General features: G+C 44.5%; 4 protein-coding genes, 2 non-coding genes and 1 pseudogene across 6 annotated transcripts; 6 read left to right on the forward strand and 1 right to left on the reverse strand.

Moving 5' to 3' along the window:
• Positions 1-17,729: 17,729 nt before the first annotated feature.
• Positions 17,730-19,530, forward strand: LOC123452863. Its single transcript, XM_045129589.1, has one exon. The coding sequence runs from the start codon at positions 18,280-18,282 to the stop codon at positions 19,156-19,158; it is 879 nt and encodes a 292-aa protein (XP_044985524.1). The 5' UTR covers positions 17,730-18,279; the 3' UTR covers positions 19,159-19,530.
• A 2,761-nt stretch (positions 19,531-22,291) lies between these two features.
• LOC123400617 lies at positions 22,292-22,510 on the forward strand. Its single transcript, XR_006610837.1, has one exon. It is a non-coding gene; the product is annotated as a small nucleolar RNA U3 (small nucleolar RNA).
• A 3,952-nt stretch (positions 22,511-26,462) lies between these two features.
• On the forward strand, positions 26,463-26,681 carry LOC123400620. Its single transcript, XR_006610839.1, has one exon. It is a non-coding gene; the product is annotated as a small nucleolar RNA U3 (small nucleolar RNA).
• Positions 26,682-30,237: 3,556 nt separating this feature from the next.
• Positions 30,238-31,720, reverse strand: LOC123452864 (transcription termination factor MTERF15, mitochondrial-like). Its single transcript, XM_045129590.1, has one exon. It carries the CDS (start codon positions 31,621-31,623, stop codon positions 30,442-30,444), a length of 1,182 nt encoding a protein of 393 aa, XP_044985525.1. The 5' UTR covers positions 31,624-31,720; the 3' UTR covers positions 30,238-30,441.
• A 20,655-nt stretch (positions 31,721-52,375) lies between these two features.
• On the forward strand, positions 52,376-60,991 carry LOC123397269 (annotated as a pseudogene).
• Positions 60,992-63,327: 2,336 nt separating this feature from the next.
• LOC123399042 lies at positions 63,328-64,073 on the forward strand. The gene is made up of 2 exons (XM_045093472.1): positions 63,328-63,501; positions 63,675-64,073. The coding sequence occupies exons 1-2, from the start codon at positions 63,429-63,431 to the stop codon at positions 63,794-63,796; spliced, it is 195 nt and encodes a 64-aa protein (XP_044949407.1). The 5' UTR covers positions 63,328-63,428; the 3' UTR covers positions 63,797-64,073.
• A 3,160-nt stretch (positions 64,074-67,233) lies between these two features.
• On the forward strand, positions 67,234-69,804 carry LOC123452867 (cytochrome b-c1 complex subunit 7). Its single transcript, XM_045129592.1, has 4 exons — positions 67,234-67,417; positions 67,517-67,674; positions 68,623-68,670; positions 69,553-69,804. The coding sequence occupies exons 1-4, from the start codon at positions 67,312-67,314 to the stop codon at positions 69,619-69,621; spliced, it is 381 nt and encodes a 126-aa protein (XP_044985527.1). The 5' UTR covers positions 67,234-67,311; the 3' UTR covers positions 69,622-69,804.
• Positions 69,805-72,089: the final 2,285 nt, after the last annotated feature.

Here is a 72,089-nt window from a genome sequence, read left to right on the forward strand (position 1 = left end):
GCTAATATGAGGTGGAAGCAATCGTCACATGCTAAGGGATCTCTAATCATATAACATGGTTTGGAACTAAGCAAACACAATTCATTACGTTGTCTTCCTTGTCCAACATCTACTTCTAAGCATGTAATAGTTTGGTGAGTGCTCACAATTATAGAAAGTGTCTAAGATGATATATTTATATGTGAACCTCTCTTTCCTTGTTACTTCTTATTAATTGCAACAATGACTCAGGTCTATGTTGGTCTACTCTCAACAAGTTTCAATCATCATACTTGTTATAAGTGAAGCTATCACTTTCCATAGGATCATCTCATGATCTTTCACGCTATCGTTCTTTTCATACTTTTGATCACGGCACAAAACAAAGCCCTTGACTAAGATACTCTTTATTATATAGCTCGCAAGCTCGAATACATCGGGGGAGAGACAAAAGCAAAAGACTCAAACTAAACACTAAAGACTTATTCCACTAAGAGAACAAATAAAAACTGAAAAGGAAAGAACTAAAACAAAGGTAAAAGCAAAAGATATAACGGTGATACGATACCAGGGAAACTCCCCCAAGCTTGGCAAAAGCCAAGGGAATTGCCCATACCAATGCTTAGTTGTCTTCCTTTGGTGGTGATGGTGGTGGTGTTGTTGAAGTAGTCTGATCTTCCGTCTTCCAAGGCATAGGTGCTCCATCATGGCAGGATGAACGAGTCGCTGGAATCCTCAAATCTACAGCCAACCGTATTGATTTAAATCTATACTCATACTCACAGTTTTGGTTCTGCAGGTCATAGATCTGGCCCTGGAGTTGATCAACCCTGTCATAGAGCCTGGAGAGGTGCTTCCCAATATCAATGGCATCCATCTTGTGATTGCTGGTGAACTCTGTGATCATCATGTGGTTGGCGTTGAGTCCACGCTCCACCATCCCTTGGCACTTGAAGACTTGTTGCTCCATTGCTTTGAGCGTCGTCTCCACACTTCCGGTCTTCTTAGGCCCCTCAACATCACGGATGTGCAACATCCCCTCAATCATCTTGATAGATTGGGGGTGCTGCAACACTTCCGTGAGGTAGGGATTGATGACCTTCTCGAAGATCTCGTCCTTAGGAACTTTTGGGGAAGTCATGACGATCTAGATCTGCAGCAGAAACAGGCTCGAAACAAAAACAGAGGAAATTGCGCTATACGAAGATCAAAACCCTCGGGCGTATATATAATGATTTTTTCTGGACCAGAAGGAATGCTGTGCAAGAAAACGGAGTCCGGGAGGCACACGAGGTGCCCACAAGCCCTATTGCCGCGACCAGGGGGTAGGCCGTGGCAACCAAGCTTGTGGCCACCTCGTGCGCTCTACAGACAGCTTTTTATTTCTCTAATTTTCCATAAATTCCAAAACGGAGAAAATTTCCTATTGGAAAAATTTCGGAGTCCAATTACTTACCGAAACAGATACCTCTTGGTTTTCAGGGTCTGAAACAAGCTGATAAACATCCCTTATGTACTCCTCTGGAGTTATGATATTGATGATACTGGTCTCAACATTTATGGGAGTACGAGAGATGCAATGCTTGATTCTTTGCCCGTTTACCACCCTAGAAAAATTACCTTCCGTGTTATTGATTTTGATGGCACCAGAACGATATACTTCCTCGACAACGTAGGGACCTTCCCATTTTGAGAGAAGCTTGCCTGCTAAGAATCTTAAACGAGAATTGTATAGCAGGACATAATCACCTACATTGAACTCTCGTTTTTGTATTCTTTTGTCGTTCCATCTCTTAACCTTTTCCTTGAACAACTTGGCATTCTCATATGCCTGGGCCCTCCATTCATCTAATGAGCTGATATCAAACAAGTGCTTCTCACCAGCAAGTTTGAAATCAAAGTTGAGCTCTTTGATTGCCCAATAAGCTTTGTGTTCCATCTCAAGAGGTAAATGACAGGCCTTACCGTAAACCATTTTATACGGTGACATGCCCATGGGATTCTTATAAGCAGTCCTATAAGCCCATAGTGCATCGTCAAGTTTGCTAGACCAATTCTTTCGAGATCTATTGACGGTCTTTTGTAAGATCAATTTGATCTTCCTATTACTCAACTCCACTTGACCACTAGACTAAGGATGATAAGGATATGCAACTCTATGGTTGACATCATACTTAGCGAGCATCTTGCGGAAAACACCATGAATGAAGTGTGAACCGCCATCAGTCATGAGATATCTAGGGACTCCAAATCTTGGGAAAATGACTTCTTTAAGCATCTTAATAGAGGTGTGGTGATCAACATTTTTAGTGGGGATAGCTTCTACCCACTTTGTGACGTAGTCCATGATGTTTGCTGTGTATCCCCGGCAACGGCGCCAGAAATACTTCTGATGTTTGCTGTGTATCCCCGGCAACGGCGCCAGAAATACTTCTGCTACTGCACCAAAGACCTTCCAACGGCGCCAGAGATAGGCACGTTGACGGGAGAATACTTGGCTTGATCTTTCTGCGTTGGTGTTGCCTCGAAGCAGAAAGGGTGATGTAGCACAACGACGATAAGTATTTCCCTCAGTTTGAGAACCAAGGTATCAATCCGACGGAAGAGTATCTCAAGATCCTGCACAAACACAAAAGCTTGCACCCAACGCTATGAAGGGGTTGTCAATCCCTTATAGATTGTTTGCCAAGTGAGAACTGAAAGCAACAAAGTAACAAAGCAAAGTAAAAGCGGAGATGTAAATGATAGATGTGAATAGACCCGGGGGTCGTAGTGTTTACTAGTGGCTTCTCTCATGAAAGCAAGTAGATGGTGGGTGAACAAATTACTGTCGAGCAATTGATAGAACTGTGCAGAGTCGTGACGATATCTATGCAATGATTATTTCTATAGGCATCACGCCCGAAACAAGTAGACCGATACTGTCTGCATCTACTACTATTACTCCACACGTCGACTGCTATCCAGCATGCATCTAGTGTATTAAGTCCATAAGAACAGAGTAACGCCTTAAGCAAGATGACATGATGTAGAGGGATAATCTCAAACCAATGATAAACCCCCCATCTTTTTACCCTTGATGGCAACTGCTTGATGTGTGCCTTGCTGCCCCTACTGTCACTGGAAAAGGTCACCACATGGCAGAACCCAAAACCAAGCACTTCTCCCATTGCAAGAATCATAGATCTAGTTGGCCAAACAAAACCCAAGACTCGGAGAGACTTACAAGGATATCAAATCATGCATATAAGAAATCAGCAAAGACTCAAATATAAATCATAGATAATCTGATCACAAGTTCACAATTCATCGGATCTCGACAAACACACCGCCAAAGAAGATTACATCGGATAGATCTCCATGAAGATCATGGAGAACCTTGTATTGAAGATCCAAGAGAGAGAAGAAGCCATCTAGCTACTAACTACAGACCCGTAGGTCTGAAGTGAACTACTCACGAGTCATTGGAGGGGCGATGATGATGATGAAGAAGCCCTCCACCTCCAAAGTCCTCTCCGGCATGGCGCCGGAAGGGTCTCCAGATGAGATCTCGCGGAAACGGAAGCTTGGGACAGCGGAAAAGTATTTTCGAGGCTCCCCCGATTTTTTGCGAAATATTTGGGAATATATAGGCGCAAGACCTAGGTTAGGAGGCGGCCAGGGAAGCCACAAGCTTGCCCACCGCCGCCTCCCCTGGTGGCGTGGTGCAAGCTTGTGGGCTCCCTGGGGCCCACCTGGCTTGGACTAAAGGCTCCCTGGTCTTCTTTCATTTGGGAAAAAATCATTTCGGAAATTTTATTCCGTTTGGACTCCGTTCCAAAATCAGATCTGAAAAGAGTCAAAAACACGGAAAGACAAGAACTGGCACTTGGCACTGAATCAATAAACTAGTCCCCCAAAAGATATAAAAAGGCACATAAAACATACAAAGAAGTCAAGATAACAGCGTGAAACCATCAAAAATTATAGATACGTTTGAGACGTATGAGTCGAGAACAACTAAGATGTGAGTGTACCCACTGGAGCTCGGGAAGGGTCCCATATAATCAAAGCCCCAGACATCAAATGGTTCAATGACCAGTGAATAGTTCATAGGCATTTCGTGACGTTTACTGATGTTCCCTATTCTTTGACATTTTTCACACGACGAGACAAACTTACGAGCATCCTTGAAGAGAGTGGGCCAATAGACACCTGATTGCAATACCTTGTGAGCAGTTCTGTCTCCAGCATGGTGTCCTCCGTAGGCCTCGAAATGACACTTCTGCAGGATCTGTCCCTTTTCATGTTCAGGCACACAACGTCTAATAACACCATCTACTCCTTCCTTATAAAGGTGAGGATCATCCCAAAAGTAGTGTATCAGATCAAAGAAGAATTTCTTCTTTTGCTGGTAAGTGAAACTGGGTGGTATGTATTTGGCTACGATATAGTTTGCGTAATCAGCATACCACGGTGCACTATGTGAAGTGCGGATGACATTCAATTGCTCATCAGGAAAGTTGTCATCAATAGGTCGTGGGTCATCAAGGACATTCTCCAGCCTAGACAAGCTATCTGCTACAGGGTTATCAGCACCCTTTCGGTCAATGACGTGCAAATCAAATTCCTGTAGTAGGAGAACCCATCTGATTAGCCTAGGCTTAGCGTCCTTCTTCTTCATAAGGTACTTAATAGCAGCATGATCAGAGTGAATAGTGACTTTGGAGTCAACTATATAAGATCTAAACTTTTCGCATGCAAACACGACTGCTAAAAACTCCTTCTCCGTAGTGGCGTAGTTTCTCTGGGCACTGTCTAGAGTTTTACTAGCGTAGTGAATGACATTCAACTTCTTGTCAACTCTTTGTCCTAGAACAGCACCAACGGCATAATCACTAGCATCGCACATGATTTCAAAGGGCAGGTTCCAGTCAGGTGGTTGAACAATAGGTGCGGTTATCAAGGCCTTCTTAAGTATTTCGAAAGCTTCCTCACAATCCTCATCAAAAATAAAAGGAACATCCTTCTGCAAGAGGTTGGTAAGAGGCCTTGAAATCTTAGAGAAGTCTTTAATGAACCTTCTATAGAAACCAGCATGATCTAGGAAACTTCGTATACCTCTGATATCTGTGGGGCAAGGCATTTTCTCAATGGCATCAAGCTTAGCCTTGTCAACTTCAATGCCTCTCTCAGAGATTTTGTGTCCTAAGACGATGCCTTCATTAACCATGAAGTGGCACTTCTCCGAGTTCAAGACGAGGTTGGTATCTTTGCATCTCTGTAAGACTCGATCAAGGTTGCTGAGGCAATCGTCAAATGAAGAACCGTAGACGGAGAAATCATCCATGAAAACCTCAACAATCTTTTCACAAAAGTCAGAGAATATAGCCATCATACATCTTTGAAAGGTGGGTGGTGCATTGCACAAGCCAAAAGGCATGCGTCTATAAGCAAAGGTACCGAAGGGGCATGTGAAGGTGGTTTTCTCTTGATCCGATTGTGCAACAGGTATTTGGAGAAACCTGAATAACCGTCTAGAAAGCAGAAGTGTGTGTGTTTAGATAGCCTTTCTAGCATCTTGTCAATAAACGGCAAAGGATAATGGTCTTTCTTAGTTGCCTTGTTCAGTTTCCGGAAGTCTATCACCATACTATAGCCTGTAATAATCCTTTGTGGAATTAATTCATTCTTATCATTAGGAACGACGGTGATACCTCCCTTCTTAGGTACGCAATGTACTGGACTTACCCAATCACTATGAGCAACATGATAGATGATTCCTACTTCCAGAAGCTTTAATATTTCTTTTCTCACGACCTCTTTCATCCTCGGATTTAATCTCCGTTGATGATCAGCAACTCGCTTAGAATCAGGATCGGTTTTAATCTTGTGCTGACATAGAGTGGGGCTAATACCCTTAAGATCATCAAGAGTATATCCAATAGCAGCACGGTGCTTCCTCAAAGTTTCTAATAACTTCTTCTCTTCGTGACTCGAGAGGTGAGCACTAATAATAACAGGATATATCTCCTTCTCATCAAGATAAGCATACTTAAGAGTATATGGTAACAGGATCACCCTTTGGTGGGGGAGGATCCCCAAGCAGTTCAACAGGAAGATTATTTTTGAGAATAGGATATTGTTCTAAGACAATTTTATCTATCTCATCTCTTTCCTCCATATGCATATCATTTTCATGCTCAAGCATATATTGCTCTAAAGGATACGTAGGAGGTACGGCAATAGAGGCAAGAGCAATGATTTCATCCCTACCAGACGACTCTTTTTCATGGGGTTGTCTTCCAAACTTGGAGAAGTTAAATTCATGAGACACACCCTCGAAACTAACAGTGACAGTCTGTTTAATGCAATCAATGTGAGCATTGACAGTGTTGAGAAAGGGTCTACCAAATATGATGGGACAAAAGCTATCTTGTGCAGTACCAAGGACGAGGAAATCAGTAGGATACTTCGTCTTACCACATAGGACTTCTACGTCACTCACAATTCCCAGAGGGCAAATAGTGTCTCTATTAGCTAGCGTAATAGTGACATCAATGGGTTCTAACTCAGCAGGGTCAATCTCATCTTTGATTTCATCATATAGGGAACGGGGTATTGCACTAACACTAGCTCCCATATCACATAAACCATGGTAACAGTGATCTCCTATCTTGACAAAAACAACGGGCAGGCCAACTACACGTCCGTATTTGTCTTTCGCGTGAGGTTTAGCTATTCTAGCGGAGTCCTCACAGAATTTGATAACATGCCCATCTATGTCTTCAGCTAAGAGATCTTTGATAATAGCAACACTAGGTTCAACTCTAATCTCCTCAGGGGCTGCAAGTGGTCTAATGTAACCCCTACGTATCACAGTTGGAGCTTTAGAATAATCCTTTATCCTAGCAGGGTATGGTGGTTTCTCAGCGTAGGCACAAGGAACAACAGGATCACTAAAAGCAATGACTTTCTCCTCAACTAGATTGGTTTTGGCTATGTTGCTTTCTACAGGAGGATGATACTTAAACCACTTCTCTTTGGGAAGATCAACATGAGCAGCAAAAGATTCACATAGAGAAGCTACTATCTCAGAGTCAAGTCCATACTTATCGCTAAAATCTCTAGAAGTGATTGTCTCAACAAAAGATTTAACGTAGTCAAACTGGAAATTCATACCTGACTCCTTACCTTGTTCCAGCTCCCAATCTTCAGAGTTACGTTTGATTCTTTCCAATAAATTCCACTTGTGGTCAATATCCTTCTTCATAAAAGAACCGGTACAAGAAGTGTCAAGCATGGTACGATCTTCATGAGAAAGCCGAGCATAAAAGTTTTGAGTGATAATTTCTCTCGAGAGCTCATGATTGGGGCATGAATATAGCATTGATTTAAGCCTCCCCCAAGCTTGAGCTATGCTTTCCCTGTCATGAGGCCAAAAGTGGTAAATATAATTCCGATCACGATGTACTAAATGCATATGATAGAACTTTTGATGAAATTCCAATTTCAACCGATTGTAGTCCCATGATCCAGTATCATCACATAGCCTATACCATGTCAACGCCTTATCCTTCAAATATAAAGGAAAGACTTTCTTCTTTACCTCATCCTCGGGCAAACCTACAAGCTTAAATAAACCACAAACTTCATCTACATAGATTAGATGCAAGTCTGGATGTGCAGATCCATCTCGTGTAAAAGGATTAGCCAGCAGTTTCTCAAGCATACACGAAGGAATTTCATAAAAATATTTTCAGTAGGTACCTCAGGTTGAGGAACAACTCTCGTGCTTCCGTTCGTGGTGAAGATACCCCGAACAAACTCCTCAAAGGAACAGTTTCCATAGTGACAAGTGACAATAAATTTCAGCACAGTATATAAATGTTTCCTTACCAGATTCCACTTACCAAAGGCGCTTCCTCCCCGGCAACGGCGCCAGAAAAGAGTCTTGATGACCCACAAGTATAGGGGATCAATCCTAGTCCTTTCGATAAGTAAGAGTGTCGAACCCAACGAGGAGGAGGAGGCTGTGATAAACGGTTTTCAGCAAGGTAATAATGTTGGAATTATGCCCTAGAGGCAATAATAAATATAGTTATTATTATAATTCCTGTATCAAGATAATCGTTTATTATCCATGCTATAATTGTATTGAATGAAGACTCATTTACATGTGTGGATACATAGACAAAACACCGTCCCTAGCAAGCCTCTAGTTGGCTAGCCAGTTGATCAAAGATAGTCAGTGTCTTCTGATTATGAACAAGGTGTTGTTGCTTGATAACTGGATCACATCATTAGGAGAATCACGTGATGGACTGGACCCAAACTAATAGACGTAGCATGTTGATCGTGTCATTTTGTTGCTACTGTTTTCTGCGTGTCAAGTATTTATTCCTATGACCATGAGATCATATAACTCACTGACACCGGAGGAATGCTTTGTGTGTATCAAACGTCGCAACGTAACTGGAAGTGAACATGTGCTCAAAATGTGTGGGTACTCAAACCGTCTGGCTGAGCTGGGGATTGAACTCCCGCAAGAAGCTATCACTGACAGAATCCTTCAATCACTGCCGCCAAGCTATAAGGGCTTTGTGTTGAACTACAACATGCAAGGGATGAACAAGTCTCCCGGCGAGTTGTTTGCGATGCTGAAAGTCGCAGAGTCTGAACTCCGTAAAGAGCATCAAGTGTTGATGGTGAATAAGACCACTAGTTTCAAGAGAAACGGCAAAGGCAAGAAGGGCAATTTGAAGAAGAGCGGCAAGCCTGTTGCCAATCCGCCGAAGAAACCCAAAGCTGGACCTAAGCCTGAAACAGAGTGTTACTATTGCAAGGGTATGGGTCACTGGAAGCACAATTGCCCCAAGTATCTGGCAGATAAGAAGGCAGCCAAATAAAAATGTATATTTGATATACATGTTATTGATGTGTACTTAACCGGCTCTCGTAGTAGTGCCTGGGTATTCGATACGGTTCTGTTGCTCATATTTGCAACTCGAAACAGGAACTGCGGAATAGACGAAGGCTGGCAAAAGATGAAGTGACGATGCGCGTAGGAAATGGTTCCAAGGTTGATGCAATCGCCGTCGGCACAGTGTCACTTCAGTTACCATCAGGATTAGTGATGAACTTAAATCATTGTTATTTAGTGCATGTGTTGAGCATGAACATTATATCTGGATCTTGTTTATTGCGAGACGGTTACTCTTTTAAGTCAGAGAATAATGGTTGTTCTATTTCTATGAGTAACATATTTTATGGTCATGCACCTAATGTGAGAGGATTGTTCATATTGAATCTTGATAGCGATACACATATAGATAACATTGAGACCAAAAGAGTTAGAGTTAACAATGATAGCGCCATATTTTTATGGCACTGCCGCTTAGGTCATATTGGTGTAAAGTGCATGAAGAAACTCCATGCTGATGGACTTTTAGAGTCACTTGACTTTGATTCACTTGACACGTGCGAACCATGCCTCATGGGCAAGATGACTAAAGACTCCGTTCTCCGGAACAATGGAGCGTGCAAGTGACTTGTTGGAAATCATACATACCGATGTGTGTGGTCCGATGAGCGTGGAGGCACGCGGCGGATATCGTTATTTTCTCACCTTCACTGACGATTTAAGTAGATATGGTTATGTCTACTTGATGAAGCACAAGTCTGAAACATTTGAAAAGTTTAAGCAATTTCAGAGTGAAGTGGAAAATCATCGTAACAAGAAGATCAAGTTCCTACGGTCTGATCGTGGGGGTGAATATCTGAGTTTCGAGTTTGGTACTCACTTAAGACAATGTGGAATTGTTTCATAGTTAACACCGCCTGGAACACCACAGCGTAATGGTGTGTCCGAACGTCGTAATCGTACTCTATTAGAGATGGTGCGATCTATGATGTCTCTTACTGATTTGTCGTTATCATTTTGGGATTATGCATTAGAAACAGCTGCATTCACTTTAAATAGGGCACCATCAAAATCCGTTGAGACGACACCATACGAACTGTGGTACGGCAAAAGGCCGAAGTTGTCGTTTCTTAAAGTTTGGGGATGTGATGCTTATGTCAAAAAGCTTCAGCCTGAAAAGCTGGAACCCAAAGCGGAGAAGTGCGTCTTCATAGGTTACCCAAAAGAGACAGTTGGGTACACCTTCTATCTCAAATCCGAAGGCAAAGTGTTTGTTGCTAAAAACGGAGCTTTTCTCGAGAAGGAGTTTCTCTCGAGAGAATTGAGTGGGAGGAAGATAGAACTTGACGAGGTTATCGAACCTCTCATCCCTCTGGATGGTGGCGCGGGGCAAGGGGAAACCTCTGTCATTGCGATGCCGGTTGAGGAGGAACTTAATGATGATGATCATGAAACTCCAGTTCAAGTTTCTGTCGAACCACGCAGGTCGACGAGATCACGTGCTGCTCCAGAGTGGTACGGTAATCCCGTCTTATCAATCATGTTGTTAGACAACAACGAACCTGCAAATTATGAAGAAGCAATGGTGGGCCTAGATTCCAACAAATGGCTAGAAGCCATGAAATCCGAGATAGGATCCATGTATGAGAACAAAGTGTGGACTTTGGAGGTACTACCTGAGGGTCGCAAGGCTATTCAGAACAAATGGATCTTTAAGAGGAAGACGGACGCTGACGGCAATGTGACCGTTTATAAAGCTCGACTTGTGGCAAAGGGTTTTTCACAAGTTCAAGGAGTTGACTACGATGAGACATTCTCACCCGCAACGATGCTTAAGTCTGTCAGAATCATGTTAGCAATAGCTGCATTTTTCGATTATGAAATCTGGCAGATGGATCTCAAAACGGCGTTCCTTAACGGTTTCCTTAAGGAAGAGTTGTATATGATACAGCCCAAAGGTTTTGTCGATCCTAAGAATGCTAACAAGGTGTGCAAGCTCCAGCGATCCATTTATGGACTGGTGCAAGCATGTCGGAGTTGGAACAAACGCTTTGATGAGGTGATCAAAGCATTTGGGTTTATACAAGTGGTTGGACAATCTTGTATTTACAAGAAAGTGAGTGGGAGCTCTGTGGCGTTTCTAATATTATATGTGGATGACATATTACTGATTGGAAACAACGTAGAGTTTTTGGAGAGCATAAAAGGTTACTTGAATAACAGTTTCTCTATGAAGGACCTACGAGAAGCTGCTTAGATTCTAGGCATTAAGATCTATAGGGATAGATCGAAACGCCTGATAGGACTTTCACAAAGCACATACCTTGATAAAGTTTTTGAAGAGGTTCAAAATGGAACAGTCCAAGAAAGGGTTCTTGCCAGTTTTACAAGGTACGAGATTGAGTAAGACTCAGTGCCCAGCAACTGATGAAGATAGAGAGCATATGCGCTCCGTCCCCTATGCTTCAGCCATAGGTTCTATCATGTATGCAATGCTGTGCACTAGACCGGATGTTAGCCTGGCCATAAGTATGGCAGGTAGGTTCCAGAGTAATCCAGGAGTGGATCACTGGACAGCGGTCAAGAATATCCTGAAGTACCTGAAAAGGACTAAGGAGATGTTTCTCGTGTATGGAGGTGACGAAGAGCTCGCCGTAAAAGGTTACGTTGATGCAATCTTTGACACAGATCCGGACGACTCTAAGTCACAAACCGTATACGTATTTATTCTTAATGGGGGTGCGGTAAGCTGGTGCAGTTCCAAGCAAAGCGTCGTAGCAGATTCTACATGTGAAGCGGAGTACATGGCTGCCTCGGAGGCGGCTAAAGAGGGTGTCTGGATGAAGCAGTTCATGACGGATCTTGGAGTGGTGCCAAGCGCACTGAATCCAATAACCTTGTTCTGTGACAACACGGGTGCCATTGCCTTAGCAAAGGAACCACGGTTTCACAAGAAGACCAGACACATCAAACGACGCTTCAACCTCATCCGCGACTACGTCGAGGGAGAGGACGTGAACATATGCAAAGTGCACACGGATCTGAATGTAGCGGACCCGCTGACTAAACCTCTTCCATGGCCAAAACATGATCAACACCAGAACTGTATGGGTGTTAGATTTATTACAATGTAATTCACATGGTGATGTGAGGGCTAGATTATTGACTCTAGTGCAAGTGGGAGACTGTTGGAATTATGCCCTAGAGGCAATAATAAATATAGTTATTATTATAATTCCTGTATCAAGATAATTGTTTATTATCCATGCTATAATTGTATTGAATGAAGACTCATTTACATGTGTGGATACATAGACAAACCACCGTCCCTAGCATGCCTCTAGTTGGCTAGCCAGTTGATCAATGATAGTCAGTGTCTTCTGATTATGAACAAGGTGTTGTTGCTTGATAACTGGATCACGTCATTAGGAGAATCACGTGATGGACTGGACCCAAACTAATAGACGTAGCATGTTGATCGTGTCATTTTGTTGCTACTGTTTTCTGCGTGTCAAGTATTTATTCCTATGACCATGAGATCATATAACTCACTGACACCGGAGGAATGCTTTGTGTGTATCAAACGTCGCAACGTAACTGGATGACTATAAAGATGCTCTACAGGTATCTCCGAAGGTGTTAGTTGAGTTAGTATGGATCAAGACTGGGATTTGTCACTCCGTGTGAACGGAGAGGTATCTCGGGGCCCACTCGGTAATACAACATCACACACAAGCCTTGCAAGCAATGTAACTTAGTGTAAGTTGCGGGATCTTGTATTACGGAACGAGTAAAGAGACTTGCCGGTAAACAAGATTGAAATAGGTATACGGATACTGACGATCGAATCTCGGGCAAGTAACATACCGAAGGACAAAGGGAATGATATACAGGATTATATGAATCCTTGGCACTGAGGTTCAAACGATAAGATCTTCGTAGAATATGTAGGATCCAATATGGGCATCCAGGTCCCGCTATTGGATATTGACCGAGGAGTCTCTCGGGTCATGTCTACATGGTTCTCGAACCCGCAGGGTCTGCACACTTAAGGTTCGACGTTGTTTTATGCGTATTTGAGTTATATGGTTGGTTACCGAATGTTGTTCGGAGTCCCGGATGAGATCACGGACGTCACGAGGGTTTCCGGAATAGTCCGGAAATGAAGATTGATATATAGGATGACCTCATTTGATTACCGGAAGGTTTTCGGAGTTACCGGGAATGACGAATGGGTTCCGGGAGTTCACCGGGGGGGGGGGGGGCAACCCACCCCGGGGAAGCCCATAGGCCATAAGGGTGGCGCACCAGCCCTTAGTGGGCTGGTGGAACAGCACAAAAGGGTCCTATGCGCCATAGAGATAAAAATCAAAGAGAAAGAAAAAAAAAAGGGAGGTGGGAAGGAAGGGAAGGACTCCCACCCACCAAACCAAGTCCAACTCGGTTTGGGGGGGGGGGGAGTCCTCCCCCTTGGACTCGGCCGACCCCCTTGGGGCTCCTTGAGCCCCAAGGCAAGGTCCCCTCCCTCCCACCTATATATACGGAGGTTTTAGGGCTGATTTGAGACGACTTTTCCACGGCAGCCCGACCACATACCTCCACGGTTTTTCCTCTAGATCGCGTTTCTGCGGAGCTCGGGCAGAGCCCTGCTGAGACAAGGTCATCACCAACCTCCGGAGCGCCGTCACGCTGCCGGAGAACTCTTCTACCTCTCCGTCTCTCTTGCTGGATCAAGAAGGCCGAGATCATCGTCGAGCTGTACGTGTGCTGAACGCGGAGGTGCCGTCCGTTCGGTACTAGATCGTGGGACTGATCGCGGGATTGTTCGCGGGGCGGATCGAGGGACGTGAGGACGTTCCACTACATCAACCGCGTTCACTAACGCTTCTGCTGTACGATCTACAAGGGTACGTAGATCACTCATCCCTCTCGTAGATGGACATCACCATGATAGGTCTTCGTGCGCGTAGGAAATTTTTTGTTTCCCATGCGACGTTCCCCAACAAATAACTGCAAGCACTGAAAGTAGCGGTAACAAGTGATGGTGTAGTGAGGTGAAACGTAGCGAGCAAAAAGTAACAAGTAACAAGTAGTAGCAACGGTGCAGCAAGTGGCCCAATCCCTTTTGTAGCAAGGGACAAGCCTGAACAAAGTCTTATAAGAGGAAAAACGCTCCCGAGGACACACGGGAATTTTTGTCATGCTATTTTCATCATGTTCATATGATTCACGTTCGTTACTTTGATAGTTTGATATGTGGGTGGACCGACGCTTGGGTACTGCCCTTACTTGGACAAGCATCCCACTTATGATTAACCCCTCTCTCAAGCATCCGCAACTACGAAAGAAGAATTAAGACAACGTCTAACCATAGCATTAAACTAGTGGATCCAAATCAGCCCCTTACGAAGCAACCCATAGACCGGGGTTTAAGCTTCTGTCACTCCAGCAACCCATCATCTACTTACTACTCCCCAATGCCTTCCTCTAGGCCCAAATATGGTGAAGTGTTATGTAGTCGACGTTCACATAACACCACTAGAGGAAAAACAACATACAACATATCAAAATACCGAACGAATACCAAACTCACATGATTATTATTAGCATGACTTATCCCATGTCCTCAGGAACAAAAGTAACTACTCACAAAGCATAATCATAATCATGATCAGAGGTGTAATGAATAGCATCAAGGATCCGAACATAAACTCTTCCACCAAGTAATCCAACTAGCATCAACTACAAAGAGTAATCAACACTACTAGCAACCTTAGAAGTACCAATCGGAGTCACGAGACGGAGATTGGTTACAAGAGATGAACTAGGGATTGGAGAGGAGATGGTGTTGATGAAGATGTTGATGAAGATGCCTCCCCTCCGACGAGAGGAGTGTTGGTGATGACGAAGGCGACGATTTCCCCCTTCTGGAGGGAAGTTTTCCCGGCAGGATCGTCCTGTCGGAGCTCTAGATTGTATCTGCCCAAGTTCCGCCTCGTGGCGGCGGCGAAACCACGAAAAAGCTCCCGATTGATTTTTTCTAGAACGAAACCCTTCATATAGCAAAAGAGGGGGGCCAGTGGGCCGCCAGGGTGCCCACAAGCCCTGTTGCCGCGGCCAGGGGGTAGGCCGCGGCAACCAGGCTTGTGGGCCCCTGGTTGCTCCCCTCTGGCACTTCTTTCGCCCAGTATTTTTTATAAAATCTAAAAAAAATCCACGTTGATTTTCAGAGCATTTGGAGTTGCGCAGAATAGAGGACTTAGACTTGCTCCTTTTCCAGTCCAGAATTTCAGCTGCCGGTATTCTCCCTCTTCAAATAAACCTTGCAAAATAAGAAAGAAAAGGCATAAGTAAGGTTCCACAAAGTATAATAACAACCCAAAAAGCAATAAATATCAACATGAAAGCATGATGCAAAATGGACGTATCAGGCCTAAGGTTAAAGAATTTGGTTCAAGACAGAGAGGTACGTTGTGGCTGTCTGATTCTATCGGCAATTGAGATGTGACGATGAAACATGCGCTATGTATTGATCTGTTACAAAACGAGTAAAGATAAAAGTATATGATGAGATCAAGGGAGAGAATGTTAGATTGATCTCTCCTTTAATGGGCCCAACGGCCCATTGGAACCTTGACCCACGCCCTGATCGGGGGCGTCGAGCCCAAGCAAGGCTGGTGGCCCCCTGTCGCGCAGTGCTATATAGAGGAGGTGGGGACCATGGCATAAGTTACGAGGTTCGCCGCCGCCACTGGTTCCCCACTCCTAACCCTAATCCGATCTAGAGGGCAGCGCTGAAGCGATGGGAAGTCCACCGCCGCCGCTACCACCTCTCTCTCCTTCCCCACCGTCGTCACCACCTCACGATGGTCGCCGGAGGGAGCTCATCGAGTACACTGCAAGGTAATAAATCACCACTCACACCGAACTCATCTAGCCTTGTTGATCCATGGGATCTATCAGGGTCTTCTCTCAAGATTCAGGGATGATGACACAGGGCTTCGGAGATCTTTTTGTTATGGTTGTCTTAGGTACTCTAGGTGTTCATGGTCCTCTGTGATTGCGTTTCAGCGTGCTTGTATGGATCAACTTCTTTATACTGATTCGTGATATGAATGAAAAAACTCTTAAAAAAAATCAAAAATCTTGACGTAACTTCATGTTTTACAAAGGATCCTTGGCGGTCTACTTTGTTGAATCACATCTGATGTACCATGTTTAGTGTATCAACAAAGTCGGTTCATCATTTTTTTTACTTATAAAGTAAGTTAATAAGTTCAATCTGATGTAGTATTATGGTCAATAATGCATCTTCAGAGAGAACGAAACACCATTATTTTTCTCAGTGTGATAGTAAAAAAACAAGTTGGTTCGGATCATTCAAAAAGATGTGGAATTTGCGTGTGCCTTTGCGTGGAGACGAAGCAGAGAGAAAGGAGAGTGGATCTCCAGGAGGTGAGTAAATGCGGGCTCGTGGGCGTGCAGTTAACGGATGAGACGGGCGGGGCCCAGGCCCAGGAAAACCGTTGTCCTTCTCATTGATGCCAGTTACCTCACATCACCTTATTTTTTGGCAGCAGTTTTTGTTTCTTGCTCCAAAAAGAGTATGCAGTGGTTTTGGTACATTTTTTCCAATCTATTCTTTACCTATTTACTACTAGAAACTCAATATTATACACTACATGTGGCATAAAACATTTATGGTAGCACCAGCATCACTAGTTGCCTCACATGATCTAAAGTCAAATTTGGGAGACACTATTCTATGCAGTGGGATTTTAATTTGTATGTGCACACCCAATCATGGAGTGCATGTACAAAAATACAATAATGTGATGATGTATAAGCAGTTGATGTGAAGGCAATAATTGAGAAAGCATGTGTCGACATGTAATGTAAATATATAGCATCTTCTTTGATTAAAAAAAAGAGGGTGACCCTGGCAGCACCAGTCTCAACTTGGGTTTGGTTTTTTATTCGATGTATGTATTTAGAGAAACCATCACCTACAAACACAAGTACTAGAGCCACCTTGCATCCAATCTACAATAATCAGCCAAGTGGCCAAATATTATAATTTTGAAATCCCTTCCTTATTACAACTAGTGATTTACTTCTGTGCCAGGAAAGAAAAGAAAAAAGAAAGAAACAGCAAGAGATGGGGGCAGGGCAGCCGTGCATGGAGTAAACACTGACTGCATTCCCTGTAGCAGGGTACAGACTCGAGTCATTTTGCACTGTAATGCATGTGAACTTGTCCTCCTCCCACAGCTCCCAAGTCCCAACATTTTTAAAAAAAGCTGCTGCTGGTATTCCCATGGCAAAAGGCAGTAGAAGGAGTAGTGGATAGATGGACTCAGCTCAAGACCCAACCCAGGGAAGGGGAGAGTGCCAAAATCTTTTTGGACGGTTGCAAGCAGCAAATTGGCATGAGAGACAATTGTCTCTACATCAGGGGGAACCTCTCAGCCACCTCCTGATTTCACCTCACTCCCTGATTCAGTGGCAGTAAAAACAAACAAAATTTTCCTGCTTATTTTTGTCTGCTGCCCTCCCCTAACAGCAATGTCTCAACCTTCAGTCAGTGCTAACTGAAACTGTACTGTAGTGGTGGTACGCAAGCAAGCTGAGCCGGTGTGCTCGCAAAAGAAACCATGGGCAATGGCAGCAGTTACAAAAGGAAGAGAGAGAGAGAGAAAGCAGAGCAATGGCAATGGCATCGGCATCACCTGCTCCTCCACCGTGAGTTGGCTGGCTGGCTGACAGTGAGCGCTGCGTGCTGCGTGCTGCGTTGTTATCTGGTAGGGCTGCCCCGCCCCCCATTGATTTCATCCCCCGGACCTTTTGTCTCCTTCCTTCCCTTTCCCCCTCTCCCCTCCCCTCCCCTCCCTCATCACTGCCGCTCGCCTCGCCTCGCCTCGCCTCGCCTACTACTACTTCCTCTCACTTCTTGCCTGCTTGCTTCCTCGCTCCTCCCACCTCCTCCTACCCCTCGCCTCCCTCCCTCCTCTGGCCGCTAGCTAGCTTGCTGGTGCTCTCCCCACTCCAGCTTGCTCTCCACACCCCTCTCGTCGGCTTCTGCGGTGAAGGTGGGAGCTTCGGGCATGTCTTGCCGAGCTTGATTGCGGTCGAAAAGGGGGTGAAGGTTGAAGCTTGCTGCCGGATCGATTGGGGCGCTTGCTTTCCGGGCGGTGCCGCTTTCGGCAGTAAAGGCCGGGGATCTTGCGCCCACTTGCGCCGGATCGACAAATCTCCTGTGGCAGCAAGCCGTGTGGCTGCGGGCAGGAGGGTGCCGCGCGCCGCCGCTCCCCCTGTCCGGCATTGCGGGGAGCTCCGCCGACCTCTGAGCGGGGGCTGCACGCGCGCGAGGTGTTCGCTGAAAAGGCGCGGCGCGAGCCATGAGGGACTTCCCGTCCTGCTTCGGGGAGAGCGGCGTCCAGATCGCGGACGCGGCGTCCTCCTCCAGCAGCGCCGGCAAGGGCGCGGCGCAGAACCTGGTCACCTGCCTCTACCAGACGCAGCTCGCGGCCCGGCCCTGCGTCGTCTCCGTCACCTGGAGCAAGAGCCTCATGGGGCAGGGCCTCAGCGTCGCCGTCGACGGCCTGTCCGGCCAGAGCCTCTGCAAGGCGGACATCAAGCCCTGGCTCTTCTCCAAGAAGAAGGGCTCCAAGAGCCTCGACGTCGACGGCGGCAAGGTCGACATCTTCTGGGACCTCTCCGCCGCCAGGTTTGGCGCCGGGCCGGAGCCGCTGGAGGGCTTCTACGTCGCGCTCGTCTTCGACCTCGAGCTGGCCCTCCTGCTCGGCGACATGAACAAGGACGCCTACCGCAAGACCGGCGCCAACCGGCCGGCGCTCAACGCCGCCTTCGTCGCCAGGAAGGAGCACATTTACGGCAAGAAGATTTACTCCGCCAAGGCGCAGTTCTGCGACAATGGCCAGTTCCATGACCTCGTCATAGAGTGCGACACCGTCGGCCTCAAGGACCCATGCCTTGAGATACGCATTGACAAGAAGCCGGTCATGCAGGTGAAGAGGCTGGCATGGAAGTTCAGGGGAAACCAGACCATTCTCGTCGACGGCCTGCCGGTGGAGGTGTTCTGGGATGTCCACAGCTGGCTCTTCGGGTCGACGACGACCAGCAACGCGGTCTTCATGTTCCAGACATGCCAGGCGCCAGAGAAGTCGATGCCGTGGTCGTACTCGCAGATTTTTAGGGAGTCTCAGCTGCAAGGCCTCGGCTTCTCGCTCATCCTATATGCATGGAAGATTGAGTAGGTGCTTGGCAGATCATAAGTTGCTTCTGCGGCCGCCTCCTTTCCAGTGCTAACAAGATGTTTCATCCAGTGTCTGTCTCTTCTTGGGAGTGCTATGGGAAACTCCAATATATGTTCTTTCAATTTATTTTTTCCTTTTGTTGGTTTCGCCGTCTTCATAAACGATGTGTTTGAATTGTCTGGCAAGTTCCAGTGATATTCCAGTCTGTTTTTGCCATCTCTTTCCCTCCCCTTGTGTTTATGCCTTAAGTGAGATCGGTTCCAATGCTCCAAGTAGTTGAACCATGGCAATGTTCTAAGAAAGAACGCTGTCATGTATGCATACTGAAAGTTCAGTTTTATAATTTTTGTTTATGGTAACAGTCTTGCCTGATGATTGTTCTCCCCTTTGTTCCCTTATTATATGATCAGTAACAAATATTATCACAATGTAACTTTGGTCCATGTGCAAAAGTGGAGGTTTTAAGGAATCAAAGACACATGGAATGCTTGAGCATCAAGTCTGTTACATTGATGACACTTCTTTTTGTGCTTATCTGTAGATATCTGAATATGGCCATCTTTTGCAGCAGACAGATCATCCTAGTCAGGATCATGGAGTTTAGATGCTACAACTTACTGAAGATTACCACATTCTGTGCAAAATTTGGTTGGTGCCATTTTTATAAATCTCCCAAAATGATCATCTTGTGACTTTCCTTTTGTGATTTCTTGGCCTTCTTCTGCAGTACTTTTCTTGTTTCTTTTAGTCATCTGCATTGTGTGGCTAGCCAATAAGGTGGGTGCAACTCTGCTTTTCTTTTTCTAAATGAGGAGGTTGCATTGACATCGCCACATCGGCTATGATGATCAATGGAATTAAGCAACCTTTCCGCTTGCTGGACCACTTCAGCTCTGATGCTTGACATATTAAGTTGCGTATTATCCTGAATCCCAATCATACACAGTACATTCAAAACAGAGAGCCTGATTTCTCTCTCTCTCTTTCTGATATGGACACCTCTTTTATATCTTCTTTTCCTGTTTGCATTTTGTAGTTATCCTTATTGCATTTAATTCACTTGATGCTTCCACTCCAACAGAAAATTTCAGGTTCATCAATCGCTTTAACAGGATATTTTTTGAAACTTCAGTCAAAATCATGGGCCTCTGAAACGGGCCGAATACTACTTAAACTAGGCTAGACATGAATTAACTATGCTGTAGGTTGTCATTTGCTTATCATTAATTTGTTTTATATGAATATTATTCGAAATAAAACTCTTTGAGGTTGCTACGTTGCTCTCTACTCCGTGTGCAGCCAAAAACCTAGACAGGCTTGAGTGGAGCATTGTGTAGGAAAAAAATTGATTTACACGAATCTTAATGCAAAATCAACGGACTATAGTATCGACTGAGACTTCGACTGATTTTTAGCAAAGCCGTAAACATAAATTGGGCTGCAAAGCGGCCTTCCTTGTGGCTACCTCGTGTCATCTGTCTGAATCAAACTTAATCTTATCGATTCAGTCTTTTAGATTAAAACAGAGCCTTCATAACCAGATCTATTTAACCTGCACTGGGAGCATTCCATATGGACAATTTTGGTGGCCAAGTAACTTGCTGATGGTTTGCTTCTTTTGGACACAGTGTGCTGTTTGTCAGTCCCTGTCGATTCATTTGGGGATTTATTGTAGCTACGATTTGGTTAGTTGCAAAAATATTTAAGCTTTATAAAAGCTTGCATTTGCAGTGAATGCAGACATGGTATATGACCTCCCTGGATATGGCCCTGCTTGATTTTTGTGTGTGCAATGAATCATTATTTCGTTGCAAGCATATGTGATTCACATACAAAAACGAAACTGTGTGATTCACTCAACCGTGGATTTGCAGCGAGTTTTTCATCTTGGGAATGCATGGTTTTATGCTCTGGCTTCGCGCTGTTACGGATCATGTATATTCACAGAAAGCCTAGGGGAAATTGTTGATCAACTTTGCACCTTGTTTCCAGATGAAGTGACTGAATTCTCCCTTTGCTGGACACTGAGCCAGATGTGGTTCCTGATTCTGGTGCTGAAGCTGGTCACATAACTGCAACCACAATCTGTGGCTGAAATGGTCTGCCGGAACAAGTATAGGCTGTGAAGCAAAATTTTCTGATATGGTGGTTAATGAAATAGTCGGTCAGTTACATCGCTGAACATTTGGTTGGACATGGTTCTTCTGGGTTTTTTACAGGTAAACTTCTGACATTTGTGTTTGCTCAACTGATTGTCGAAGGCATATGACCTGTTATTGTCAACTCTTCAGGCCAAATGTTGAGAAACGGGTTCCCGTAAAGAAGGTTCTTCAAGACAAGCGATACAAAAACAGGGAATTGCAAATTAGGCATTGTTGGTCTTAAGCATTACTTCTTTCCAACCACCGAAAGGGATGACCTTTATCATAATCTTGTTGTCCAGTTTGTTCCAAAGACAGTAAACCTGATGGTTAGACAGACAACAGAATGAATCACTCACAGAGTGCCCCTCATTTATGTCAAACTATACACTTATCATGTCTGACATGACTTTGCAGTTAATTTTTTTGAACGGTGTCATGCTTTGCACAATTGTCCTCCATCTATAATGTTTTACAAGAAACTATTTAATACTGTATTAACCTTTGCAGTAGGCATACTTGGTACCATAATTATCTACATGCTGTCATGTGGAGCTCGTGGTACATACAGTAGTTTTTTTGTTACTAAATACGGAGTACATTCGTATATGATATGTTCCCTAATTAGTTGCATCACTTTTTTGTCCTCATTGCTGCTCTACTCTAAACTTATGTTCCAGACAAGCCTACAACTGAGTCAGCCTGTCAGAGTTCTACTGTGTTTGGATAGATGTTCTAGTGCAACTTTCTTCTTGTATGTTTAGTTAATCATAAGGTCTCATTTTCTTACTACCTCCGGGACAGATGTTTCTCAGATGGGCCGGGCTCTCTCTGCCCAGCAGGCAGCAGCAGCCCGACCTCATGGGCCAGCACCCACCACGAGTTCCAGCTAGGGGGTGTTGCTGCCTAACACTAACACTAACATTAGTCCCACCTCGCCAGTTTGCAGGGATCGGAACCAGCTTATAAGCTGAGCTGAGGAAGAAGGTAGCACGACCTTACTTGAACAGGATCTGTTCTATAGGCTCGTACCGCTGCATCCTTTACCAATAAGGAGGCAAGCACTTCAGTCTGGTTGATGCATTCTGACCTCTGGGCCAGAGCGTGATTAACGGCCAGGATTTCCCTGATGGGGCAATCCGACGGCTGTAGAGGATCGTTCCTGCCTGGCTCACACCTGGTAGGGTGGCCCAGAGGTTGTCTGATAGACTCAAAACACTTTTTTTTTAACCCTTCTGTTTTTTTAGCCAGCTTCTTTTCTCGGAATTACCGCACAGTCTCTCGTTCTATGCATTGTCTGGCTGTCTGCGTTCCCTTTTTTGGAAACTTTTAACCACATCTATTTGCAATCATACATCTGAACTTATCTGTGATATACTCATATACTCAGGATATAACAGTGGCAATTACAGCCCAACAAACAAATGCTTTATGGTTTTTATCAGACTGCAGTTCTTTGTGATCTGTACTTGGCCTTCTGGAACATGATGTCCGGCGGCGCGAGCTACAGCCTGAGCATGCATCTGGCCTGGAACTTGCACTTGCAGGTTTACTCCACCAAGGCGCAGTTCTGTGACAATGGCCAGTTCCACGACCATGTGATAGAGTGTGACACACCGTTGGCCTCAAGGACTCATGCCCTGCAGGTGAAGAGGTTGGCATGGAAGTTCTGGGGAAACCAAACAATTCTCGTCGACGGCTTGCCGGTGGAGGTGTTCTGGGACCCCAATCTGTGGCTGAAATGGTCTGCCCAAACAGGTATAAGCTGTGAAGCAAAATTTGCTGGTATGATGGTTAATGAAATAGTCGGTCAGTTACATCGCTGAACATGTGGTTGGAATTGATTATTCTAAAAAAATCCCAGGTAAATCTCTGACGTTTGTGTTGTCTGAACTGGTCTATGCTCAACTGATTGTCAAAGACACATAACCTGTTATTGTCAACTCTTCAGGCCAAATGTCGAGAAATGGGTTCCCATAAAAATGTTCTTCATGACAAGCGATGCAAAAACAGGGAAGTGCAAATTAGGCATATGTTTAACCATCCTAACATTGCTGGTCTTAAGCATTACTTCTTTTCAACCACTGAATGGTACGAGCTTTATCACAATCTTGTCCTTGAGTTTGTTCCAGAGACAGTAAACCAGATGGCTAGACAGTACAACAGAATGAATCACTCAAAGAGTGCCCTCATTTATGTCAAACTATACACTTATGATGTCTGATATGACTTGGCAATTATTTTTTTGAACGATGTTATGCTTTGCACAATTGTCCTTCATGTTTAATGTTTTACGAAACTATTTAATACGAGTATTAATCTTTGCACTAGGCATTCTTGTTACCAAAATTATCTATATGCTGTCATGTGGAGCTCCTGGTACATAGTTTTCTTGGTTACTAAATAAGGAGTACATTCGTATATGTTATCTTCCCTACTTAGTTGCATCACTTTTTTGTCCTCATTCCCGCTATACTCTAAACTTATGTTCCAATAGTTCAATACTGTATTGGAATCTATCTAGAAGTTTCAGATAGTTATTCACATTGATAGTTTCACTAACAATCTAAAATAAACTTCCTTATGATTTACTAAATAAGGGGTACATTTGTATATGATATGTTGCCTACTTAGTTGCATCACTTTTTGTCCTCATTGCTGCTCTACTCTAAACTTACGTTCCAATAGTTGAATACTGTATTGGGACCTATCTACAAGTTTCAGATTAGTTATCACAATGATGGTTCCACTAAGAATCTAAAAAAGAGACTGACAAGGTGCCCGGCCCGTACCCCCTCGCGTCGCCTCCCCTCGGGCGACGCTAGGGGCCCCCGAAGCCCTAGCCGCCAGAGCGGTTCCCTCCTTCCCCGGCCGCCGCTGCTGCTGGCAAGGGCCGCGGTGGCGGCGGGCCCTGCGCCTTAGAGCCAGGGTGGGTGGTGCCGCGGAGCCCCAGCGAGGCGGAGGGTCCGTCGCGCGCAGGGAAGACGGGGGCGGCGGTCAGGGCGGCGGACCTGATGTGCGGCGGCGTTCGTGGCCCCATGGCAGGCCGTGGTCAGGTTGGATGGCGGCGGAGGCGCTCCATCCGGCGAGGGCAGCGGCTGCGCGCAAGGGCGGTCATCGAGGGTTGCGGATCTGGCGTTTCCTGCCCAGATCCGTCAGGTGGCGCGAGGAGGATCGGTGTGGGGCGGCGAGGCCCCTGCCGGCATGCCGACGACGGTCTTCGTCTACATGACGTGCCTCCCTCGGTTCCATCCAGCCACGAGATCGGGGGGTCGCGACTTCCGGTGAAAACCGCGCCGACCTCGGTCATGGCGGACGATGGCGGCGTCTAGGACGTCGTTACCAGCCGATGGCATCATTGTTGCAGGTCGTGGCACCACACTCGTGATGCTCCGAGGGAAACCTTAGATCTGGATCTACCGGTCGGACGATGATGGCATCTTCGATGTCATTTCCCTCCTGAGGGCATCGTTTTGGATTACGTGCTGGGTGGACGGGACAAGAGGAGGATCGGTGTTTGGTCTACCGTGAGCCATACGGTGTAGCCCGACGGAAATGGCGCTGCGGTGGTTCGTCGACAGGCACGTGTAGGCGGATACGTGCAGGATGGTGGCGCTGTCTGGCACCGTGGTGACGTCGACGGCAGACCTCGCAAGGATGATGCGTTTGTTCTAGCTCTGGAGAGGGTACGGTGGTAGATGGTGGAGGCGGCCTCTGCGCCGGACCAGTTTGGGATCCAGTCTCAGTGGTGGCTGGGCTGGAGCATCAGACTATAGATGTTAGGATTTGATGCGATATCTGTTTGGTATTTGGCCCGGATATTCAGCACACCTTCATCAACGAATAGGAGTAGCAACATGTGTTGTCTAGATGGTGGCTTCAGGTTGACTGATGTATTACTTTGTATGGTCTCTGTGAATAATTAATAAAATGGTTGTATGCATCGTCTAGATGCAGAGGCCGGGGGTATATTCTCCTTTTCTAAAATAAATAAATAAATAAAAACTAAGAATCTAAAATAAATTCTGAGAAATTCAAACATAACTGAGCCAGCCTGTCGGTTCTACCGTGTTTGGATATACCCTCTAGTACAACTTTCTTCTTGTATGTTTATTAGTTAATCATAAGGTCACATTTTCTGACCACCTCCATCCCTATATAGATGGCATATAAATTCAGTCAAAAAGTCAATGCTTTCGAAGTTTGACCAAGTATATATAAAAAAATGTGACGATAAACAATACCCAAAAAATATTAACATATCCACCATTGGATATATTTTCATAATCTATTTATTCAATATTGTAATTGTTGATATTTTTGTCTATATATTTGGTCAAACTTAGAAAGAATTGACTTTTTGATACTGAGTATTAGCACAAGAGGTGATTATTATAAGTCGTCGTCTAATCATTGTTCCTGTAATCTCGTAACTTTGCAGATATGCCGAGCATTTGCTTGTATGCAGTCTCTTTTTCCTGGGGAAAGTGGAGTTGATGAACCGGTTGTGATTATCAAGGTGATATCTTGCAGTGTGACATTGGAACTGATTTCTCCTGTGACCAGTATGTATTCTTTAGAATGACATGTTCAGTCACAGTGCGTCGCAGGTCTTGGGGTACTTTAACAAGGGAAGAGATCAAGTGCATGAATCCAAACTACACGGAGTTCAAGTTCCCGCGAATTAAGGCTCATCCATGACACAAGGTAATGTGCACATATTATGCCATTGAGTTTTTTTTATTTTCTATGTCCAAAAATTCTGCACGTTTGTAAGTAATGACTGGGTGTTGTTTAGTCTAGCACGAACTAATATGAGTACTGAAGAAACAATTTAGAGTTTCTTAGATATTGCCGCCAAAGCAAAAGTATTCCTCGGACACTTAACAAAAAGGAAAATAAATTACAGCGAACAAACACTGAAAAGATGAGGCAGCGGAAAAGAAAAGAAGAGGCCATACGAGACAGATGTTCCTCAGATGGGCCGGGCTCTGTGTGTCCAGCAGGCAGCAGCCCAACCTGAGGGGCCAGCACCCACCACGAGTCCTAAAAGCTCCCAGCTAGCGGGTGTTGCTGCGCAGCTGCACGCATAGCATTAGTCCCACCTCGCCAGTTTACAGGGAGCGGCACCAGTTTATAAGCTGAGGCGCAGCAGATTGCAGCACGACCTTACTTGAACAGGATCTGTTCTATAGGCTCGTACCGCTGCATCCTTTACTAATAAGGAGGCAAGCACTTTAGTCTGGTTGATGAAGTCTGACCTCTGGGCCAGAGCGTGATTAACGGCCAGGATTTCCCTGATGGGGCAATCCGACGGCGGTAGATGATCGTTCCTGTCAGCTTAACACCTGGCTGGGTGGCCCAGAGGTTGTCTGACAGACAACAAATCTTTTTTGTGAATTGTCTGCGTTTCCATTTTTTCCTTTTTAAAATAACTGCAATCAAAATCATGGGCCAAATGAAAACTGGCCGAGCACTATTAGACCAGGCTAGGCAAGAAATAATTATGTGAATATTGTAAAGATATTCTGTTAGGGTCAGCTGTGTTGCTCTCTTCACTGTGTGCAGCCAACCAAACCAAGATAGAATTGAGTGCAACCTTGTGTTGATTAACATAAATCCTTCTTTTTTGGCTGCCTTGTTTCATAAGTCTGAATCAATCTCAAACTTATCAATTCAGTCTTTTAAATTGAAACAGAACCTTCATAACCAGATTTATTTAACATGCACTGAGACCATTTTCATATCGACAGTTTTTGGTGGTTTGACGACTTGCTGATGGTTCGCTTTTGTTGGACACAATGTGCTGTTTGTTAGTCACTGTCGATGCATTTGGGGATTTATTGTAGCTGCAAAAATATTTGAAGCTTCATAAAAGCTTGCATCTGTAGTGAATGCAGATAGGGTATATGTCCTCCCTGAATAGTGAATATCATATTCGCAAGGTGAGAATTAAACCTAGCTAGCACGACTATGAAAGTAACAAAGTTCAGTGTATTTTTGGCCTCGCGGACTCACAGACATCGTCCGCCTGTGTCCCAATAAATATGGCTCTGCTTCATTATGTGTGCGTGTGTGTGTAATGAATCATTATTTCATTGCAAGCATATGTGATTCGCAAAAAAAAGTGATTCAGTCTGCCGCAGATTTGCAGTGTGTTTTATATCCTGGGAATGCATGGTTTTATCTTTTATGCACTGGCTTCACCCTGTCTTACATCGTGACGTCTATAAGCACCCTGTTTTACTAGATGAAGTGACTCAATTCTTCATTTGCAGGACACTGGGCCAGATGTGGTTGCAGATGCTGGTGCTGGAGCTGGTCACATAATTGCAACCACAATCCATAGCCAAAATGTCCTGCCTAAACAGGTAAGGCAACTGGCAAAAACAGAGCTATAGTTTCTGCGGGTGCTGCTGGATTTCTTTGGATTATTTGGAGAAAAAGAAATAAATCTTGTTTCCAAGGTGTATTCCATGGAGATCCTACTAATGTTATTTTTTCTTTGTCGTGGGCGAGACTTCTACTCCTTTCTGTGGTAATAGCTGTGTGATGTTTGTCTGTATGAGCTTGTGGGCTAGACCTTTGTTCCTTTCTGTTGGCTGTAGAATGAGTGGAAAATGCTTTGCTTTAAATATATGGTCACAGATTAGTTAAGACCGTCTACTGTATAACCGATGAATCACACATTACTACATCCTTATCATTTACATGCTTCAACTAATGCTTAACTATGCTGATTTTGTTCTTGCTACAGATAAAATTGAAGTTAATGAGTTCCGCCATACATCTCTAATTTGTTTGCTCTTTGTAGCTGTTGAAGTCAGAAATATAATGTCCTGGCCATGCAATATAATTGTTCCTTCAGTTATCTTTTGATACTGAGTATTAGCACAAGATGTGATTGGTATAAGTCATCTGACCATTGTTCCTGTAATCTAACTTTGCAGATATGCCGAGCACTTGCCTGTGTTAGCATCTGCCACTGTGATATCAAACCATAGAGCGTTCTCATGAGATTCTTAACCTCCTTTTCTATGCTCAGTATGTTGTGCTATATATACGTTCCCTCGAATCCCACTGAGCCATTTGGCTAGTTGAGCTTTCTTTACATCAGGAAGAACATTAACTAACCACTAATGCATTTTTACTAACCTAGTAAACTTTCCACTGTAGGTCAACCGACATACACATGAGCTCAAAATCTGTGATTTTGGCAGTGCAAAAGTCTTGGTAAGTTATCTTCTACAATTAGGTAGAAGTTTAAATGCTCGAGTCCTGCTGATTTCGGAAAGAACATACTAAACTTTCTTGGCATTTGAAACTATTTTCTCCCGCGATGTGTATTCTTTACAATGACATGTTCAGTCACAGCGCTTTGCAGGTCTTGGGGTAGTCCAACAAGTGAAGAGATGAAGACATGAAGTGCATAAATCCAAAGTTCCAAGCTACACGGAGTTCAAGTTCCAGCAAATTAAGGCTCATCCAGGGGGCAAGGTAATGTGCGTAGTCTTTGTCGTACAAAATTGATGCATGGTTGCCTTATCTGAATAATTGCTGTTCTAGTTGGCGCATACTTTTGGAACAGGGAGAGCTTTAACGTTGACAAGTGTGTTGATAAACTGTGAGAAATCAAGGCTCACCAAAAAATTAAGATTCACAAAAAAAGTTAGAACATCTTATATTTGTGAACGGAGGGAGCAGTTGGTAAGATGAAAGAAATAGCCGTACAATCATAAAACTACTTTTACACTTTCGCATTGCCATAGCAGCATCAACAAGATAAAAATGAACCACTGTCCAGCAATGAAACCACAGCCATACATCCAAGTTCGGTTATTTATAGCAGCACAAAGTAGAACAGCAAACTCTCTGACTCTCACTCAACTCTGGTCTAAGGTACATGACTCACAGCAGGAATCAAACACACAGAGGGAACATATTGCATACTACACCCAGGCCTGATCACATGAATGCTATCATCGAGCTCTGTATGCAGCTTTAGGAACTCTACCAGAAATTCATGTCTGCCTCAATTAAAATGGACCCATCTTAGGCAAAGGCAGGAGCAGGGGACGTGGCCAACCTTGCGACTGTCTCCTGAGCAGACATTACAAGCGAAACAAATGCAAGAGGAGAAAACAAAATGTACCAAAATGCAGCCAAAACAAGCCAAGAACTATGCTCTTTCATTGTTTGTTGTTCACAGGTATAAACTATGCACAATGTATTCACTTGTTAAATTGATTTTTTGACAGGGCAACAGATGAATCGCTAGTTGAGAACTGCTCTAATTCATTTGACAGTTTCCGTTTGTGCTAGAGGGCACAGACGCAAGGCAGGACAAGCAATGGAAGTAATATCCAAGATATCAGCATCCCTTATTTTCTATATAAATGAATACCCAGCTTCAGACAAATATTCCAACAGTATGCCACCATGTTAAGAAATCAAACTTTTAGTCGGAAGAAAAAGAACTCACTGATTACTTTTGAAATTTAATACACTGTTCCTTTTATCAGGCAAATCTGAATCTAGTGCACAATTGCTTTCTGCAAGCAGCAGCATAAGTATTCAGCACGGTGAGGCAGCTTCCTTGTAAGGCTATCAACAAATACCTTCTCCCTCACCATTATTTTGCTATCAGCTCAGCCGTGACCTAGCGATCCATTTTCCTTAAGAAACATTGCAACACAGAATCAGCGTCTGAGCGGGCCCTCCAGACAGCAATGGTGCATTACCCTCCAGGCTGTATGTTGGTTCCTCACCCCGCTGATGGTGGTATAAAATAAACATACGTCCAATAGAAATATATTTTCTAAGCATAATCAAAATACTAACAACGGACTTCAATTTCAGTACTAGCTGGCGTATGATGGAATAAGAAAGACAATGAAATGAAAACTGAACATGCTAGATAAAACTTGACATGAAAACGGATCACACATATCAAGCTTTCTTCTCTACCAAATGATGAAGTCAACATGTCAGGGTTCAGAAATCAAGTTATCAGTTACATCGAGCATTAGCCATGACAAAACCACCATTCGGGCATGAAAAGAACACCTAATGATGAATTACCAGCTTAATACGATGAGTAGAAATTCTGTTGTTCCACCAATTTTCTTAGCCTGTTCTTGGTTCATGTAAATCTGAATCTAGCAGGCATCTCCCCTGTGCAAGCGGCTGCATAGTCTTCAGCAATGTGTGGTGCAGCTTGCTTGTGAGGGCATATGAACTTCTCCACAAATGCCTTCTCGGAGATCAAGAACATTGTGTAGTAGTTTGTGTCATGATTTAGCAATGCATTTTCCTTAAGAAATCTCATAACATAGTACCTGGGCTTGAGCCGACCCTCCAGGCTAAGACCGATCATTACTGGCCGGCGAGCAATGTACGCCGGTTCCAACCCCACCTTAGAGACAAGGAACTCGGACTTGCGCTGCAGCATGTCCTTTGACCATCTCAGCAAAACCGGCCACCTAGACACAGCAATGCGGACCTCGGCATCTGACCACCTTAATGTCTTCTTCAACTGTTCCACCTTGGCAGCAATGTCCTCCTCATTGAGAAATGAGACGGCATGCAGCGCGTGCCTGAACATCCCGGAGCCACGGGGCACGCCTATACTTTCAGCGCACGCGACCATCCCCAGGACGCGCTCTGGGCTGGCGGCGATGATCCTAGGCAGCTTGGCAATATCGCAAGCACCTAGCCCGCACTCCCGCAGGAAGGCCACATTTGGCTTGACCACGCTCTCGAGGTGGGAGCTGAGTAAGCCAGAGCTGTGTTTGAGCTGCCGGAACAGGTCGTCGATGGAGCCGAAGAGCGGCAGATAGTACTCTAGCTTGGGGACGAGGGATATGTTGCGGAAGTAGGCGGGGGTGAGGGAGACGAGGCGCGTGATATCAGAAGGCGATAGACCGAGGCGGGTGAGCCCGACGAGGACGGTGGACAGGGTTCTCTCCACGCCGGCGCAGAGGAAGTGCGGGTCCTTGACGACGAGGGCGGCGACATCGGCGCCGGAGAGGCCGAGGCCGGCGAGGAAGGCGAGGACGGCGTCGGGATTGGCTGGGGACTTGAGGTGGGACAGCCTGGTGGAAGCCTTGAGTGCCTGGGCTCGGGTGAGGCCGCAGGTGTCGACGAGGTAGTCCTCCACGGCGAAGCTAGGGTTAGGAGAGATGCGGGGGGCAGCGGCCGCGGAGAAGAGGAGAGGGGAGATGGAAGGAGAGGAGGCCGCGGAGAAGAGGAGAGGGGAGATGGAAGGAGATGAGGCCGCGGTGGAGAGGAGATGAGAGACGACGCGCTTCCGGAGGAGGAGCATGACGGCGGCGGTGGGGTGGGGAATTCCAGTGGAAAGTGCGGCGTGTCTGTCTCCGGTGGTGTGGTGGACAGGGATTGTCACTCAAAATGAGCTCAACTCTGGCTCTCACTCAACTCTGCTCTAAGAAGAGCACTCTCCAGATATACGAGCATTTCCAACAGACGCGCAACCGTGCGACGCGCTCAATTATTTTTACAGTGTTGAAATAAATTTTTTAACATGCGGACGCTTGCTTTGGTAGATGCTGTAAAATATGACGCGGCGTTATAATTCCAACAAACACGTTAAATTTACAGCATCCGTCCAGCACAAACAATATATCTCACTTAAAATAAAACCAAGTAGATCAAGCACACATAAAATAAATAAACAATAAATAGTTCAATTATTATTACAACTTCAACAAATAGTTAATCTTTTAATACAACAAAAAGTTCAACAATACAACATCAAACTAATTCTATCGCTTATGTCATGCCCACCACTCCTCGATTAGATCTTTTTAAAAATCATCATGCATTTCGACATGTCGAATGGCATGACAGAAGACAATAAATCGGGCCACCCTCGCAGCCATTCTCCGCACTCGCACAGGATGTTCCAACAAATCATACTGAGAATAGTTCAAATCTTGCACAGGCTCATTCTTGATGATCATGTTATGCATGATCATACAAGCGTTCATGATGTATCAAAGGATCTTTTGATCCCAAAATCTAGCCAGTCCTCTCACAATAGCAAATTGGGCTTGCAAAATTTCAAAAGCTCTCTCTACATCTTTTCTAGCCGTCGCGTGAGCATTGTGAAAATCAATATTTTTCTTACCTCACGGTCGTCAACTACTTCACAAATGCTTGCCACTTTGGATAGATGTCATCCGTAAGATAGTAGCCATAGTCGTATGTACAGACGTATGATAGACAATTTCTTACGACCCATAACCAAACCACTTTGCTTCGGCTCTTTATCGGCGTGCATAGCTAGGATTATTGTGAGGTCCTTCTCCTCTTGAATATCAAATTTTTCATCGTAAGAGCCGTAGGACGAACTCATCTATAATATTGAATTTAAAACTATAAACAACATGCACCAAATTCATCTACAAAATATAAAGTTGAAGCAGTAATACTCAAAGAACGTAGATGTCACCCAGAGGGGGGGGGGGTAAATAGGCGCTTTAAAATAATTACGTTTTAGGCTTGAACAAATGTGAGATAAAACTAACGTTTAATTAGTCAAGCACAAAATCTAAAACAACTAAGCTCATCTATGTGCACCAACAACTTATGCTAAGCAAGATAAACAACTAAGTGATAGCAAGATATATAACAAGAAACAATATGGCTATCACAAAGTAAAATGCATAATTTAAGGGCGCGGGTAAGAGATAACAGAGGCACGCAGAGGCGGCGATGTATCCCGAAGTTCACACCCTTGCGGATGCTAATCTCCGTTTGGAGCGGTGTGGAGGCACAATGCTTCCCCAGAAGCCACAAAGGCCACCGTAATCTCCTCATGCCCTCGCACAATGCAAGATGTCGTGATTCCACTAAGGGACCCTTCAGGGCGGTCACCAAACCCGTACAAACAAGGTTGGGGCAATCTCCACAACTTAATTGGAGGCTCCTAACAACACCACTAAGCTTCACCATAATGGCTTATGGCTCCGAGATGATCTCAAATGCTCAGGACAATCTCCACAACCTAATTGAAGACCCCGACGCTTGTCTGGAGCTTTACACCCACAATGATTGAGCTCCGAGGCACCACCAAGCTTCTAGAATGCCAAAACAGCCCAAGAAGAACCATCTCTAGGATACCAAGCACCCAAGAGTAATAAGCTTCTCAAACTTCACTTCCATGTATCACCGTGGAGAACTCAAACCTATGCACCAAATGCAATGGCAAGAAAGTCCTTCTCTCTCAAATCCCACGACAACAACTAATGCTATGGAAGAAAATGAGAGGAAGAACGAAGATGAACACGAAGAACTCCAATATCTAGATCCAAGGGGTTTCTCTCACGTAGAGGAGAAAGTGATTAGCGAAAATGTGGATCTAGATCTCCTCTCTCTTTTCTCTTAAGAATTAGCAAGAATCATTGGCGGGATTGAGAGTTAGCAAGCTCAAAGAGGGTCAACAATGGGGGAAGAAAACGAGCTCAAAAGGATGGGGATCATTGGGGAAGAAGGCCCCCTTAAATAGGATCCCCCGAATCCAACCATTATGCCCACAAGTCATGCTCAAGCGCTACTACCTCTTAGCACAGTAAAAACAATCCAACGAGATAGAAAAACACGAGTGTAGTTCTGCGAGAGAGGTAGTACCGCTCAGGGGAGAGGTAGTACTTTTTATTAAAGGTAGTACCGCTCGGGGGAGAGGTAGTACTTTTTATTAGAGATAGTACCGCTCGGGGGAGAGGTAGTACCGCTTGAGAGGTAGTACCGCTCGAGGGAGTGGTAATACCTCTTATCAGTGGTATTACCTCTTGTGGGAGAGGAAGTACCGCTTGAGAGGTACTGCTGCTCAAAACTACTGCTCCAGAAACCGCTCAGTCCGACACGAAAAGTGTCGAGACCCCGAGTCAGCGGCATTGGTGAGGGTACTACCGCCCGAGAGCGATACTACCGCAGACCTGGGAGTACTACCTCGGATACAACAAGCTTGGACCTTTTGAGGATGAAAAGCATGAATACCACAAATGCCATAACTTTCGCATACGAGCTCCGAATTGAGCAAACCCAAGCTTGTTGGATTCAGGACGACAAGAGCTACCAACAGTGAAAGGAACATCTTAAGAAGAGGCGGTATAAAAATGCCGATGATATAGAGATGTGAAACATCTATGAGTGAAGAACCGGCAAAAAGTCCAACATCGAAAACATCATAGAAGATGCATATGGACTCCGTTTGCGATGAACTCGAGTTTGTCATAAAGATGACCATAAGCTCTAAAACTCACAAAGAGGAACACCTAACAAGAACCAACAAAGGCGATGCAAGGATGCAAATGGTTTGATCTCTCAATGAACGATACGATGAAGCTACTCACTTGAGAGCCCCCCTTGACAGTACGACAATCTATCATATAATCCAGTCTCCCAACTACCACCATGAGACCGGTAAAATAGAAAACCTACCAAGGGCAAACCTATACCTTGGACATAGTCCACTTGAGCTAGAAGACGACGATCTTCACTTCCTCAAGATGGACCACCTTTCTTGATTGCGTTGGCTCGATGAAGACTAGTTGATTGCTCCCCCATACTCACTATGGGTGAGCCACTCTTCAGCACATCTTCACAAGTACATTTCCACCAAATGGACGGCAAGCTTCGGACATGATATCTTCCTCTTGATGCAAGCCCATGGAAACACACCTAACCCCACATATAACTCTCACGAAGACCATGGGTTAGTACATAAAGCGTAATGGACAATGCTTACCATACCATGGGATCACTTGATCCCTCTCGAGACATCTGCATGCTTTGTGTGTTGATCAACTTGATTCACTCTTTGACTTAGTCTTGATCAACCTTGTGTCTTTATGACCAATCTTTGGATAAAACCTTGAATACCATCTTGGTCATCATATAGACTCCTTGAAACCAACATATGGACTCCAAGAAGTGCCTATGGACAAATCCTTCGAATACAACTCAAAGCGACCATTAGTCTATAGGGATTGTCATCAATTACCAAAACCACATATGAAGAAATATGCTCTAACACATACCCTGTAAACGTTTTGTCTAACACCTTATGGGCGCCGAGCTGCAACCGGCCACCGCACGCTGTTCGTCAGAAGAATGGCGCGCTCGAGGGGCAGCGACAAGGAAAGGAGGCGGAGGAAGAAGCGGCGGCACACGGGAATAGGCGGGGGAAGCACGGACGGGTTGCCGGAGCAAATGAAGAAGGTTGCGGGCAGCAACGCGAGTGCATGAAGGTCTCAGATATGACGATCGATGAACTCGCACAAGAATCGTCGCTATCCAGTGGGCGGAAACGGGCGCAGCAAATACACCGCACGTGATGCCATTTTCCTCCGCACGTAAAAAAAGTTTTTTTATCGTGCGGGTAAGATAGCACGTGTGTTAGAGATGCTTTCATGCAGCCCATATTTTCAACCGATAATTATGAGCATACCAAGCAGCAGCAATCAAACACACGAAGGGAGCATATTAGATTACACACGACACTCAGGCCTGATCACATGAATGCAACTTTAGGAACTCCACCAGAAATTCATGTGTGCCCCCTAGATTAAAATGGAATAGACCCATCTTAGGCATAGACGGGAGCAGGGGACGTGGCCAACCTTGCGACAAGCGAAGAAAATGCAAAGAGCAGAAAACAAAATGTACCAAATACATACATGCACCCAAAACAAGACAAGAACTACTGCATGTTGTTTGCTTATTGTTCACTGGAGCCTCACCCTCACCGCAAGAGAAAGAATTTGAGAGGAAGCCTAAGAGCATGTACAGTCGGACTCTTCAAATGCCTGGGCAGATCGTTTGGTCACAACCCGGTCACAAAAATTTGATTCAAACGGACCTCGTAATGTTGGGGAACATTGCATGTGAAACAAAAAAATTCCTATGCATATACAAGATCTATCTATGGTGATGACCATCTACGAGAGGAGAGAGTGCATCTATATGCCCTTGTAGGTCGCTAAGCAGAAGCGTATATAACGCAGTTGATGTAGTCGAACATCTTCGCGATCCAATCACGATCCGTCCTGCGATCTCATCATGATCCGTCCCGCGATCTCATCACGGTCCGTCCCGCGATTCCATCACGATCCATCCCGATCTAGTGCCGAACGCACGACACCTCCGTGTTCAACACACGCACAGCTCTATGACGATCTCCACCTCCTTGATCCAGCAAGCGAGGGTGAAGAGGTAGATGAGTTCTCCGTCAGCATGACGACATGAAGGTGGTGGTGGTGGAGTTGTTCCGGCATGGCTTCGCCAAGCAATACTGAAACCGATCTAGAGGAAGAAGACGATCTATGGAGGAGAGGGCAGCACGTGGCTTTTTTCGGTGGTGGCTGCCCTCAAAACCTCCACTATATATAGGAGGAAGAGGTAGGTGGCTGCCTTGGCCCCTCCTCCAAGGAGGAGAGGTTCAACCGAACTAAAGGGGGAGAGTCCTCCTCCCACAAGGGAGGTGGACTCCCTTGGGAGGACTCCTCCTCCACTCCCTCTCCTGGTCTTAGCGCATGGGCCTCTTGGAGCTGGCTGCCCAAGCCCACTAGGGTCTGGTGCGCCAACTCATAGGCCCATGTGGCCCCCCGGGGTGGGTGGGCCCCTCCCGGTGGACCCCCAGAACCCTTTCGGCACTCCCGGTACAATACCGGAAATCCCCGAAACCATTCCGGAACCCGAATACCACTTTCCTATATATAAATCTTTACCTTCAGACCATTACGGAGCTCCTCGTGATGTCCGGGATCTCATCCGGGAATCCAAACAACGTTTGGTCACCAACACACATAACTCAATAATACTGAAACATCACCGAACCTTAAGTGTGCACACCCTGCGAGTTCGAGAACTATGTAGACATGACCGAGACACTCTTCAATCAATAACCAATAACAAGACCTGGATGCCCATATTGGTTCCTACATATTCTACGAAGATCTTTATCGGTTGAACCACGATGTCAAGGATTCAATCAATCTCGTACATTGTTCTCTTTGTCCATCGGTGTGTTCCTTGCCCGAGATTCGATCGTCGATATCTCTATACCTAGTTCAATCTCGTTTACTCGCAAGTCTCTTTACTCGTTCTGTAATATAAGATCACATGACTAACCCCTTAGTCACATTGCTTGCAAGCTCATTGTGATGTTGTATTAACGAGTGGGCCCTAGAGATACCTCTCCGTCACACAGAGTGACAAATCCCAATCTCGATTCACACAAACCCAACAGACACCTTCGGAGATACCTGTAGAGCACCTTTATAGTCACACAATTACGTTGTGGCATTTGATAAACACAAGGCATTTCTCTGGTGCTCGGGAGTTGCATGATCTAATGGTCATAGAAACAGATACTTGACATGAAGAAAACAGTAGCAATAAAGTGACACAATCATATGCTACGTTCGTAGTTTGGGTCTTGTCCGTCACATCATTCTCCTAATGATGTGATCCCATTATCAAATGACAACCCATGTCTATGGTAAGGAAACCTTGACCATCTTTGATCAAGGAGCTAGTCCTTAGAGGCTCACTAGGGACATTGTGTTTGTCTATGTATCCACACATGTATGTGAGTTTCCAATCAATACAATTATAGCATGGATAATAAACGATTATCATGAACAAGGAAATATAATAATAACTAATTTATTATTGCCTCTAGGGCATATTTCCAACACCTAAACCGACCTCAAATGTCTGGGTTGACCGGCACCCTCCATTTCCAGCCCAAATATGGAGCGGACATGGGGGAGCCTCGGCACGCCCTTCACGTCGGACCCAACAGCCCGACCCTACCGGAAATCGCACCAAATCCACCCCACATAACTGCCTGATCCATTTCCTGTTTTCCTCTCTTCTTCCTTCACACGTCGTCCGTCTTGCAGCTCCGCCGCAACGCATGCTTCGTCGCCTAGTAGCCTCCGCCACCTCAGCCGCTCGTTCAAAGAGATCATCTCTCTTGACCTCTCCGCGCAGGACGTCGTCGCCATCTTGGAAGACACCGCAGTACGTCCAACAACTCTCTGGTTGTGACCTACGCATAATGTGTTCGACAAAATGTCTTATCGGATTTGTTGGTCAAATTTTTAGGAGAAATGATGGATTTCGATGCTTCATCTGGCGAGGAGTATGGACAGACAGAGCTTGATCAACTGATTCAAGATGAGTTCTTTAATTCATCGGATTCAGACGAAGACGTAGATGTGATGACGCTCATGAGCATGCAATAGTAAATGGACCAGGAAGTGGAGCACATTATCAATTTCAAGGGCTCGATCAAAGGGAGAAGAGTCATCAATCGGGGTAGGGTATCCAGAGCAAGGCTACTGCAGAAGGATTAATTTGATCCGGAACCAACTTTTCCGGCTGATACATTTTTTTGTCATCGTTTTTGCATGCATTTTTTCATCATCGTTTGCACATTGTGGAGAGAGTCGAGGCAAACAATGACTCCTTCAAGCTCACAAGGGATTGTTGTGGTCAACTCTCTTTCTTTGCCAAGCAGAAGTGCACAACTGCTATGAGGATGCTTGCACTTGGTACTGCGGCTGATGACGTTGGTGAGATGGTCAAGATGGGGGAGAGCACATGCCTGAAAACTACTGTAAAGTTTGCCCATCCTGTCATGGAGGTGTTTGGAGTAGAGTATCTGAGAGAGCCAAATGCACAGGACACGGAGAAGTTGTTGGCAATTGGAGAGGCCATAGGGTTTTCACGAATGCTTGGATCAATCGATTTCATGCATTGGCAATGGAAAAACTGCTCCAAAAGTTTGCGAGGAATGTACCAAGGTCACACAAAAGAGGCCACCATCTTACTAGAGGCAGTGGCATCACATGACTTATGGATTTAACATGCTTTCTTTGGAATGACACGTTCTCACAACGACATCAACGTGCTTCAACGATCTCCGGTGTTCAGAAGGCTTTGAAACGGGGAATCACCTCAACTACACCATCAACTACCGAGACTACAACATGGGATATTATCTTGCCGATGGCATATATCCTGAGTGGGTGCAAGATAGGATCAAGAAAACATATATATTCATGAAAACATAATAGGTTCAGATCTGAAATCATGGCACTCGGGCCCTAGTGACAAGCATTAAACATAGCAAAGTCATAGCAACATCAATCTCGCAACATAATGGATACTAGGGATCACACCCTAACAAAATTAACTCGATTACATGATAGATCTCATCCAACCCATCACCGTCTAGCAAGCCTACAATGGAGTTACTCACGAACGACAAAGAGTATCATGAAATTGGTGATTAAGGATTGTTGGTGATGATGACGACGTCGATTTCCCCTCTCCGGAGCCCAAATCAGACTCTAGATCTGCCCTCCCAAGGAAGAATAGGAGGTGGCGGCGACTCCGTATCGTAAAACGCGATGAAATCTTCTCTTCGATTTTTTCTCCCCGGATAGGAATATATAGAAGTGGAAACGAGGTCGGCGGAGCCACAGGGGCCCCACAAGCCAGGGGGCGTGCCCTAGGGAGGCACACCCTGCAGGCTTGTGGCCAGGTGGTGGCCCCTCTCCGATTGATTCTTTCGTCAATATTTTTATTAATTCCAAAAACATTCTCGTAAATTTTCAGGTCAATCCGAGAACTTTTATTTCTGCACAAAAATAACACCAAGGCAAATCTGCTGAGAACAGCGTGAGTCCTGGTTAGTTCCATTCAAATCATGCAAAATAGAGTCCAAAACAAGGGCAAAAGAGTTAGGAAAAGTAGATACGTTGGAGACGTATCGACTCCCCCAAGCTTAAACCTTTGCTTGTCCTCAAGCAATTCAGTTGATAAACTGAAAGTGATAAAGAAAAACTTCTACAAACTCTGTTTGATCCTGTTGTCGTAAATATGTCTAACTGATGTTCAGATTTCAGCTAAGATTATAGACTAACCACATTCACAATAACATTTAGGTCTCGTATTTACGTATATCAATGGCATAATCAACTAGCGAGCAAGAATAATAGGTCTCGGATGACAACCGTTTTATCAAAACAATCATAATACAATATGATAAACTGGTATCTCACTAGCCCTTTCTGAGACCGCAAAACATAAATGCAGAGCACCTCCGAAGAACAAGGACTGACTAGACATTGTAATTCACGGTAAAATAGATCCATTCATACTCATACTCAATATCAACTAATATAAAAGCATACAAATTACGGATGTGCTCTCTAACTGGTGCCTTTTTATAAGAAGATGATGACTCAACAGTAAAGTAAAATAGATATGCCCTTCACAGAGGGAAGCATTGACTTACAGAGGTGCAAGAGCTCGAGCTTTTAAAACAGGGATGAAACAAAATTTTGGGTGGTATGCTTTCATTGTCAATATAACAACTAGGAGATCTCAATATCTTCCATGCTAGATACATTATAGGCGGTTCCCAAACAGAATAGTAAAGTTTTTACTCCCCCTCCACCAATCGATCACACTCCACGGCAGGCCAAATCCACGGGTACCGTCCATACAAACAACAATCCGGGGGGAGTTTTGTTCATTAAATTTTGATTTGAATTTTGAGCATGGAACTATGCGTCCCGATTACCAGCCACTTTCTCGTGAATGATAGTGAATCAATACATATCTTGAGAATAACCCACCTAGAATGGAAGATATTGACAACCCCTAGTCACTACATGAGCGATTCGGGCATACAAAACATAATATTTATTTGAAGGTTTAGAGTATGGCGCATGCAAATTTACTTGGGACGGCAGGTAAATACCGCATATAGCTAGGTATGGTGGACTCATGTGGAACAACTTTGGGTTTATGGAAATGGATCCACAAGCAGTATTCCCACTTAGTATAAGTGGAGGCTAGCAAGAGACTGGGAAGCGACCAGCTAGAGAGCGACAACAGTCATAGACGTGCTTTGAGATTAACCAACATTGAATGCAAGCATGAGTAGGAGATAAATCACCATGAACATAAACATCGTAGAGGCTGTGTTGGTTTTGTTTCAACTACATGCGTGAACATGTGCCAAGTCAAGTCATTCGAATTATTCGGAGGAGGATACCATTCTATCATACTACATCATGATACGTCTCCAACGTATCTAATTTTTTTGATGGTTTCATGCTATTATCTTGTCAAACTTTGGATGTTTTGTATGCCTTTTATATCTTTTTTGGGACTAACTTATTAACTCAATGCCAAGTGCCAGTTCCTGTTTTTTCCGTGTTTTTGACCCTTTTCAGGGGAGGATTTTAAACGGAGTCCAAACGGAACGAAACTTCCAAAAAGATTTTTTTCTGAAATGGAAGACGATCGGGGGACTTGGGAACCAAGGGAGAGGGTCACCAGGGACCCCACAAGCCCCCTAGCCGCGGCCAGGGGGGCCCGTGCCTCCCAGGCTTGTGGGCTCCCTGGGCCTCCTCCGTCCTAGGTCTTTCTCCTATATATTCCCTAAAATCCCAGAAAAAATCAGGAGAGCCTCGAAAATACTTTTCTGCCGCCGCAAGCTTCTGTCTCCGCAAGATCCCATCCGGGGCACGTTCTGGTGCCCTGTCGGAGGGGGGATTCGGATACGGAGGGCTTCTTCATCAACACCATGACCTCTCCGATGATGCGTGAGTAGTTCACCATAGACCTACGGGTCCATAGCTAGTAGCTAGATGGCTTCTTCTCTCTCTTGGATCTTCAATACAAAGTTCTCCATGATCTTCATGAAGATCTATCCGTTGTAATGTTCTTTTGCGGTGTGTTTGTCGAGATCCGATGAATTGTGGATTTATGATCAGATTATCTATGAATCTTATTTGAGTTTCTTCTGATCTCTTATATGCATGATTTCATATCCTTATAATTCTCTTCGAGTTGTGGGTTTTGTTTGGCCAACTTGATCTATGATTCTTGCAATGGGAGAAGTGCTTGGTTTTGGGTTCATACCGTGCGGTGACCTCACCTAGTGACAGAAGGGGTAGCGAGGCACGCATCGTGTTGTTGCCATCAAGGGTAAAAAGATGGGGTTTTCATCATTGGTTTGAGTTTATCCCTCTACACCATGTCATCTTGCTTAAGGCGTTACTCTATTCGTCATGAACTCAATACACTAGATGCATGATGGATAGCGGTTGATGTGTGGAGTAATAGTAGTAGATGCAGAAAGTAACGGTCTACTTGTCTCGGACGTGATGCCTATATGTATGATCATTGCCTTAGATATCATTATGACTTTGCGCGGTTCTATCAATTGCTCGACAGTAATTTGTCCACCCACCGTAATATTTGCTATTTTGAGAGAAGCCTCTAGTGAACACTATGGCCCCCGGGTCTACTTCACACCATATTTTCAGCCTTACACTTTTACTTCGTTGCACTTTCCGCCTTCAGATCTCACTTTGCAATCAATCTTGAAGGAATTGACAACCTCTTTATAGCGTCGGGTGCAAGCTCTTTTGTGTTTGCGCAGATACTATGGACTTGATGAGATTCTCCTACTGGATTGATACATTGGTTCTCAAACTGAGGAAAATACTTACTGCTCCTGTGTTGCATCACCATTTCCTCTTCAAGGGAAAAACCAACGCAAGCAAGTCTCCGTAAACGTGTCAATTTTTGGCGTTGTTGTTTGAGAAGCAGCACATCACAACCATTTAAATATGCATGTTGGAACTCAAGACGAACCATTATTCACTCCTAGCTAATTAAGCATGGCATAAGTAACTTTAATCTCTAATTGTTATTGCAAACATGTTCAATTCATAACTAGCTGAATCCAGAACGATGAGCTAATCATATTTACAAAAAACAAAATAGGTCGAGTTTATACCAGCTTGTCTGCACCTCCGTCGCTTCATCATATATCGTATTTATTGCCTTTCACTTGGACGACCAAACGGTGTGAAAAAGAATAATAAGAGTGCACGTGCATTGGACTAAGCTGGAATCTGCAAGCAATAACTCAAAGGAGAAGACAAGGTAGTATGGACTCTCTGACAGATAAAACGATAATGAATATGAGATCCACTCAACATGTCATCATTGTCTTCTCCTTATGACCCAAAAAAATATTTACATGGGAAAGCCCCCAACAAGCAAAAGAAGAACAAAAAATCTTTTGGGGTTTTCTATTAACACTGCAACTTAAACAAACTAGAAGGTAAAGCTGGAACTTTTTTTTTGGATTTTCTCAAGGTTAATGAAACACACAAGAAGAAAACAAAAGGAAGAAATAAACTACCATGGATGGTACAATGAAAAAGTATGAACATCGACAACTCGAATGAGTGTGTGAACGTGAATGTAATGTCGGTAAGAAATACGTACTCCCCCAAGCTTAGGCTTTTGGCCTAAGTTGGTTTGAGGTCATGGTTGTCCCGGATAACATCCGAAGTCATAGTTGGGGTTGTACAGGGCTGCGGCAGCTACCGCCTGAACGACTTCAGCATGGAGGCGAGCGGCTTTCGCCTCTCTCTCGTACTCGTCTGCCTCCTCTCTGGTTATAAAGTATCTCCATTTTTCCTGAAAGTTAAAGAAGGCACGAGTAGGAAGAGTAATATGGACAGCATGTTGTCTATAAAAAATTAGTCGATATAGGAGGTGTTGTTCATTCCTCTTGAAGAACTGGTAGTGCACCATAGCGTCATAATCAAGAAAAGCAGGTGGTAACTCAATATCATTCTCCCTTATAGGTATCCCAAGACAATTGGCTACACGGGTGGCATAAATTCCATCAAAGAAATCTCCGTCCTTAGCATTTTTATGTAGCCTCCTAGCAATAATAGCTCCCAGGTTATATCGTCTATCACCCATGACGGCACTCTTAGGAATACTAAGGTCAGGTATGCAAAGGTGACTATGCTCATGTTTACCATTAATACATCTACCTATGAAGAGAGAAATATAATGTATGGCAGGGAAGTGAATGCTCCCCAAGGTAGCCTGTGTAATATTTCTAGTTTCTCCCACAGTGATGCTATTAAGAAAATCATTATATTTGATTTTGTGAGGATCACTATGGCTACCCCAATGTGGAATTTTTCATGCATGGTTAAAATCTTCTAGGTCCATAGTATAACATTCATCATAAAGATTAAATAGAACGGAATGTGTATTACGCCTCGATGAAAATCCAAACCTCCGCATGAAAGAATCAGTGAGTTGATAATATTGCTTGCATTGGTCTGAAACAAAATCTTCAAGGTCAGCATTTCGTATGTACACATGAAATTCGTCCTTGAATCCGACGTGGACCATGAATGATTCTGACGGCCATTCATAAGGCCGCACTTGAGCTTCCCTTGGGTGTTCAAGGTCGGGCTCGCGTATCGCGTGTCTCGGGGTCTTCTTGCTCGAGGGACCACCTTGGTAAATTTTCCTTAACATTTTTCTTTCTCTGAAAAATAAATCTGAAATTTTTAGTGGCTCCACATAAAAATGAACAAAACTTATATCAACTACTCCCTCAAGTGCCTAGAAGCTATATCATGCATGAAAACTACTTGGGACCCTACAAATTTGTCATGCAAGATCAATAACAAGGTCACCACATCAGCAAGATTTTGCAATATATAAAGCACTAGAACAAAAACTAATTGGACCATTGGAGGAGTCACATGTCGATGAACAATCCCCTAAAATAGTTTTGCAAATGGAGCTTTGAGCAAGGAGATCAAAAATGGCAGCAAAATGAACTAAGACACGGGGTTGAGCAATGGTGGGATTTTTTGGAGGAAGAAGGAGTGGATGGGTACTGGAATAAGTGAAGGGGGCCCGCGTGGGACCCACAAGCCAGGGGGCACGCCGAGGGGGGGTGGCCTCGCCCTGTACGCTTGTGGCCCACTCGTGCAATCCCCTGATGTATTCTTAGTGCCAAAAATTCTTAAATATTTCAGAAAAAATCATACTGGATTTTTAGGGCGTTCTGAGAACTTTTATTTTCAGGTCGTTTTTCTATTGCACGGACAAAACGGAAAACTGAGAAATAATAGCATTTTTACTAAATTGGAACTAAGGAACAGAAAACAAAGGTTGGGTACAGAAGGTTGTGCTTTCTAAATTCATCCATCTCATGCCCGTCAAAAAGAATCCATCAATAAGGTTGATCAAGTCTTATTGACAAACTTTTTTCGAATGACATGGAACGAGAGAATTTTCGAATAACGCTAGAATACCTCAATGGGGATATGCATGTCCCCAACAATAAGTATATCGTATTTCTTCTTGACAATAGGGAGAGGGAATTCAAAGTCTCCAATAGTAAACGTTGGAATTTTTTCAATGAAGTTGATACTATGGACTTGAAGTTGTTTCCTCGGAATGTGTACCGTATGCTCCTTACCATTAACATGAAAAGTGACATTGCCTTTGTTGCAGTCAATAACAGCCCCTGTAGTATTCAGAAAGGGTCTACCAAGGATGATCGATAAACTGTCGTCCTCGGGAATATCAAGAATAACAAAGTCCGTTAGGATAGTAACTTTTGCAACCACAACAGGCACATCCTCACAAATACCGATGGGTAAAGAATCAAATTTATCAACCATCTGCACAGAGATTTTAGTAGGTGTCAACTTATTCAAATCAACTCTACGGTATAAAGAGAACGGCATAACACTAACACCAGCTCCGATGTCACATAAAGCAGTTCTAACATAATTTCTTTTAATAGAGCATGGTATAGTAGGTACTCCGGGATCTCCTAGTTTCTTTGGTATTCCACCCTTAAAAGTATAATTAGCAAGCATGGTGGAAATCTCAGCTTCGGGTATCTTTCTTTTATTTGTAACAACTTCTTTCATGTACTTAACATAAGGAGACATTTCCAGAATATCAGTTAAACACATACGTAAAAAAGACAGGTCTCAACATTTCAGCAAAGCGTTGAAAATCCTCATCATCCTTTTTCTTGGATGGTTTCGGAGGAAAGGGCATGGGTTTTTGAACCCATGGTTCTCTTTCTCTACTCCTAGCAACAAAATGTCTTTTATCACATCTCTTATTCCTAGGTTGTGGGTTATCAAGATCAACAACAGATTCAATCTTCACATCATTGTCATTACTAGGTTGAGCATCGACATGAACATCATCATTAATATTATCACTAGGTTCATGTTCATTACCAGATTGTGTCTTAGCATCAGAAATAGAGATATACTTTGGGTTTTCATGTGACTCTATAACAGGTTTTCTAGCAGCATGCAAAGTCCTATCATCATTCTTTTTCTTTTTATTAGAAAGACCAGGTGCATCAATATTAACTCTCTGAGAATCTTGCTCAATTCTCTTAGGATGGCCCTCATGATACAAAGGTTCCCGAGTCATTCTGCCACCTCTAGTCACAACCCTAACGGAATGACCATTGTTCTTACTAATCATCTCATTGAGCAAATCATTTTGTGCCTTAAGTACCTCTTCTACTTGAGTAGTTACCATGGAAGCATGTTTACTAATAATCCCAAGGTCATTAACAGTTCTACTCATATAATCACCCAAGCGATCAAGCATGTAAGCATTATGTTTCAATTGTCTACTAACATAAGCATTGAAATTTTCTTGTTTAACAACAAAGTTATCAAATTCATCCAAGCATTGGCTAGCAGACTTATTATAAGGAATATCACCTTCATCAAATCTACGAAGGGAATTTACCTCTACTACATGTGTCGGGTTATCAAGACCATGTATTTCTTCAATAGGTGGTAGATTCTTTAACATCTTCAGCTTTAATACCTTTTTCTTTCATAGATTTCTTTGCTTCTTGTATATCTTCAGGACTAAGGAATAGAATACCTCTTTTCTTTGGAGTTGGTTTTGGAGGTGGTTCGGGAATAGTCCAATCATTATCATTGCTCAATATATTATTCAATAGTAGTTCAGCTTGTTCAACAGTTCATTCCATGAAAACACAACCAGCACAACTATCTAGGTGGTTCCTAGAAGCATCAGTCAGTCCATTATAAAATATATCAAGTATTTCATTTTTCTTGAGAGGGTGATCAGGCAAAGCATTAAGTAAATGGAGAAGCCTCCCCCATGCTTGTGGGAGACTCGCTTCATCAATTTGCACAAAGTTAAATATTTCCTTAAAGGCAGCTTGTTTCTTATGGGAAGAAAAATATTTTTCAGAGAAGTAGTAAATCATATCCTAGGGACTACACACACAACCAGGAGCAAGAGAATTAACATATCTTAGCATCACCCTTTAATGAGAACGGAAAGAGCTTAAGAATATAGTAGTAACCAAATTTGTCCTCATGAGTAAATAGGGTGGCTATATCATTCAATATAGTAAGGTGTGCCACAACAGTTTCAGATTCATAACCATGGAAAGGATCAGATTCTACCAAAGTAATTAACTCATGATCGACAGAGAATTCATAATCCCTGTTAGTAACACAGATAGGTGAAGTAGCAAACTTGGGATCATATCACATTCTAGCATTCAAATTTTTTTCTTTCCACTTGCATATCAATTTCTTAAGATCATCTCTATACTTACAAGCAAGAAAGTCCGTAGCTACTTCTCCTTTCGTAACATAACCCTCAGGTATATTAGGCAATTCATATCTAGGAGAGCTAGGTCTAGTAGGTGCATCATGATGTTCAGTTTCAATAATTTCATCAGATTCCGAAATATCATCAGTTTCAGCATTCACTCTAGCAATTTGTTCATCAAGAAATTCACCAAGTGGCACAATAGTATCAAGCAAAGTATCATCATAAGCATCATGCATAGAATAAGTAGCATCATCAATTACTTGCAACATATCAGATTCAGTAGCAGGTGGTGGTGTCGCAAATTTACTCATAACAGACGGTGAATCAAGTGCAAAGCTAGATGACAGTTCCTTACCTGCCCTCGCAGTTGAGGGGTAGATCTTGGTTTTAGCATTTTTCAGATTCTTCATTTTGATCAATAGATATAAATTCCAAGTGACTCAGAGAATAAAGCTATGCTCCCCGGCAACGGCGCCAGAATAAGGTCTTGATAACCCACAAGTATAGGGGATCACTACAGTTTTCGAGGGTAGAGTATTCAACCCAAATTTATTGATTCGACTCAAGGGGGGCCAAAGAATATTCTCGAGTATTAGCAGCTGAGTTGTCAATTCAACCACACCTGAAAGACTTAATATCTGTAGCAAAGTATTTAGTAGCAAAGTAGTATGGAAGTAACGGTAACAGTGGCAAACGTGACAGTAGCAGTTTTGTAGTGATTGTAACAATAGCAATGGAAAAGTAACTTAGCAAAGACCAATATGTGGAAAGCTCGTAGGAAATGGATTAGTGATGGATAATTATGTCGGATGGCATTCATCATGCAACATTCATAACATAGGGTGGTACAGAACTAGCTCCAATTCATCAATGTAATGTAGGCATGTATTTCATATATAGTCATACGTGCTTATGGAAAAGAAATTGCATGACATCTTTTGTCCTATCCTCCCGTGGCAGCGGGGTCCTAATGGAAACTAAGGGATATCGAGGCCTCCTCTTAATAGAGGACCGTACCAAAGCATTAGCACTTAGGGAATACATAAACTCCTCAAACTACGGTAATCACCGAAAAGAAACCCACTTATTGTCACCTTGGGGGATGCAGATCATAACTCGTAATAGGTGTCTATAACTTGCAAGATAGGATCAAGAACACATATATATTCATGAAAACATAATAGGTTCAAATCTGAAATCATGCCACTCGGGCCCTAGTGACAAGCATTAAGCATAGCAAAGTCATACCAACATCAATCTCAGAACATAATGGATACTAGGGATCAAACCCTAACAAAACTAACTCGATTACATGATAGATCTCATCCAACCCATCACCTCCGAGCAAGCCTACGATGGAATTACTCATGAACGACGGAGAGCATCATGAAATTGGTGATGAAGGATGGTTGGTGATGACGACGTCGTCGATTTCCCCTCTCCGGAGCTCAAATTAGACTCTAGATCTGCCCTCCCGAGGTAGGAGGTGGCGGTGGCTCTGTATCATAAAACGCAATGAACTCTTCTCTCTAACTTTTTTCTCGCCGGATAGGAATATATAGAAGTGGAAACGAGGTCGACGGAGCCACGGGGGACCCACAAGCCAGGGGCGCGTCCTATGGGGCCGCCCTGCAGGCTTGTGGCCAGGTGGTGGCCCCTCTCCGATTGATTCTTTCGCCAATATTTTTTATTAATTCTAAAAACATTCTTCGTAAATTTTTAGGTCAATCCGAGAACTTTTATTTCTACACAAAAATAACACCAAGGCAATTTTGCTGAAAACAACGTCAGTCCGGGTTAGTTTCATTCAAATCATGCAAATTAGAGTCCAAAACAAGGGCAAAAGAGTTTGGAAAAGAAGATACGTTGGAGACGTATCAGTGTGCTGCATTTATGAAGACCATATCTGAACCACATGACAGAAAACAAAAGCACTTCACAACAATGCAGGAATCAGCTAGGAAGGATGTGGAGAGGGCTTTTGGAGTGTTGCAAGCGCGTTGGGCAATTGTTCGTGGGGATGAAATAATGTGGGAACAAGAAACTTTATGGCAGGTGATGACATATTGTGTTATTTTGAGCAATATGATCGTCGAGGATGGTGTAGCCCAAACCAACGATTTTGAAACACCTCGAGAACAAGTTGAAATCCCTGAAGATCAAGATGCAATGCTGCTTATGAATTTTCCGCAGATACATAAGAATCTCCGAGAACATCACGTGCACACGCAACTACTCGATGATTTGGTGGACCATATGTGGACCCACAATGGAAATCAAAAAGCACATAATTGATTGTGCACTTCAAATAAAATTTATGTAAACACTTTTTATGTTGGGTACCAACATTTATTTTATGTGTGACGTTTATTACCGGATGATCTACGTGCATGGATTCGTATGGATTTAAGAGTCCGGATATGAGGTATGTGGATGCACAGAGCAAAATATGAGGAATCGCTCAGATGCGTCCGCGGGCGTATAGGGGGCTGGATTTGTCCAGTCCGACAATAGATGCTCTAACTCCTAGAGCAATAAATATCACGGGAGGACAACATTGTTTCCTCAAAGAATCCGAAACTGAATCACAAAGTAGAACAGAGGAGCTATAGCCAAACCCCCAAATACGGCCCCGCAAACGCCTGTGGACGCATCCGCGACACTGACCACGCGCGCCTTATTTTTTGCCTTCCACATACGCATCCCTCATATCTGAACCCTCATATCCATACAAACACATGCAACACTACGTAAAATAAGAGATCAACATCTTCCACCAAATCGGATTGCTTCGCCGAACAAAAGGATCATAGTTCATCGGAGTTCATCGGAATTCATCGGCAAATTCATGTTACAAACTACTTAAGCATAATTAAAATATGAACAAAATGGGGAAGGACGGAGGAAATCAACATTTCCTCGCCGCCCCTTCCCCTTCTGGTCGTCCACGCCATTCTGCTCCCTCCTCCATGTAGGCGTCGATGTGCGGTGGAGCATCATCATCGTCGTCATCGGAGCCGAACATGGTGGAGGCGTCGCTGTCATCCTCGTCGGAGCAGGTGGTCCTGCTCCTTCGCGTGGCAGGCTGGTTTCACCTTCGTCGCTGCCTCTTTCGCTGCCTCGCCTCCGATAACTGGATGGCTAGTCGGAGTGCCTCGGCATTGTTGTGGCGGAGGTGGCGCGCATCCATCTCTGCCGTCGCCAGCGAGCGATGAAGGACGCCCGCGAGTAGCGCGTCCTCGGGGTGGACCGACGCGCTCGAGGTTGAACGCCGCGTTGCTAGTGCATCCCCCTCTCCCTAGCCCGCTGTCGCTCACGACGGGCTGCACGCGCCTCGGATTCCAACGTCCTCGTGCGCTACGTCTGCGACGCGGGCACAAGGACACAACGGTGGCCAGGCATCGCTTCTGGAGCAGAAGGTGGTGGAGGTGGGCGGCGTACCTAACCTGGAGTGGACCACCCAGAGCATGAGCGATCGGAACTGCGCGCCTCACGAGAAGGGCCTGCGACGTCGGCGGCGCTCCGTTGGGGTGCGACGGGCCCAAAGGATGCAGATCCATCGTTGTCGGCGCTCCGTTGGCGTGCGACAGGACTGGAGGATGCAGATCCACCGCCGCCGGGGTCGCCTTGATCCTACAACGACTGGCGCAATGCGATGCGGAGGGCCACCTCCTCCACATCGACGTTCGCCCCATCGGAGCTCCTTCCATCGCCGACCATCGAATCAGAGCATGGGGAGGGGAAATGGAGTGGACGGAGAGTGAACTGCCGGATGTTAGGGTTTTCTTGATTCGGGCATTTAGTGGGGTACATGGTGGGCCGGCGTGTCGGTGGGGTCGATGGTGGGCCAGGCAGTCAGGCGGGCGTGCCCGTGCTCACTCATATCCGCTCTATATTTAAGCTGAATACGAGGGATGTCGGTCAGCCCGTGCGTTTGAGGCCCGTTTAGAAAGTCCGTTTGAGTCGATTTTTCATGACCAGACAATGATCAGACGGTCTGCCCAGACATATGAGACGGATATAAGGGATCTGACTCTAGATGCTCTAAGGTTGAGAAATGAAGTTTCCCTCGATACAAGGGAGACCGTGGCACAGGACCGACCGAGAAAATCAAGCCATGATGCTAGTCGACTACTCCCTGTGTTTCTAAATATTTGTCGTTAAAAAGAATTAAACAATTTTTTCCCAACAATAAATACAACAATCCTACACCTACGTAAAGTTCTTACGTAAAGTTACTTACCCTTTCCTAAATACTCTTCTCCTCCTTGATTTCAATCTAGGGCCAGCCATTAATCATAATCTAATTAATTACCTTTAAATCAACTTTTATGTACAAACCTCACGTAACATTACGTGAGTCTAGCATTACTGTAACAAATATTATGATACACAGAAAGTAGAAAATAAAATTAAACCGCCCTGGAAAGTGGAAACTGGATCCGGCTTCAAAACCGGTCAAACCCCACGTGAGCAACAGGCCTGACGGACAAACCCACGAGGACATCGCTCTGAGATTTCAATCTGTCGCCGCCGCCGTCGCCGGAGCAATGCCGCCCAACACCTACATCCTCCCTTCCTTCTCCCCCTGGCCGCCGTCCTTCGTTGTACGTCCACCGCCACCAACGCCACTGTAGCCCACGCTCCGTCCCACGCCTTCACCCTCGGCCACTTCCCGACCCCGATCCACCGGTGGAACCTGCCCGACCTGCCCTGGGACACGGAGGTGTGGATCAAGCGGGACGAATTCGCCGGCATGCAGCTGAGCGGCAACAAGGCCCGCAAGCTCGAGTTCCTCCTGGCAGACGCCGCCGCGCGGGGCGCCGACTGCGTCATCACCACCGGCGGCGTCCAGAGCAACCACTGCCGGTCCACCGCCGTGGCCGCCAAGTACGCCGCCTCGATTCCTATCTGATACTCTGCACCTCCAAGCTCCTCGTGGACAAAGACCCTGGTTTGGTCGGCAACCTGCTCGTCGAGAGGCTGCTCGGCGCCCACATCAACCTCGTATCGCGGAGAGAATTTCAGAGGATCGGCAGTGTGGCCCTGACTAGAGTAAATTGCCAAAAACTACCATATTTGAGGCAAATGTGTCGAGGGACTACCACTTTACAATTATCAGCAAAAAACTACCAAATTTTTTCTAACCTGTGGCAAAAAACTATCAAAAAATTTAACTGCCCGATTTAGCTCGTTTAATCGTTTTTCTCGCAAGCCGGACCCACATGTCAGGTTGACTGTTAGCTTTGACCATTATTACAGATAGGACTCCCACGCCAGACCTTTCTTCCACCTCTTTCCACCTTCATGTGCATTACATCAAACAGGTTATGTGTGTCCCTATCCTGTGCGTGTCCTCGCCGCCGCCGGTTCCTGAGTGTTAGACCCAACTATCTATCGATGAACAAGTAGTGATGAACACAAGAACTCCGATGAGATTATTGCTCGAATTTAGTGGAGTTCAGGTCGCAAACACACGCACCTAAGCCGGCCAGGGACACTGGCGACGCAAGGGGGGAAACCCTAAAAGAGATTAAATACTCCTCGAGCTGGAAATCATTGGCTTTATAGCCTTACACGCAGTAAAAATGAAAAAGGTGGCGGTAGAAGGGTTGCCGGTGATCGGCGCTGGTGCTGGAAGGCTACAACGAAGCGGGGATGACTCGCAGCCGTTGGATCTCCAATCGACGGTCGTCGTCATGACCGACACGGCGAAACGGTACGAGGGCACGGAGAGCGCGGGATCCTTGATCTACGGCTGCGGTAGCTTAGCGCCATAGTTTGAGTTTAAAAGGAGGTCGCGTCTTCCTCTCTGGGTCCTGACAATTCCCCCTGCTGAACTCCAAACCTGTCCTCAGGGATGAATTGGGGAAAGATCTTCTGGATGAATGCTGCTTCTTCCAAGTGGCTTCTTCTTCTCCCAAATTGGTCCACTTGATGAGCCAACGAACCACTGGAATTTGAATGTCTCCTTGGGTTCTGGGAATGAGCTTTCGTTGTAGCAGCTTCTCAGGTTCCAGCACGACAGACCCATTCTCATGGAGGAGAGGCAGGTTGGGGTTGGGGATTGCCTTTGGGCCCATGTGTAGTTTCAGCTGGCTGACATGGAAGGTGGGGTGAAGTTTACAATGGTCAGGGAGGAGTAGCTTGTAAGCTACAGGGCCCACTCTTTGGATGATCCTCAAAGGACCATAATATTTGGAATGGAGCTTGAGGCATCTATGAACACTGAGTGTAGTGTGCCTGTAAGGTTGTAGTTTGAGGTAGACCATGTCACCTACTGCCAATGTCCTTTCTGACCTTTTCTTATCAGCAAAGTGTTTCATTCTTTCCTGAGCCTTGAGCAGGTTGGCTTTGATTTGTGCAGCAACCTGTTCAGCAGTGAGAATGGAGCTGAATTCATGTGTGTGTTCAGGAGGGTATAGTGGTGCTTCAGCCAACATAGAAGGTGGTCTGTTGTAAAGTGCCTGGAATGGAGTAATCTGCAATGAGGTGTGGTAGCTGGTGTTGTACCACCACTCAGCTAGGAAGAGCCAGTGCATCCATTTCTTTGGCTGAAGGAAGGCCATGCATCTGAGATAATTTTCCAAACATTGATTAACTCTCTCTGTTTGCCCATCAGATTGGGGATGATAAGTGTGCTCGTCTGTAACTTAATACCCAGCTTTTTGAATAGCTCCTGCCAGAGGTGACTAGTAAAAATCATGTCACTGTCAGTGACAATTACAGAGGGGAGACCATGCAGCTTAAAGATGTTGTCTGTGAATGCAGTGGCAACAGTACTAAGAGTGATTGGGTGCTTCATTGCAATAAAATGGGCATACTTTGTGAATCTATCTACCACCACTAGGATCATATCCTTGTTCAGAGAAGTAGGAAGTCCTTCAATGAAGTCCATACTGATGTGACACCAGGCAAAATCAGGGACAGGTAGAGGTTGGAGTAACCCAGGATATTTGCAATGCTCAGGTTTGTTGATTTGGCATGTTGGGCATTCCTTGATGAAGTTCACAATAAATTGTTTCATGCCAGGCCAATGGAACAATAGTTTAACCCTTTGGTAGGTAGCCCTGTGTCCAGAATATCCCCCTAATTCAGAGTTGTGTAAAGCAGCTACCAATTTGTTTCTGAGGTTCAGATCATTTCCAATCACAATTCTGTTTTTATATCTGATGATGCCCTGCTGCAAGGTATAGTTGGGGAGTGATGTTCCAGAAGTAGCCAGTTGGGACACCATATCTTTGCATTTCTGATGTTGAGCATAGCTGTTGATGACATCAGAGATCCAGACAGGTTGAGCTTTTGAAGCCACCAGGGAGTGAAGCTTGTATTGAACTCTGGATAGGGCATCAGCTACTTTGTTATTTTTACCCTGCTTATATTCCACTCTAAAATTGTACCCCAACAGTTTGACCAACAATTTATGATGTATGCCTTCAGTTAACTTTTGCTCCTGAATGTATTTGAGACTCTGTTGGTCAGTCCTGATGATCAAGGAGGATGCAACAAAGTAATGCTTCCAATGTTTGAGTGCTTCAATTATTGCCATTGCTTCTTTGTCATAAGTGGACATTGCTGCTGCTTTAGGGCCAATAGTTTTGCTGAAAAAGGATAAAGGTTTTCCTTCCTGCATGAGCACTGCTCCTATGCCATAGGCACAAGCATCAGTTTCTAGAACAAATGGAAGTTTGAAGTCAGGAAGTGCTAATACACGAGCTTGAGTCATTTTGTGTTTCAGAGTGTTGAAAGCTTGCAATTGCTCAGGGCCCCATTTATAGTTATCCTTTTTGAGGGACTGATAAAGCGGTTTGCAAATGTAACCATAGTTTTGGATAAATCTTCTATAATACCCAATGAGCCCAAGGAAACTTCTGAGCTGAGTGATGTTGGTGGGTGTTGGCCATTGGACAATAGCTGCAATCTTGGAGGGGTCAGTAGCAACACCATCTCCTCTTATGACATGGCCCAAGTATTCCACTTGAGTTTGAGCAAAGGAGCATTTACTCAGTTTTGCAAATAACTGGTTCTCCTGCAAAGCCTGCAGAACTAATTGCAAGTGGAGCAAGTGTTTTTTCATATTTCTACTAAAGATCAGTATATCATAAAAAAACAGCACAAATTTCCTCAGGTAGGGGGCTAGGATGGTGTTCATGAGCAGTTGAAAAGTAGCTGGAGCATTTGTTAATCCAAAAGGCATTACCAGATATTCATAATGTCCACAGTGTGTACTGAATGTTGTTTTTGGGATATCTTGCTCATTCATCCTTATCTGATGGTAACCACTTCTGAGATCCAGTTTGGAGAAGACAGTAGCTCCTTTTAGCTCATCCAACAGATCTTCAATCACAGGGATAGGGTATTTGTTTTTGACAGTTTGCTCATTTACTTTTCTGAAATCATTGACTAATCTCCAAGTCATATCTTTCTTCTTAACTAACAATGCAGGAGAGGAATAAGGACTGTTGCTATCCCTGATTACTTGGTTCTTGATCATGTCTTTCACAATACCTTCCATGATATATTTTTGGTGGTGAGGGAGCCTATAAGGTCTCTGATTTATGATCTTAGCTTCAGGAGTGAAGGTGGTCACATGATCAATGGATCTTTTTGGGGGCAGGGTTGTGGGAGTGCTGAAAACAGGGGAGACTTCTCAAGCAGTGGTTTTACTGGTTCAGGCACAACAGGCTCCAGTTGTGCTAACACTGATATTCTGTTTAGGTATAGAACAGCCCCACAAACTGGTTCCTCAGATAGACATTCCTTGCTGGCCAATTCAGGGACAGGAGCAGTTGGGAAACTTTCATCTTTAATGATCAACTTTTCTCCATTTTTCAAGGTAAGCTTTACTTTCATCTCATCAAAGTCAAGTTCAATAGGACTGAAAGAGGCCATCCAATCAGCACCAAGGATAATATCATAACCTTGGAGTTTCAAAACTCTGAAATCAGTGGAGAAATTTGAGCCTTGTAATGAGAATGGAGCGTGAAGAGCAATGAATTCAGACCATAGTGTTTCACCATTGGCAACTAGGACTTGTTTTCTTTTTGTGGGGGTTAAGGGGCACTTAGCTAAAGCTGCTATCTTTGGAGTAATAAAAGTGGCCGTGCTACCACTATCAATGAGGGCTGTTGCAGGAGTAGAGCCCATCATTATAGTGACAGTAAAACTCAGCTTTTTTGTAGTGCTCAGGCCCATCAATGCATGCATAGATATCTGGAGAGGGGTGTCATCAACTTCAGAAGGAGGGGGAAGTTCACCATCCTCAGTGACAGCAGTGTAGTACACCAGTTCAGCATCATCACGACATGATTCCTCGAGAGCTTGTATTTGAGCCTGATTGGCTAACTTGCACACCTTTTTATGACCAGGGAACCAGGGTTCCTTACATCTGTAGCAGACCCCTTTTACTCTTGCTTGTTGGATTATGGAAGCAGAGTTAATTGGATTAGGTTTTCCTGGGTCAAACTGCAATTGTTTCATTGCTAGTGAAGGGTAAACAGGGGCAGGAAGTGGTTTTCTCTGTGGTTGAGCTTGCTCCATTCTCCTGGCTAACCAGATGGCCTTTTGGAGATCAGGGGACTCATGGCACTGCACATGATGCTGGATGTGATCATGCAGTCCTCAGATGAAACTGTGCTTGTAATAATCATTTGGCAGGACTGGGTTGTCTCTTCTCATCAAGTTCATAGATTGTTCAAACCGGGTCACATACTCATTTACTGTTCCACTTTGAGTGAGGTTATGAAAAGCTCTCACATTGTCACAGACAGATGTTTCTGAGAATCTGTCTCCCACAAACCTGCAAAATATGTACCAGGGTATTGTATTGGCCACCATACAAGTACCTCTCCACCATTCAATAGCTAGACCTTTAAGGTAAGTCACAACAATCTCTGTTTTCTGTTCAGCAGGAGTTCTAGTAGCTTCAAAATACATTTCAATTGTCTGAATCCATGAATCAGTGCCCACACCATCAAACTCTGGAATGTTGTATTTAGCAGGCTTAACCAGTGTTAATGGTCTTCTGTTGTCTTGAGGTGTTCCCACTCTCCTGTCAGGATTATTAGAAGGCCCATCTCTCTTGTCACTATCCTGGTGGATGATCAGTTGAGGTTGAGTGGCTGCAGGTTGAGACCTGACATCTTGAGGTTGTTGTTTCTTAGCAAAGCTGGGGTGTCTGTAAGGGTTTTTAAGACTGCCATCAAGATTCAGCTCTTTTCGTGTGTGTTTGTCAACTAGAGTGGTTGATCCTACCGTGTCTGGGGATTTCAGATGGTCTAACCCTCTGTTGTTAGGGCCTTGTGGTGTGTTGGCATGAACACTAGCTTGGGGAACATCCAAAGGGTTGGGAGGGTTATCCCTAGGTTTTGGGAAACCAGATAGGAATCCAGACAGGGTACCTTGGAGATCTGCCTGGGTCTTTTGCACTGAGCTGAAATTGGTGTGCACATATTCTCTGAATTCCTTAAACTCCAACTTGTCCCGCTCTCTATTCTTTTGGAGCAACTGGACATCTAACTGAAGAGAGTTGAACTCCAGCTGGTCTGTGGAACAGGAGTCTCCAGGGTTTGCCATCGCCGAAGAATTACAGAAGGGAGTACTCGCAGGGAACCAGTTACCTTTCTGTGGAGATTATCAGGCACGAAAGGAAGGGATTTTACCACAACCGAAGTTGCAACCAAGCCTTTGTGCTGAATTCCTGCCGCCGCCTGCACTACTCCAACGCCCGTCGCCGAGCACACCGGATCTGGGTGGGAGGTGGGATTTTACAGCGCATGCAGGGAGCTTGTGCAACCACAAACCAGCACCAAACCTGTACCGAATTATCACCGTCGCCCGCGCCACCGGTATCCACCGCCGCCGCGATCCGAGGGGAACAGGGGAATTTTACGACACCTCCAACCCCTACTTCGGCCTCGAGATCGTTGACGCCGCCAAGAATCAGAGGCTCTGATTACCACTTGTTAGACCCAACTATCTATCGATGAACAAGTAGTGATGAACACAAGAACTCCGATGAGATTACTGCTCGAATTTAGTGGAGTTCAGGTCGCAAACAGAGGCACCTAAGCCGGCCAGGGACACTGGCGGCGCAAGGGGGGAACCCTAAAAGAGATTACATACTCCTCGAGCTGGAAATCATTGGCTTTATAGCCTTACACGCAGTAAAAATGAAAAAGGTGGCGGTAGAAGGGTTGCCGGCGATCGGCGCTGGTGTCGGAAGGCTACAGCGACGCGGGGATGACTCGCAGCCGTTGGATCTCCAATCGACGGTCGTCGTCACCACCGACACGCGCGAAACGGTATGAGGGCACGGAGAGCGCAGGATCCTTGATCTACGGCTGCGGTAGCTTGGCGCCATAGTTTGAATTTAAAAGGAGGCCGCGTCTTCCTCTCTGGGTCCTGACACTGAGCGTGTTTGCCATGGTCGCCATCTGCGCGGCGCTGTCCATCGTCCTCGGAGTCGTGGTGATCGCCCTGCTCAACGTGTCGGCGCGGCGACGGAGGGGTGTCGGAGGAGGCTCCGCCGATGGGCTGTTCCAGGGGAAGGAGCTGGAGCTGGAGAGCAGCGTCGTGTCCGGTAGCTCGACCAAGTCGAGCAAGCTCGCCGCCACGGGGAAGATGGTGACATTCGGGCCGGGGAGCAGCCTCCGCACGGAGGACTTCGTGGGCGGCGCGGACGCGCTGCTAAGCAAGGCGACGGAGATCGGGCACGGCGGCGCGTTCGGCACCACGTACCGCGCGTCGGTGGGCGAGGGCCGCGTGGTCGCCGTGAAGAAGCTGTCGACGGCGAGCGTGGTGTAGTCCCGCGACGAGTTCGACAGGGAGGCACGCGTGCTGGGCAAGGCGAGGCACCCGAACCTGATGCCGCTCAAGGGGTACTAATGGACGCAGCAGCTGCAGCTCCTTGGATTGAAGATGCCGCCGGAGCGCGGGCTGCGGAGGCGAGCTTGACGGGGTCACGGCGGCGAACGGCTGCGCGGAGGTCGGCGGTATGGCCGCGGAGCGCGAGCAGGGCCGCCAGGAAGGAGCCGTAGGCGTCGGCGAGGGCGAGGAAGCTGTCGAGCAGGGCGTCGGCCGGGGCGAGCGCGAGCGGCAGGTACGAGTGCTCCAGTAGCTCGTCGGCTCACACCTGGACAGCGGAAGCGGAGGATGCTGTCCAAGACCGGAGCGGCACGGTGGGCGGCGTCCTGGAGCGCGAAGAAGGAGCCGGCTTTTTGCACCGAGCGGCACGGTGGGCGGCATCCTGGAGGGCGAAGAAGAGGCCTGCCGGCGGCGGCGAGGACACGCACAGGGACGCACATAACCTGTTCGATGTAATGTACATGAGGATGGAGAGAGGTGGAAGAAAGGTCAAAGCTAACAGTCAACCTGACATGTGGGCCTGGCTTGCCAGAAAAACGATTAAACAAGCTAAATCGGGCAGTTAAATTTTTTAATAGTTTTTTGCTGATAATTATAAAGTGGTAGTCCCTGGACACATTTGTGTTAAATGTGATAGTTTTTGACAATTTACTTCGCTGAATGAATTGTTGGATAAGAGGCTCGTGGAAGAAGGACGGAGGCCGTATGTGATCCTTGCCGGTGGATCAAACGCACTGGGGAATTGGGGATACATTGAAGCAGTCAGAGAGATTGAGGAACAAATTCAGTTATCCGGCGGCGATGTTCAGTTCGACGACATTGTCGTTGCGTGCGGCAGCGGTGGAACCGTTGCTGGCCTCGCTTTGGGATCACAGCTGAGTAGCTTGAAGGCCAAAGTCCACGCCTTCTCTGTCTGCTATGGCACTAGATACTTCTATGAAAGTGTTCAAGGTCTGATCGATGGGGTTAAGTCTGGTCTGAATTCACATGATATAGTCAGCATTGAGGATTCCAAGGGCTTGGGCTACGCCATGAGCACGGCCGAGGAGCTTAGGTTTGTGAAGAATGTCGCTGCGGCGACAGGCATCGTGCTCGATCCGGTCTACACCGGGAAGGCGGCGTACGGTATGCTGAAGGATATGTCCAGCAATCCAACCAAGTGGGAAGGGCGAAGGGTCCTCTTTGTGCACACTGGTGGTCTCCTTGGGTTGTATGATAAGTTGGATCAGCTGTCGTCTTTGGCCGGGGGATGGCGCAGAATGGACCTTGAAGAACCTCTACTCCATGCAAATCTCAACTAGGAGAAAAACTTGAATCATTTCCTTTTCTGTCAGGATGACCTGATTTGCAGTGCTAGCTTTTAACAAGTCGATACTGAGGTTGAATTTTGCGAATATTATGGTATTAAAAGTTCTTCAAAACTCTTAGAGAATATGGAAAGAGTACTTACATAGTTTCATTGGAGAACTTAAATAGTTTCTCCCAACTGTGATAAATGTGGAGATATTGAAACTGACGAACACTTATTCTTCAACTGCCCCTGCTCCAGAGCTACTTGGTTTCACTCTGTCTAGCCTTTTGAACTGAGGTCCACTCTGATGATAATTTTATTCATACTATCTCTTTCAAGCACCTGAGTCTTCTGTAATTGATTATGACCTCTATCTTCTCGGGCACATTTGGAAAGCTAAAAATGATCTACGGTTGAAGGGGAAAGACACTATTCTGCATTCTGTTCTGCACACGGCTAATGCTGCATATCGCCCTCACGCTATAGCTCTTTGTGGTTTCTGCAGGCCCCTCCCTCCCCTGCCACTGTAATGTTCTGCAGGTACCTTCTCTGTTTTTAATGGAGCATATCGGCTCACTGACGGTGAACATCATCCGGCTGCAATTTGCTTTTCTTTCTCAATCTCATGCTGCATTTGTGCCGACACGCCATACATCTCTGCATGTATCAAATTGCAAGCTTGTATTCCCTGTGCCCTCTCTACAGCTGGTGCAGAAGCTCATGCTTTACTTCTAGCCACACATATGCTCGATCAGCTTCAAATCAATAACTGCACCCTGTTATCTGATAATATGGTTGTTGTTCAAGCAATCAATGCTACAGATTCATATACGCTTTCTCTTTGATCAGACAAGTTGGTCATGCCACTAGTGCAGAATTCCTTCACAGATCTAGAGTTTGAAACCAAGGGGCTGATAGATTGGCAACCCGATGATTGGAAATAGGAAATCTGTAATTTGCATGAATTCAGGTCATGCGCCCTGCTCTGTTCTCTCTATTTTGTGTAATCAGCCTTCCGGCATAACAATCATGCATGCAACATGTTTATCTAATCAACAATGGCAAACATTCAGTACAAATTAATTTAGATTAATTTGTACTGAATGTTGGGTCGAGCTCATGAGCGTGACACAACATTAAGAGGGATTTACTACATTGTACTGATCAAGCGCATTTTATATTATCTCTCACACAAGGAGAGTACATGCTTACAGTGGCGAAAAGGTTTGGCTATTAGACATAATATATTTATCTAAAAAATAAATTTTAGTTTAAGCTTAACACATAATTAATTAATCTCAAGTGACTTCCATACTATGGTAAACGATATGTGTGAATCGTGATACTCCTAAAAGTAGGCAAAATAATGTTTCATACGTGCAATCTTGGGCCACCCAGAAGCAGCAACCATTTACTTGTACTAAAAGCTAAGAATATTGAACCACCATGATATACCAAGACCAGCCACCAGTTTTCAAGTGTATGCAGGCAAACTCTTGCACTGCAAGTTTAAGATATTTTGTTCATGGGCTACTATTCTAGAAAAAAAAAGTTCATGTGCAGTCTTCATCAGTATATATTATAGTACTACGATAATGACGACGGCGAAATACAGTTTTTGCCGTGGGGATTCAAGAATTGGCAGCAGTCACTCACATTATTCTTTTTAATGTTTCACACTTGTAAAGTGTGTGTGTGTGTGTGTGTGAACTGCAATTCTCCTAGAAGTAGGTGAAATCATGTTTCATACTTGTAAAACTGCATCTCCCAAAATCAGCAACCGTTTACTTGTACTAAAAGGTATGAATATTGAACTACCATGCTATTCCAAAACCAGCTACCATTATTCAAGTACGCACTTGCACTACAAGTGTAGCTACCATTACTAAAAAAAATAAGAATGTTAATTTAGCTACTATTCTAGGAAAAAAAGGAAAGTTCATCTGCAGTCCTCCATGAGTATAGATTACATAATATAGTACCATGATGGTGATGATGCAAAATGCAGATTTTTGTTTTGTTTTTTGTTGTGGGGATTTCAGAATTGGCAGCACTCGCACACACACCTTACATATTATTCTTTTTCATGGTTAGGTTTGGGGCCGGCCAGGGCCTTGTCGAAAGGAGCAATGTGGTAGGAAGAGTAAGAAGAGGAAAGGGACAAGATACCAGAACAAAAATGGCTGAAAAGCACCATGATTGGGTCGCAAGGAAGGAAGCCCAAGACATGTGGCACGAGTGGAGGGGAAGAAGGGTACAGTGCACTGAACTTCACCTCGTGCCAAAAAGCACGACCTGGTTGATGGCTACTTCCTCTCTAACCTTCTTTCTCCCCTGCATACATACATACATACCTAGCTTGCAGCCTCTGCCTCTGCCCTGCTCCCTCATTTCACCTCACCCACCCCATGAGGCCATAACCCTCTGGCTCTCATCAAGGCTTCCTCATGGGGTGGCTCCGCTCCCTCTTCTCCCCCCTGAGGAAGATCATGGTGCGCGCGCATTCGGCGCGCAAATACCGTAAGATCGATCGACTTCTTATCTTCTTCGCTTTGCAGTAGAAATCTTGGTTTCCCTCTTTCGTAGCATGGTGGACGGCTGGGGGAAATGGGGCTCCGTTTCTCTTCCTTGTGCCATTGTTCTTTGTTAGGCACTGACAATCTGACATTGTTGTGCTTGGTGCTTCTTGGCAGGGAGGGGGATGAGGATCCTGTACAAGGATGTCAAGTCCTGCGAGGACGAAGACGTGCACGTCCTCTGGTCCATCCTGGTCGACTCGCACCGCCACCCGGGCATGGTGAAGTTGAAGCTCTAGGGCATCATCTTTCGCCGTCGAGCCGGAGGCCATCATCTTTCTTGTGGAACTGCACAGTTTCAATGGCAATGGCGTCCGGGGAAAGGATGAGTAGTAGATACTTTCCTTGTGTGTGTTTGTGACATGAGTCTGATGTGTGCATCTTGTGACTTTGTGGGTGAGGTTGAGACGTCGCCTTTGCTTTGATGTGAGTGTGAGGTTGAGCTGATGTATCTGTATATAGAAAGCTCTTGGTGCCTTACCTAATTAATGGTAATGAGTTTGGTTTTTTCCTTTCCATTGCTTTTCGCTCTGTTATAATTAGTCGGTTGACTTGTGTGTTTGTGTTTGTATTATATGTGTTTGCGCTTTCAATTGTCTGTGGATATTTGTATCATATTGCTGTGTAAGGATTTGTATAGCAGAGAAATTGATGTCAAGATTGTAAAATAATGCGGTAGTTCTACCCATTTTTGTAGTTTATTTAATATCTACCTAACTAATCGACCTACACATCCTGCATAATAATCTGATAAGTAACAGAATCAAAGTGTTAAAGGGTTTTAAAAGCCAATTTGCAAACAAAAAAAGGCGATTTAATAAAATGACAAGTTTGAAAACTTTCATGGCATATTGGACTTTTCTCAATTTAGAGCCAAAAACATATACATTGTTGTAAAGGACACGAACATGGTGCGGCACACGTGCAGGTTGCCTCATCGCTGTCACATCAGCATATACGACATCCGCACGGTGCACGCGTAGTTTTGCACGGTGGACCAATGGCCCGTCACGCGCTATGACCAGCTCGTGCATGTTTGCGCTTTACCTTGGTGAGTTACAAATTCATCAAGCTATGATGAAAACTCAGAAAAGAGAATATGCTCTTTAAGAAAAAATAGCATATCTCACATAGATGATGTTTGTGTAATCCAAAGAGGCCTTAAATGAAAAAATAACAGATTTTGGTATATTCTTTTAAAGAAACTGAGAAGCTTTATTGCATAACAATGCAAGCTACATGCAACTCTGACTAAATTATGAACCTCAAAATTACATGAGCCAGGTGTGGAGCCAACTATATGCATGTCAAAACTAGTGAAACTAGAAGATAACTCGCGCGTTGTCGCGGGATGGTAGGCTAAACATATGAATAACTAGGTTGATGGTATGAATAACTGTGAGAATGATGTGGTGACTAGTGATTTGGCAGTCATGCATGACTTGTTGATGTAAAAGGGGTGCATGCATAAAAAATATATTTAGTGAGATTGTAGATTAATGATGTGGCATACATGCATGTTTTGTTGGTGTGGAAGTCGTTGCATGCTTAGGAAAATACTTTGTGGGTTGCAACTATTTAAGAATAGAAAATGGTTGCATGCATAAAAAATATATTTAGTGGGATTGTAGATTAGTGATGTGGCATACATGCATGGTTTGTTGGTGTGGAAGCATTGCATGCTTAGGAAAAATACTTTGTGGGTTGCAACTATCAAAAATTGAAGATAATACAATAGTTCTTAACCTTTTTGTTATCCTTTATTATTAAATAGCTACAACCCACTAGCTGATTTTCTTTTTGATGCAACAATGCCACATCATCAAGTCGTGTGCATGGAGTCAAAAGTTACCTTTTCCATTAATCTCTTCATGCAAAACATACCACCTCATGCATTATTTTTTCCCAATAAATTAAGTCATGTAAAAAGGTTTTATATTTGCTTTTGCATTAATTTTAGTCTTCTACCACTTATTCATACATTTTTTAACAAGGTTCCGCCGCAACGCGCGGGGTATCGTCTAATTAATAGCTATCTAACTAATCGACCTCTACGCTCTGCATAACCTGAGAAGTAACAGACAAAATTTGTTAATGAGCTTTAAAATCCAGTCCGCATACAAAAAGGTGATTTAACAAAACAAGTTCGAGAACTTCAAGAACATGCTGGAATTTTGCTCCCTTCAAAGCCAAAAAATATACCCCGTCCCAAAATAAGTGACTCAAAAATGATTTAATTTTATACTAATTTTAATACAAAGTTAATCTTTTTGAGTCACTTATTTTAGGATGAAGGGAGTATATTATTGTAAAAGACATCAACATGGCGTGATGCACGCGCATGTTGTCATGTCGCCGTCACATTAGCACACACAGCATTAACGCGGCGAGTGTAAAATTTTGCATGGTAGTTAAACGGTCCGTCACACGCTATGATCAGCTCATGAATATTTCGCTTTTACCTTTGCCGGGTTGTAAATTCATCATTCTGTGATAAAAACTAAGAGGTTAATCTGTTCTTAAAAAATCCATTTTTTTATTCAAAAAGAGCATATCTTGTATAAACCATTTTCTGTATTCCAAAGAGGCCTTCAAGGCAAAAGCAAACAATTTTTTTATAAAAAAAATTTAGAGCAACTGAGAAGCTTTATTGCATAATGTTCACATGGTTTGAAGCTATGTGCGGAGGGCAGGTGAGCCAGATACTTCGTCCAAACTCCAAGCCACAAGCAACTTCGACTAAATTATGAGCCAACTATATGGATGTCAAAACTAGTAAAATAATACCCATTTTTGCAATTCAATAGCTAGCTAACAATCAACTTACATGTCCTGCATAATCTAAGAAGTAACATGATAAAAAGTGTTTAAGGATTTAAAAAGCAAGTTAACAAAAATAAAGCGATTTAACAAAATATGTTTGAAAACTTCCATGGCACATTGGAATTTTGCTCCCTTTTAAAGCCAAAATTGTATAGTACACTGTTGTAAAGGACACCAACACGGCACGACGCCGACGCATATTGCACATGCACTAAATAAAAGTGTTAAAGAATACTGAAAGCCAGTTCACACAAAAAAGCACAGTTTAAAAATACAAGTTTAAGAACTGCCACGCCATATTGGAATTTTGCTCCTTTAGGGCCAAAATCATAAACTCCCTCCAATCCAAATTAAGTACTTATCACATACTAGAGTTGCCACAATTAATTTGGATTAGAGGAAGTAGTATATTATTGTAAAGAAAACCAAGACGGCGTGACGCCTGCATACACATTGACACGTTTCCATCACACCAACACATACACAACATCGTCACGTGACACATGTGGTAAGCAATTAAAGAAAAAACGCACACGATGAACGCACAGAGTTCAACATGCCACGCACTATGGCCAACGTACACACGTTTGCACATTACCTTTTCCGTGTTATAAATTCATCAATCGTTGATAAAAAAAATAGATAATAAATCCATTCCTTCGAAGAAAAGAGCTATATCACCAAAATGATTTTTCCGTAATCCGCTCTGAAGGAAAGAAAAAAACTTTGAAAAAAATAAAACAGGACGAACTAACTCATAGGCCCTACCCCTTGTTGCGGCCCATTTCACCCCCTCCCAGTCTCTCTCCTACAAACCTGGCCCAAGAGGGAAACCACAACCACCCCCACCTCCCCTCCTCCCCTCCCCAAATCACAAACACCAAAGAATACAGGAGACGAAAGGGGATCGCCGCCGCCGCCGTCGCCGAAGATGACGTCGATGCTGTCCGCGTTCTCGCAGTGGTTCGTGAACCCGCGCCGCAACCCGCTGGCCCGCATCCACATGCTCACCATCTCCAACCGCCTCAAGAACTACGGTAATCTCCGATCCCTCGTCGTCCCAATCGTAGATGGATCTGATCTCCTCGCGCGTGAGAACGGGTGATCTGAATTTGTGCGTGCGTGATGGGTTCCAGGCCTGAGGTACGACGACCTGTACGACCCCTACTTCGATCTGGACATCAAGGAGGCGCTCACCAGGCTGCCCCGGGAGGTGGTCGACGCCCGCCACCAGCGCCTCAAGCGCGCCATGGACCTCTCCATGAAGCACCAGTACCTCCCCGACGACGTCCGGGTCCGTCCCTCTTCCTGTCCTCTCCCGCCCTCTCATCTGCGCGGATCTCTCTCGTTTCGCCTCGCGTGCCTCTGGTTTGTGCGATGTGGACATGGCGTACGGGTTCACCCGATCGATTCTGGCCTTTTCCAGAGCCTGTGCGGTAGCCGCGATTTCTATGTCTTATGGCTGATGGTTGCGTGTCTAGCGAAATGAATGGGGAAAGGGAAGTGCATAATGCATTTCGGCTGCATATGTGGTCTAGATGATTCTAGTTGGCTGGTGTGTCGGATGCTCCATTCGGTTCATCCACGCCGCGTTGCAATTCGCACCGAGGTTTGTTGCCTAAGAAACCGGTGAATTAGATGCTGGAGATCTCAGTAGTTTGGAGGAGAGAAGTGTTACCCAGCAATCATGGAATTCATATTTGAGTGAGAAATGGTCATTTGTTTAGGTTTGATAGAATTTTGAAATGTCACGCGAGAATAAAGGATTAGGTTTCATAAAGCATAAAATTGTTGAAATCTATGATGTTATACTAGTGAGTCAGATTATTGTTCACATTTTTTGTACGGTTTAATTAGTCTTGCCATCTTATCGTGTCATTTTTCAGTATGTAGTTTAAATCACTATTTATGATGCTTCGACTGTTTCGAGGTTTATATGTATTTTGGTGTATAGAGTTCTTTCTCTCTATTTTCTAGATGCATTTTGCTTAGATGGGTTTGAATGAATACCCAGCCTGTTGATTTATTCTTCAGTGCTGAAAATGTTTTAGATTATTTCCCCCCTGAAGATGCATTAACTCATATGACAACCTGTGAAGTGTTGATGTGTGAGAAAACAGGTCATTATAAACTAACCATTCTTTCAGGTTCTGTAATCAGTTGTTGATTACCATTACACTAGCTCTTATCAAACATGTGTAATAAACACAGGTCTTCTGAAACCTTTACTTTCTCTGCACAGGCACTGCAGACACCATTCAAAAGCTATTTGAGCGACATGCTGGCTCTGGTAAGTGTGTTTGTTGATGCTTGTCTTTTGTATTTTCATGTATAAATAAGTAAGTTATAATATTCTGTATGCTGCTTTGAAATATCTACCCACTTCAAGCACAAGCGTGCTACATTTTGGTCATGCTGTAGACTTCAGCCCTTGCACATTTCTGCATCACTGTGTTTACGCAACATGTATAGATTAGTTTCAACTCGCAATCCATTAATGGAGTGTTTGGTATGATGAACTGGACGGAGAATGGGCCATCTGACACGAACTCGTCTGATTTGATTAATGAAGTGGGTTGATCTGTCATCGAAACATGTTTTGTTGGATACAAACTCACTTGTCGGATTTGACGAATGGAGTGGGTTGTTGTCAGTATGATTTGATTAGATGACCCCGGGATTGGCTAATCCATCATAGGACGAGGTGCGATGCCTCAAAAGCCCTATTATATAGTATGAGTTAATGTCAAGTCAGTTTCATCAAGTTCCATGCTATCTTGTAGTTTTCTTAACCCTTTACATCCTTGACCCTGAATATTATTTTCGTTCCTTCCTTTTCTTGGTCATTTTTGTTGCATTTAGAGCATGTTTTGTTGGATGAGCAGTCGACTACAAAGATGGTATAGCCATAAAATTTGTGAATTCATCGTCCACTTATGTAAGGTGGGACTGATGTGTAGCATCCTTCTAACACCTCTGATGGCTTTAGTTTGCCAGTTCCCACAACTAATTATTATTTCTACATACAAGTATTTCTCCTAACAGGACTGGTGTTAACCTAAAAAATTCCTGGGCTTGAAGCCAATGATTCGATATTATCCTGTGAAAGCTATTTACCATTTCAATACCATTATTCAAGCTGGCTAATGTTTGATCTCACATTCTGTTGCAGGTGAAAAAGGAGGCAGCAGAGCGGAAAGCACTGGGAGCCCTTCCCCTCTACGAGAGAACCCTTCCTTGAAGACATTTTACTTGATATGCGCCACTGTTTTTGCTCCTCGTAGCATCACAATGCATGAAATAAAATGCAGATCATGACACTGTTCCTCTTTCCGGTTTCATGTCCATTGCCTGTAGCAGTTTCCTAATTAATCGCGATGGAATTTCTGTTGCTGTTGCTGATATAAAAGTATTTTTTGGTTGATGGAATTGTTGGTATAAAAGTCTTCAACAATTCCGTACTCTTGGGCATTGAGAAACTGATTGTTGTTTTCTCTTGGGTTCACGTTATCCATTTCTATGTACAGAGCTGTGGTGCTATGTTCTGAAATGCTTGCCCAGCGGGTGGATGAGCTCTAATGTTCATACTACACCTATCCTGTTACCCGTCTTCCCAACCCCACTCGTCATGTTCTGAATGCGGATTATGTGGAATGCAGATTATGTGGGATTTCTTCTCGTGCATGAGATGATGAGAATATGCTGCAGTTTCATCTCCATCGTCGTGCTTAACTTTTCACGCATTTTCTTCCTTCATGATTATAACCTAGTTTGTTTTTGGTATAGATGGGATTTTTATAGATCAAAAGAAATAGTCTACATCAAGTCCTTCGTCATGGGAAGCATCTACGTGAGTGTTGCCAGTCCAACCAGCAGTGCATTTGGCTAGTTCTACCATAGCAAGCAACGTTGTGACTAGAAGGATTTTGCTCTCCCTGCTAATCTTCACAAACCTACCTATAAGTAACCAAATTACTGATATGACGTATGTTATGGACCAAATAATACAAACTGACAATAGATTACAGAGTAAAACGGCAGATGACAGAACTGATAATAGATTATAGAGTAAAACGGCAGATGACAGAACTGATAATAGATTACAGAGTAAAACGGCAGATGACAGAACTTATAATAGATTACAGAGTAAAACGGCAGCTGACAAAAGGAAGGATTCTCCCTGTGAACAACTTCCTTTTTCCGAGGGACTGTCACCAATATTTTGGTGTGCACCAACTGAACACCCCAAGGCCAAGCCAGCTAGCACTTATAATCAAAAGTTTGTGTCATTTGGCCCCCCTAACCTTTAATTCCTGGCTCCGCCACTGTACCGGATACACTATCAATTGGAAGCTAGCATTAGCTTTCTGCAAAATTTCAGCAGAGTTTCCTCTGTTTTAAGGACATCCAGAACATGCAATTAATATATTCCACAAACTCCATAATAGGTTACACGCATAACAAAAATAACATTCCTACGTATACACCTTTGTACAAAAACTCCACGTACTAATTTGTTCTGCCTCATGATTTTAGCTCACCGAGTCCCAATTGTAGTAGTACGTAAAACTTTTTGTAAGATCTGTTCATACGAATAGCATTGCTCCATGCATAATCATATGTCACAACTGGAATTACAGGCTACGCCGAGTGCCATAAATACTTGGAAAAAGGTCAAATAAACTCGGCAAAGCTAAACGTGTGTTATATCGAACGCGAGGAGGGGGGGGGGGGGTGATTGAATGATTTCAATGATGAATTACTCGGTGAAGAATACAGGGTGACGAGATAATACACATAAGGTAAACTACTCTTATATGCGAAAGAGAGTGATAGCAAAGTCATCACGGCGAAATGAGGCATATACATTGAATGAGAAGCACAAAATCAGGTCAACATAGTGACAAGCTAGTGAAGGGCATATATTGAAGAAAAACAAATGCAATATATGTTGATGAAATTGAGAAAGTTTTCACGCAAAGTCTTTAGAGACCAAAGAGCAAGTTCTCCAACATATAGATGAGAAAATGAAAGGTCGAGGAGATAGAACCCGATTGCTTGATGAAGGGATATGAGAGGAATAACAACGAGATCACAAAGAACTCCAAGATCTAGATTCAAGGGGTTCCCCTCACATAAAGGAGAAAATGATTGGTGGAAATGTGGATATGGATCTCCTCTCTCTTTTTCCCTCAAAAAGGAGCAGAAATCATTGGAGAGATTGAGAGTTAGCAAGCTCTAAGAAGGCCCCCTTTTATAGGTGGGGGGAAATCCAACTGTTATGCCCACAAGTCATGCACAAGCGGTACTACGACTCGGTTGAGCGGTACTACCGCTTAGTGCTATAGTTCCAGGAAAAACGTGAAAATGACAAAAACCTCGAGGCGGTAGTGCCGCTGAAGCGGTACTACCGGCCGACCCAGCGGTGCTACCACTGGGGATGCAGTACTGAGGGAACAACGGAGTAGAGTAAGAGCAAGGCGGTACTACCGTCCCCTATTGCCGACCTACTACAACTGAAACGAATGAGAGACCAGTACCACAAAATAAGCGGTAGTAGCAGCTGTACTAGAGCGCGGTAGTACCGCACGAGCCATATTACCATGCTACTGCCGTGAGTGAAGAGCAGACTAACAGAACCTTCACATACAGAGTTGTGGTGCTATGTTGTTCTGAAATGTTTGCCCAGCGGGTGGATGAGCTCTAATG

This window comes from Hordeum vulgare, chromosome 5H (assembly GCF_904849725.1).
Source record: "Hordeum vulgare subsp. vulgare chromosome 5H, MorexV3_pseudomolecules_assembly, whole genome shotgun sequence".
NCBI classification, from domain to species: Eukaryota; Viridiplantae; Streptophyta; class Magnoliopsida; order Poales; family Poaceae; genus Hordeum; species Hordeum vulgare.

Bases quoted from the DNA above. Each gene is read 5' to 3' on its own strand.
- LOC123399042 (XM_045093472.1), top strand. From the start codon at position 63,429: ATGGGGTGGCTCCGCTCCCTCTTCTCCCCCCTGAGGAAGATCATGGTG. The intron at 63,502-63,674 runs GTAAGATCGATC...GCTTCTTGGCAG, and splicing joins GCATTCGGCGCGCAAATACC to GGAGGGGGATGAGGATCCTG.
- LOC123452863 (XM_045129589.1), top strand. From the start codon at position 18,280: ATGAGGGACTTCCCGTCCTGCTTCGGGGAGAGCGGCGTCCAGATCGCG.
- LOC123452867 (XM_045129592.1), top strand. From the start codon at position 67,312: ATGACGTCGATGCTGTCCGCGTTCTCGCAGTGGTTCGTGAACCCGCGC. The intron at 67,675-68,622 runs GTCCGTCCCTCT...TTCTCTGCACAG, and splicing joins ACCTCCCCGACGACGTCCGG to GCACTGCAGACACCATTCAA. The intron at 68,671-69,552 runs GTAAGTGTGTTT...ATTCTGTTGCAG, and splicing joins TGAGCGACATGCTGGCTCTG to GTGAAAAAGGAGGCAGCAGA.
- LOC123452864 (XM_045129590.1), bottom strand. From the start codon at position 31,623: ATGCTCCTCCTCCGGAAGCGCGTCGTCTCTCATCTCCTCTCCACCGCG.